Source organism: Malus sylvestris, chromosome 8, assembly GCF_916048215.2.
Source record: "Malus sylvestris chromosome 8, drMalSylv7.2, whole genome shotgun sequence".
Lineage (NCBI taxonomy): Eukaryota > Viridiplantae > Streptophyta > Magnoliopsida > Rosales > Rosaceae > Malus > Malus sylvestris.
Genome location: NC_062267.1, coordinates 28,362,248 through 28,433,078, shown reverse-complemented (window position 1 = coordinate 28,433,078; position 70,831 = coordinate 28,362,248). Strand labels below are relative to the sequence as shown.

Here is a 70,831-nt window from a genome sequence, read left to right as displayed (position 1 = left end):
TAGAGGCACCGCAATCTCTTGGAGGTTAACTAAACAGACCTTAGTTGCCAATTCGTCTAACAATGCTGAAATTCTCACCTCATATGAAGCAACTCGGGAATGCTTTTGGTTGAGAACAGTAGTGGGCCATATTCGAAGCTCCTACGATCTTTATCTCGCCATTGATGTCCTGACGAGGATATTTGAAGACAATGCAACTTGCATCAAACAGCTCAAGAAAGGTTACATCAAAGGAGACAACACCAAGCACATTGCGCTAAAGTTTTTCTTTTCACATCAACAACAAGAGCATCAGAAGATTGAAGTCATGCAAATCCGTTCACAACACAATATGTCCAACCTCTTCACCAAATCACTGCTGAAGACTACGTTTCAGAAGTCTGTTCATGAAATTGGTATGCGTAAACTTTCTGAGTTGTAACTTTGTTATTTCTCTTTGGAATTATGTCAAACTTAGGTGGAGTATCCTGTAGATACTTGCTTGATCTTAATGTACTTTTTTCCCTACAATTAGGAGCATTTTTCCCATTGGGTTTTTGCTACCTAACTAGGTTTTAATGAGGCACCCACCTTGGGCTGGTCATATCCCTGATGACGTCCCATAGACGTTTCTTTTAACTTTGCATTTCTCAAGCATTTTTCCTTAGACTATGGATTTTGTCCATACTCGGGTTTTTGCCATAGCCTTAGGGTTTTTTAGTGAGACTTACTACTTATGCAAGTTCCTACCTTATTGAGAATAAGTGTTGTTCCTTAGAATTAGTCTTAATGAGTCGACTTCCTGAACTTCTGCATGATGCTAAATCTAACTTGAGTATTTACTCACTCAAGGGGGAGTGTTGTAAACATTCCTAGTTTAAGTGTGATTGTAAAGTAAATCCTAGATTAGATTTGATTATAGTTATCCTTTCCTATTGTATCTTGTATTCCTTGGGGATGAAGGAATATCTTCTCTCCTTATATTACTATATAAAGGCACAATGTATGAGGGATAACAACACACATATTCCCCTACAATTCTACAAACACATCTCTCTCTCTTCTCCTTGTCGCCGGTCTTCTCTCTCCTTGTTAGATAAAATAGACCACAACAAAAAAGAAATTGTTATGCCCAGGGGCGGATGGAAATAGGGACCAAGGTGGTCTTGGACCACCCGAGTCTGGAAAATATACATGTGAAGGTCTTCCGAGGACCCTCCAAATGTTTGGCAGGGGTATATTTTGTGCCTAATAAAAGTTTGCGTAATGCATGCTAAGCATATCTCCACGAAGTCCGCGTCGTTTTTTCGTGCATGAAGCCAACCTCGTTTTCCATGCACATGGCTGACGTGGATTTGTGCGACGCATCCCGCCTTGTTTTCAGTACGTGGAGTTTGCCTCATTTTACGTGCCAAAAGCCCACCCTGTTATTTTGTGAATGGAGCCCATCTTGTTTTTGCGTGCCATTGTTCACCTCGTTCTTCGTGAGCTTAGTCCGTCTTGTTTTGCATGCGTCAAATCCGCACAATACCCATGTTTTTTGACAAAAATGCAAATTTTTTATTTTTGCAAAATATTTTTCCTAAGCATTAAGTAAAACTTGTTAAGGAATTTGGAAGCAGTTTTACAGTTTATTGAGCAACAAATGTATATTTAGTAGAATATTAATATTTGAGCAGAAAACTAAAAAAATATGTGAAAAACATAGTAGTGAGGCTGAGACCATTGTCAAATGGGGCTATGTACTCAAGAATCTCAATGGAAAGTCCACCTTAATTGTCAAAACTTCACAATAAGGCAATGGTGAAAAGAAATAGATTGAACGGTGATTTATGTACGAATTTGCAAAACCGACTGAAAACCGTGAGTGTTAATCCATATTTTTTTGTAAAAAATGTAAATCTTTTATTTTCTTGAAATATTTTCCGTGAGCATTAACAAAATCTTTATAATGTATTTGGAATTGGATTTATGATTTATTGAGCAACAAGTGTATATTTAGTAGAATATTTAAGCCGAAAAGTAAAAAAATAAGTGAACAATTAATATAGAGATGTTCAAATGTATATTTAGTGTATATTTTTTTTTTATATAAATTAGAGATGTTAAAAGCACCTATAGGTGTGGCGTAAACAAAAAATAACAAAATTTTATTTTGTTAAATAGTCTTTCACCATCTTTTGGTCGACATAGAGGGTTCTATTAATATGTTGTTTAGATTTAGATAAAAAAAACATTAACAAAAAAAAGTTCAAATATCTTTAAATTTAGGTTTTAAATCATTAATTACAAGTTTTTGTATACAAATTATAATAGATTTTGCACGAAAAAAATATATTTTGAAGAATATGAATGTGATAGTTTTGTTCTTTGTTGTAATGGTGAGAGAAATAAAAGATTTTTTTTTTTTAAATGTACAAAAATGATTTAAATTCTTTGGTGTGCCAGAGTTATGCGTGACTTTGTGGCAGCCGGAAGTTTCGCGTGACGTTCTGGCACCCCATAATTTAAATCATTTTTGTTAATTTTTCTTTTATTTCTCTTACCACTATCACAAACTATCACATTCATGTTCTTCAAAATATATTTTTTCGTGCGTGAAGTCCGACTTGTTTTCTGGACACCTAGGAGTTCGCCTCACTCTGTGTGGATGAACCCCGCCTTGTTTTGTGTGCTTAAGTTCGACTCGTTCTACATGTGAGGTGTCAGCTACGTTTTGTGTGCCAGAAACCTGCCATTTTTACAAAGTTCGGGTCATTTTGTCGTGCATGAAGTTAGCCTCGTTTTCCATACGCAAGGCTGGTCTTTATTTGTGCGACGCATCCTGACACGCCCCGACCCTGATATTCCCCGAATACCAGGATAGACACGTGCTGGCCAACACCCGAGGGTGACGAAATCCATTAATTGATACAAAAGCTAAGAATAAGAAATAAATAAGGGTTAGAAATTTAAAATACAATGAATTAATAATTTAGGAACGTGTTCAGAGCATACAACTAACTAGAGCTCTAAAAGAATTAATATAAAATTGAATAAATAAAAGGATGTGGGTCCTACACCGAGAGGACTCGAATATGCCAATGCAAAAGCGTTGACGTCGGGATCGTATGCCTTGATTCTAAATCCTAAAAGGGGGCGCAAAACAAGGGTGAGTGGACCAAGTTTATATACATACATAATACAAAAACAGTTATGAACATATTAACCCCCAGGTTTATATATAATGAAAACTATTAGCTTAATAAGTGATAGGTTTTCTGAAATTCTAGCATGCCATAAAACATCTCAATAGGTATAACGCAGAAAAACATCATATAAATCATTGCGTGTATCGTCTCGTAAATCATCTCGTAAGCGCGGTGTGCTACTAGAAGATCACTGAATAAATATAACCCCCGGCCCAATGCCTGCTCCGTGTCCCTCAGCCCGTAGTTAGGGATTATTTCTCCCGGCCTAACTGCCAACACCAAATCCTCGCCCCAGGCGGCATAGTGTCTACTAGGTACGCACAAATAGTTACGCCTCTCATAAATAACCACTTCATAGTATAAAGTCATCCATCGTCTATACTATAAAAAGAGGTTTCTAAAACATGTTCTAGCATCCTATCGTCATCCATCATATAGTCTACCAGTTCATGATTTTTATAGAAAATACAATATATTAAAATATAGCTCAATATAGGCCAACAATTAATTCCTCACCAAAAACACGAGACGAAAAGCATATTCAATAAACATGCTTAACATAAAATCAAATCATAAACTCGTAAGGCATTCTATTCATTTATGCAATTGAACAATAAAATCATGTAATTTTAGAAGGGGTCCACTCACAGTACTTCGCCGCCGAAGAGCCACGCAACTAGCGAAGACAGAAACGCCACTATAATTGCCCCTAAGCACATAACGAGTCCAATAAATAAAACTAAGAAAGGTCCCGGATAAATTTTGTAATCGTCAAATTGCCCCTAAGCAATTGAATTTGGAAAAACGAACGTCGGAAACGAATTCCAGAAGTCAAATTACCCTAAGAAAGGTCCCGGATAAATTTCGTAATCGTCAATAGAATATTCCCTGAATATTCCTAAATAGAATATTCCCTAACGGAATATTCTCCATAAAGGGTTTTGGGCCGACTAGGGTTTAGGGTTAGGACTTGGGTTTGGTTTAGGTTAATGGGTTAGGGAATTAAGTTGATAAAAGGCCTAAGGTAAATAATTGGGTTTAGGGTTTTTAAACTAAAAGGATTTATTGGGTTAGGGCCCTAGGTTTTAGGGCTTAAAGCCCTGGTTCAAAATGCCCAGAGGCTTTTAGCCTTAGGGTTTCTGGGTTCAATAAGGGAACGGGCCGAAGGCCCTAATTTAAACATGGCCCAAAGGCCTTTAACTTAAAACAATTAATAAAATAAATAATAAAACTGAAATGGGTTTTGGGTTGGGCTCGGCAGGAAAGGCCCAAAGCGCTTGGGTTTGGTGGGTCACCGGACCCAAGGATGAAGAAGGTCGGAATTCGGCCGGAAATCTGCACCAACTTTAAACGGCCATAACTTTGTCAAAACGCAATGAAATCGAGTGATTTCAAAACGAAAGTTGTAGTTCTCAAAGAGAGGAAGAGAATGGTGCCGCACAAGACATCTAACTTGCAGTGGTTTGACCGGAAAATTCCTCGAAAGCCTCGGAGGTCACTGGAAATTGGGTAAGATTCAAATGGATATAACTTCTTCAATACTCAACAAAATTGGGTGAAACAAAAAGGAAAGTTGTAGCACTCAGCGAGACAAAGAGATTGATACCTTGAACGCTAGCCAACTCGTCGTGGTTTGGTTGGAAATTACCTCGAAAGTGGCGGTGCTCGTCAGAAAATTTGGAAAAGCTTTCCCGAGCTATTTTCTATGATTCAAACGTATACACAACTTAAAAAAAGCTTCAATATAACCCTAAAACACATCCCAAGGGTTTTTAGAAGCTTACCAATGTTGAAAAATCAAGAGACTTATCGGGGAAGACGATGAACAGTACCGGCCAAATGGAGGAGAGGGGTTTGGGTGTCCTTTCTTCATTTTTTGAGAACACAATGGTGATGGTGATGATGTTTTGTTGTTGTTGTGGTGTTGATGATGAAGGAGATGAGGGTGCTAGTGTGTGTGTGTGTGTGTGAAACTCGGGCAGAAGGAGAGTGCAGAGAGATAGAGCACGGTGAAAGGGAAGAAAGAGAGGACTGAGAGGGAAGAGATAAGAGAGACTCTGGGGACAAAAAATCAGGGGTGGGCCTCTTGAGCTCACCAATTAAGACCCAAAAACTGTTTTAAAAGCAAGATAAACTCAAACTTAGTGAAAATACAATTTAAATTAGGGGTGGGTGTAACACATCCTGCCTTGTTTTCAATGCATGGAGCTTGCCTCATATTGCGTGCCAAAAAGCCCACCCTGTTTTTCTATGAACAAAGCTCATCTTGTTTTTCGTGTCATGGTTCACCTCGTTTTTTGTGAGCTGACTTTGCCTTGTTTTGCTTGCTTCGAGCCAACTTAGTACCCATGTTTTTTTGACAAAAATGCAAATTTTTTATTTTCGCAAAATATTTTTCCTAAGCATTAAGTTAAACTTTTTAAGGAATTTGGAGGCAGTTTTACAGTTTATTGAGCAAAAATGTATCTTTAGTAGAATATTAATATTTGAGCAGAAAACTAAAAAAGTAAGAGAAAAACATAGCAGTGAAGCCGAGAACATTGTCAAATGAGATTCTACACTCAAGAATCTCTACGGAAAGTCTCATCTTAATTGTCAAAATTACACAATGAGGTGAAGGTGAAAATAAAAATTTTGTATTTTTTACAAAAAAATACATGTTAATCCACGTTTTTTTTTATAAAAAATGCAAATTTTTTGTTTTCTCAAAATATTTTCCGAGAGCATTAAAGAAATCTTTATAATGTATTTGGAAGCAGATTTACGATTTAGCGAGCAACAAGTGTATATTTAGTAGAATATTTAAGCCTAAAATTGAAAAAATAAGTGAACAATATATAGATGTTAAAATGTATATTAAGTGTATATTTTTTATTTATATATATATATATATTAGAGATGTTAAAGTCACATATAGGGGTGGCATAAACAAAAAATAGTAAAATTTTGTTTTGTTAAATAGTCTTTCACCATCTTTTGGTTGACAAAGATGGTTATATTAATATGTAGTTTAGATTTAGATAAAAGAAACATTAACAAAAAAAAAGTTCAAATATCTTTAAATTTAGGTTTTAAATAGTTGATTACAAGTGTTTAAATACAAATTATAATAGAATTTGCACGAAAAAAATGAATGTGATAGTTTGTTGTTTCGTGTGCCAAAAAGTCAGGCATGGCTTTCTGGCACCCCATAATTTAAATCATTTTTGTTATTTTTTTTCTTTTATTTCTGTTACCATTATCACAAACTATCACATTCATGTTCTTCAAAATATATTTTTCTGTGCGTGGAGCCTGACTTGTTTTCTGAGCACCGAGGAGTTCACCTCATACTACGTGTTCAGAGTTCGCCTCGTCTTGTGTGCTTGGGTTTGCCTCATTCTACATGTAAGGTGTTTGCATCGTTTTGCGTGCTAGAAGCCCTCCCTTTTTTTGCGTCCACGGAGTCTACGTCGTTTTGTCGTGCATTGAGCCAGCCTCATTTTCTGTGTGCAGGGCTTGTCTCGATTTATGCGTTTAACTGTTCATTTTTTGCTATTTCATAACAAATATGATATATAGAAAAATTTAATTCCATCTCCCATCTATCTATTGGTTATTCACTAGAACAATTATGATCTGGAAGTTGATTCGGGTCAAGTGTTCGGATCTATTATGACATAGCCATGAAGCTCGTCCCTGATAATTATGTCATTGTGCCTGGGCTGTGAGGGCTCTTAGCCACATGGATAGTTCAATGTGCTCATCAGCGCCTGACCCTGAGATGTGGATCATCCAAGGCACATTAGCATGGCGTACCTCTCTTGTTCGAACCGGGGTTTGAAACCAAACTTCTACTCAGGAGGATAGATTGGGTGATTCAGGTGAGTTCCAATGTAGATCCAACTTTCTATTTACTCGTGAGATCCAAACAGTCCGAGAGGGACCACTACAACTCCTTTCTTCTCGAGAATCCATACATCCCTTATCAGTATATGAACAACTATCTCTCGAGCACAAGTTTAGGTTCGACTAATAAGCAAAATAAGGTGTATAAATAAAAGAACCGGTGACTCAAAAATAATTAATTAAGATAATTTACATTTTCATGGAATATACATGCATCCTGCCTTGTTTTCCATGTGCGAATCTCACCTCATTTTGCGTGCCAGAAGCCCGTTCCATTTTTCTATAAGCAGAGCCCGCCTTGTATTGTGTGCTATGATTCGGCTCGTTTTGCGTGAGTTGAGTCTGCCTCGTTTTGCTTGCGTCGAGCCTGCCTAGCACCTATGTTTTTTTTTTTGACAAAAATGCAAAATCTTTATTTTCGCAAAATATTTTTCCTGAGTATTAAGTTTAACTTTTTAAAGAATTTGAAAGCAGTTTTACATTTTATTGAGCAACAAATGATATTAGTAGAATATTTAAGCTGAAAACTAAAAAATAAGTGAAAAACATATCGATACTTGTTCGGTTACAAGCTGTTGAAAGCTTGGATCAAATGGCTACCTTTGACCATATGAAGGTGCAAGAAACACACATGCATACATTTGGTAATCTTTGAGTCCATTATTAATCATCTAACTATACATAATAAGTGACAAAATATATGATTCACCTACTGCTTATGGATGCCAACGCATCTTATACTTTGAGGTGGCAGTGCCATGGGCCATTTTAACACTTCTGAAACTAAAATGAAATAACTCACATTATTTTTATAACTGAACAAATTAACTCACATTATTTCTGAAACAGCAGCAAAATATACATCTATCTCATAAATGGTACACTATGTTTTTTTCTATAAAATAAATAAATATGTTTTGAATTAATTATTCTTTTTGCCCGTAAAAAAACTGATGCTGCTGCCTTGAAGATCAAAGGAAATTAAGCAACCTTTGAGCTTTAATTTTTAGGGGAAACAAAAAGAAAATGAATGAGTCCATTTATCTCCAAAGTTCTGCACAAATGCAAAAATAATGTATATGCCACACCATAAAATTGTGTACAATTTTTTATTTTTTATTTAAAAAAAAAACTAGCTTGTGGCTTTGCTACGGAAAGACTCACAAAAACATTTTATCTCTCCCTGACCACCATCGTGTGATTCACTAAGGTCAGGAATCAAACCCATGACATGTCATGTGGAATATGGGTCTGAAATTTGTCCCCAATTACTGGAAACCCCGTGATGGTTTACATAGTGTACTATTTCATTGATGTTGAGTTCGTATATATAGTTAGTTATTCATTGTTACTTGCTATTAATTATGTTACGAAATATGAGTTATACGTCAATAATCATTAATTATTATCATTATAAGTAAATTAATTACACTATGTGATCATATAATTGACACGCTCTAAAAAATTTTTATGAGATGTATCTTAATTATATTAAATCCTGTATTTGGATGCAAGACCATGTTAGCTTATGGACCGCATGCATAATAACATACTTAGCAAAACATGTCCTGACCAATAGGCTAGTAGTCTAATTGTATCAAAAGGACGTGGTTCATTTATTTTTCCAATTGCTCTCATGTAGTGTGATTGGTGGCTAACGGGCTTGGGTTAGCCTCCTCTAGGGTAGTTATGGAAAGAGATTTTTATTAGGGGTTGGGCTTTAATCAGCCCGTGATTTTAATTTTTGTAGGGCTAGAATATGAATACTTTTTGCCCTTGTGGTTAAATACCAAATTCTTTTGGTTAAATAAAAGTTTAGGATAGTTTTTTGTTAAGAAAAAGTTGGCTCAAACCCTTTTCATTAAAGCTTTCTTATTTTATTCATCATCACACTAGCAATTTCCTCAACAGCTATCATTTCTTATTCCTCCATCTTTTTCATGTTTTACTTATTGGCCAAAGAAGGTGTTTTTGTGGTGGAGCTTTGGACTCTTCCTTTTTGTGCAGATAGGTTTGTGTCAAACAACAATTCAGCTGGCATGTTGTGTTATGAAGGGACAAGTTAAAAAATGTACTGCTACACCGGTTCGTGTTTTGTCAAATCGCATTGGGCTTGAATCTCCTCAAAGGAAGTGAGATACAAAACCTTCAGCCTAATTGTCTACATGCTTTTTAGAAGAATATTGTAATTTTCTTGTAATTTTTCTAACAAAATGTAAATTGCTCACTGGTTTAATTTGATTTAAGCTGCCATGATTTGTTTGAATAAGATTAGACAGATGTAGGGTTCAGATTACTAACATCCATTTGTGTAGGACTTATAGGTCTTTAATGTTAGGCAAGTGTCAAAGCATATGTTGCTAACTTCTTGATGTAAGGCTGTGTTAGAGTGGAATTTGCAATTCCTAAACAAAACTTGTGTCTGTAATGTCTTAGATTAGTACATATTTTAATTATAATTATTTTTGTCTAAGTTAGTCTCTCGTGCTCTCGATCACAAAAACAACAAGCATTTCAAAGACTTCAACTCAAGTAAGTTCGGCATGCATATACATTCATATAGTCTAGGTTCAGTGAGCTGTTTAGTTTAAATACTTTAGTTTACGCCCATAGTTTATATATCCTAGCATATATATCATTGCTGTTTGTGACTCACCTAGTTTGTTTTAATGCATAATTACCATTTGATAATTCCGATTGGTTTTTATTTTTATCGCGTAACATGTCATCCCAATCTTGATGAATTTGGAATCAAGTTAAAGTCTTCTACTGCAGCTTATTTATAGATGCATTAGATTAGGGTTTTATGTTGCGGGATTTGTATCAGAATATATTTTGAGTTTTGCAGTTCTCGCCGCACTCTTGGTTTCAAGTCATAAATATAATTATAGCCCTCAACAAGCAACATGCATTAGATAGTAATCGTTACTTTGCTGCTGTCATTGCGTTTTCTTAAAGATAAAAAGCTGCTGTGATGTTTGCCATCATGTTTTGGAAAGGTTTTAGCTTCTTGGGGTGTTCTGTCGTATGTCATTCATACACTGGTTAGAGAGTTGGATGACTGCATCATCTTTCCCATAATTCTTTGACAATTCCATTGGTATGTGCATGTGTTGAAGTTAGTGCATGTTTGATTGTTATCATCTTAATCTACAACTGATAGTTTTGCACAGAGAGCAGTATATAAGCGTTTTGGCAGTAGGTGGATATTTATGTGCATACATCAATTGTAAAATTGCGACATTTAGATGCTCTCTCTCAGAAGTCTTCCCTTTTCTCTCTTTAAAACTCTATATGTGAAACACAATCCCAAAAATTTTCACCGCCGGGCCCTAGCTTTTAGCACCCAAGCGCCAAAGGCATCCATCCTTTTTTTCTCTTCTCTGTTTTCTCTTGAGTTTTTCTTAGTTTCTCTCTCCTTTGCCCTCTCCCTCTTTTCCTCCCCTTTCAACTCCTCTGTTCCTTCCCCCTCTCATCTTCCCTCCTCCTCTTCCTCCATCTTTTCCATTTTTCTCCCTTCCTTTTTTATTCTCGATTCTTCCTTGAGTTTAATTTTAGTTTTCCTTAAGCCGAGTCTCAACTATCTCGGGTTTCATGCACCTAATTCGGCGTTTTCGCCTGCTTTTACTGCTTTTTGTCTTTCAATTTTCCTTCCTCCCCTCCCTAGCTATGATACTTCATCCTCATCCCACCATGTGCTCGGATCGGCGGGATCCGATAAGAAATTGGATATCAAATCCACTTCCCTCACTTTCCCTTCCCCAACTAGCATGCCAGATTCTCATTGAGGCTAGCCTCACTCTCTATCCATGTGTTACTTTGTTTGTATATATTTGTAGGGGTTCGTGGAGATTTGGATTTGGTGTCTACTTTCTCGGTTCGGAGTGGTGTGGTATTTGCTATTGGAGAGTAAGGTTTTTATTGTTTGTTTTTTGCAGCCTTCGAGCCTTAAGCTAGTGTGGTCACGGGTTGTCGTGCTCATTTTGCTTGGATCTTTTAATTTTTCTGTAGTTGTTTACCCAATTCTTTTTGGGCCTTGTAATAGTTTTTAACGTAATGAAAGTTTTCTTCGTGATAAAAAAAAAAAGAATTATTATTAGTACTTCTAAAATCTCATTTGACACTCCAAACTTTATATAATTAAAAAGAAAATTACATTTATAAGGAGTGTAGAATAAGATTTTTAAAGTGCTAATAACAGCTTCCTAAAAAAAAAAAATCAATTGTAAAGTGTACTGACGAAATTGAGGAGAATTTATTCTTCGGATTTTCGATGTCTCTCTCCCTACAGAAACATGAACTTCTACTTATGCACATTAAATAAAACTGTTGAATACGTGTTCAAGCCTTGTTCCATGCTACAAGGAGAGTTTGTTTCTTTCTTTCTTTTTAATGTTATTGGTACAAGTAAATAATCATATTGTACAATCCTCATTTCTCACCGCCAGGTGGGGGTGCAATTTAGGCGCGTTTGATGGTCAATCCAACCTTCACAGTTAGGGCTTGAGTTGGGTTTGGATTCATGTGCATTCTTTTGGGCTCGAAGTTCAACTGTTTCGAGTTTTCTCAAATTTATCGAGTTTAATCTTGTAACATTTTATATTGTAAGAGTTCTCAGATTTGTTATCAGGGGTGGGAACAAAATCCGAAAATCTCAATCTGTCCCAAACCAAAACCGAAAAAAAATTCTAACAAAAAATCCCAAAATGTCCAGTACCCAAAAAATGAACCAAAGCCAAAATTTTCGGTATGGGATTCGGTTACTCTTTGTGGTGGTTCGGTAATCCCGAAGATTTACCGGAAATCCCAATGTATATAATTTCTTTATGATATCTGTAGCAAACAAATTAAGGAAGATTGGAAGACAGATTTACAATGGAATCTGGTTGAGCAATTATGAATGCGAATATGAATTTAAACTTTACCAACATGCATTAATTTAGCATCTCGTCCAATTGCAGAAATGAGGTTGTGGGCTTAGGAATGAGATTAATAGGTTTTAGGGTTAAGTCTTACTACTTTTTTATTTCTGTGTCAGCATGTTATTTCTGGGAAGGATCCCAGCCGGATCCAAATTATGGGAATTCTAGAGATCCTCACATCTTAGTCATTCATCATGTATCGTACGGTCAGAAATCATTTGATTTTTTTTATTTAAAATTAAATAGAAATAGTATCTGAAAAAAACTGACCGCACGATATACGACAACATTACAAATACAACATTATGGGAAAACAAAATGGCCATATCTAGCAGAAAACAGAGGGCAAGATTGATTTTGGCTGTATTCTTTGAAAAATGGACAGGGCTGTGGACTAATCAGTTGGTCTTCTTTTATAGTTTTTAAGAATTACAATGGCTAAATACGACATCGTTCTTTTGTCCATAAATTTTTGAAATAAAAATGGAATTAACTTGTATTGCTGCTAGGAATCCCGATAATTCGGTTTGGTTTCGTGACACACCCCCCGACCGAGATCAAGGCATGCTGGCCGTCACGTGAGGGTGATGTAGCCATTTGAACAGTGCGAAAGCAATAAGGATAAGAAATATATGAATAATTAAAAACCGAAACTACTAGAGTGCACTAGTAAATAGGAAGTGTTAGGAGTAAAATACAAAAGTAAATACTCCTAATCAGAGCATAGAAAGTCTAGTTGCAATCCAGTAGGACAAATACTAATTATACAGTACCATAAGATGTCTTACAATTATTTTGATATGTCAGAACCGCCGAAATCCTCACACCCAGCAACAGCAAGCTTACCCAAAACCTGGAGGGGGTAAAACAGAAAACGTGAGTGGGCAAAAACAAATGTTCTACAAAACCATTTCATTTATCAACATTTCTAACCCCTCGTTGTAAAACATGTATAATTTTTCCCAGGATTAAAATATAAGCATATACATAAATATATCAATTCAAATCATGCTTCACATAATTATATTCATATGTATGACATGCCAAGATATAACAGAGTAAGTAATTCATGTGAGAATAACTTCATAGAAATATAACATATTAGCCGGAACCCCTGTGGTAGTCTATACGACAGAATTCATAGCTCAAAAGTCAATCTAGCCGGAGTCACTACAATGACCTATACGGCACTATACTGCACAAGAGTCAGAACCAAATGAAAAGATTTGCACGACAATACTGGGTGTAATATAATTATGATCAATACTACTATCACATAACAGTTGGGCGATAAATCGCTAGTCACTTATGAGTCGGAATCATAGTAAAGGTCTGTACGACAAGATTGTGCACCTAAATTGGATCCAATATGAGCATATGGTGCGGGAGGTGACATGATAAATAGGTATGTGCCATATCTTTGGCTAAATCACAATCACCCTAGGTGCAGTTTTATGAGCTCAACATTATTCAATCACATATCACATCATCAATAATTCACATGACCAAACATAACTCACCTGAGCTTACCTGAGTGTCCACATCACCACAATTATATATAATGCATCATATAACAATTCATATACGAAATATAAATTCATATGCATGGCATTCATGGCATACTTCATTTAAACTTATTTTTCTGGGAAAATATCAAGTATATAAATATATACTGAAAACCAAAAGCCCACTCACTGGTACGTTGAAGGGTCGTAGCCCCCGAGTCGCCCTTGAACACGCTCGTCCTCAAGATAAGTCTCACCTATATGCGAATTAACTATAAAAACGTTATTTAAAGCACATGGACAAAACTAGCTAATAACTTCTCATACAATGCTCAAATGGGGTGTTTGAATATACCAATGTGATCTACACAACTCCATGAACATCCCTATATTTTTAGAAAATTTTTTCAACCACCCATGTTCAGCCACGCGCCGCCCATTCGCAGGCACGTGCCTGGCACACCAACGGCAACAGTGACGCCGTTAGGAATATTTTGTTAAATAGTAACGGAATCCGTTAAAGTTAACTAACGCCGTTGGAATATTCCGTCATCCCTAACCTCGAACCTCCAGTGACCGTCGTTGGCGCCGGAAACTGGGTAAAACTTAAAACCTTGATATCTCGATCGATTTTCATCCAAATTTCATGAAATTAGTGCCAAATTAAAGCTCTCAACTTGTAGAACATTCCCATAAATGATTTAAGATCTAAATCTCATGGAATCTCGTCAAAGAATTTCGAGAAAAACCAGCCAAGCTTGAAACTGACGATCCCGACGTCCAAATCGCTTGGTTTTTCTTCTCCGAGCTTCGTAGGGATGTTTTAAAGCTTCCTACAAGATTCAAATCACCTGAAACCTTCACATTTACATGTGCATGAACAGTGCACCAAATCAGAGGTTAGAGTTCCCGGGGTTTTTCATGATTTCAAGTCCTAAAAATGACATATATGAACTCAGGGACAAATAAGGAGTTCAATTCTTACCTTCGTAACGTCGATTTGTACGTGAAATGCTTGGTCCCAAGCTCGTCCGTACGGTTTGTACGGAAATAGAAGAAAATCGTAAGGGAGGAGAGAGAGAGAAAGCATGGGAAAGAGAGAGAAAATGTGTATGTGTGTGGCACACGTGGTCCTCATCCAAAACCAAAGAAAATACATCTAACTCCCAAGGCATGACACACATACTAAAATCTCAACGTCCAAGGATAAAACTATCATTTCACATCGTCAAAATTAAATATTCGAGACGGGCTAGGACAATCTACCTACCTTATAAAATTTCGTCCTTGAAATTATACACAACAATTACATCCACTAATAGATAAAACAAGCGTGGATACATCTCTCTTATTCGATCCTCTGTCTCCCAAGCTGTTTCTTCCATTGAATGATTTCTCCATAATACTTTCACCAAACGCACCATCTTATTCCTTTGTTCCTTATCCTTCCAATCCAAAAGAGTTACTGGTTCCTCATCGTAAGTCAAATCCGGATTAATTTCCAAAGGTTGAGGAGGAATCACATGTGAAGGATCTGAGACATAATGACGAAGCTTCGAAACATGAAACACATTGTGTACCTTGGACAACTCTGGAGGCAACTCAAGCCTGTAAGTAACCTCATCAATTTGCTCGGTGATCATATAAGGTCCAATGTACTTGGGACTCAACTTACCTTTCTTTCCAAATCGCACAACACATTTCCATGGTGATAGCTTTAGAAATACCTAATCACCTACATTATACTTCTGATCAGTGACATGCTTGTCTGCTAATCTCTTTTGTTGATCCTAAGCCGTTTTCAGGTTAGACTTAATTACCTGAACATTTTGAGTAGTCTCGTCCACAATCTCAGGGCCCACTAAAACTCTTTCGCCAACCTCTGACCAACATAGAGGCATACGACAAGATTTCCTGTAAAGTGCCTCAAATGGTGTCATACCAATACTCGAATGATAACTGTTGTTATAGGCGAACTCCATCAAATCCAAACAATCATGCCAACCATCGCCAAACTACAGCACTGAAGATCTCAGCATATCTTCTAGTGTCTGAATGGTCTTCTCAGATTGCCCATCTGTCTGAGGGTGGTATGTCGTACTATAAAGTAATCTCGTACTCAGGGCTTCCTAAAATGCTACCCAGAACTTAGAAGTAAATCCAAGATCCTGATCTGAGATAATATTAACTGGAACACCATGGTACTTCACAATCTTCGATATAAATAACTTAACTAATCGGCTTAACGAATATTTTTCCCTCACTGGAATAAAGTGTGTTGACTTAGTAAGCTGATCAACTACTACCCAAATGTCGTCATATCCATTCTGTGTATGAGGAAGCTTGCACACAAAATCCATAGTAATATTTTCTCATTTCCACTGTGGAACGGGAAGTGGCTGCATCAACCCAAACGGCTTCTTCCTTTCAGCTTTAACCTGTTGGCAAATGGCACACCTACTCACATATTCGGCAATTTCTCTTTTCATACCCGACCAATAATAAAATGGTCTAATGATATAATACATCTTAGTGCCTCTTGGATGCATCGCATATGCCGAAATATGTGCTTCATCCAAAATTTCTTTCTTTAACTCTGCATTATTCGGCACATACATTCTGCTTTCCTACATAAGCATACCATCAGTTTCTCAAATCCTGAAATCTTTCTTTTTGCCTTGATTCCTTGCTTGAGTTATTTCATGAGTCTCTTCATCATTCATCTGGGCCTCGAGCACACGATCAATTAAAATTGGCCTAACTTGAAAATTAGCAAGTAAGGCTTCTTCTCGATCTTCTACTTCTAATTCTACTCCAGTGGACCTCAAATCCGCTAGAAGAGGAACATGACAATCATAGATGGCATTAAGTCTGGCTAGAGTCTTCCTACTAAGTGCATCCGCCACTGCATTTGCACGACCAGGGTGATACTCAATCGTGCAATCATAATCACTAAGTAACTCAATCCACCTCCGCTGTCGAAGATGAAGATCTCTCTAAGTAAACAGGTACTGAAGACTCTTATAATCTGTGAAGATCTTACATTTCTCACCATAAAGATAATGTCTCCAAATCTTCAAAGCAAAGATGATAACTGCTAACTCCAAATTATGAGTAGGGTAATTCTTCTCATGAGGTTTCAACTGTCTCGAAGCATAAGCAATCACCCTACCATGTTGCATCATTACATAACCCAAACCATTCAAAGAAGCATCACTATAAACCTCAAAATTACTGCTATCATCTGGGAGTGCTAAAACAGGTGCATGAGTGAGATAATACTTCAACTACTGAAAACTTTGCTCACAATTATTATCCCACTCAAACTTAACATCCCTTTAAGTCAACCTCGTCAATGGCAAAGCAATCACTGAAAAATCCTTAACGAACCGTCTATAATATCCTGCTAAGCCAAGAAAACTCCGTACCTCGGTGACGGTTTGAGGTTGCTTTTAATTCTCTACAGCTGCCACTTTCTAAGAATCCACTTGAATGCCTTGCTTAGAAATGACATGTCCAAAATATGCCACTTGATTCAACCAAAATTCACATTTGCTAAACTTAGCATATAGCTAGTGTTCCCTCAAACTGTTCAACACCAATGTAAGATGTCTAGCATGCTCAACCTTAGACTTAAAGTATACCAGAATATCGTCAATGAAGACAATAACAAACCTGTCCAAATATGGTTGGAATACTCGATTCATCAAATCTATAAAGCTACTGGTGCATTAGTTAACCCGAATGGCATCACAGGAAACTCATAATGACCGTATCGAGTCCTGAATGCGAATTTAGGGACATCTTCATTTTTAATCTTCAACTGGTAGTAACCCGAGCTTAAGTCAATCTTAGAAAATACACAGGCACCTCGGAGTTGATCAAATAAATCATCTATACGAAGTAACGGGTCTTAATTGTTACCCGATTCAGTTGCCTGTAATCAATGCACAGCCTCAAAGTTTCGTCTTTCTTCCTCACAAATAAGACTGGAGCTCCCCAAGGTGAAGCATTAAGCTGAATAAAACCTTTATCCACTAATTCTTGCAACTGAACTTTTAATTCCCTTAATTCAGTAGGAGCCATTCTATAAGGAGTCAAAGATATAGGATTCATACTTGGAAGCAGATTAATGACAAACTCCACATCTCTATCTGGCGGCAATTCGGGAAAATCCTCAGGGAATACATCCAGAAAATACCTAACCACACGTATATCTTCCACACTACTAGGAGCATCATCGTTCAGTACCACATGAGCCAAATATCTCTGACAACCTTTCGACAACAATCTTTTGGCTTTCATGGCAAAAATAATATCATGCCTCACCCCACTAGGCTATCCTACAAATAACTTCAGGTAATCCAGGACGATGAAATGTGACTCTCTTTCCATAACAATCTATCTTGGCACGATTATGATGCAACCAATCAGTGCCCAAAATCACATCAAAATCTATAATATCCAATGGCATAAGATTAGCTGGCATAACAACATCCTCTACCATCATTGGACATCCTGGATATACCTGATCCACAAAACATCTATCCCCTCTAGGCATAGAAAACTCTAAATCATATCCTAGAGGTGTAGGATGAGGTTGTGTCACTTGAGCAAATGTATAATAAATAACAGAATGCATAACACCACAATCAATCAGTATTCTAGCAAAATGACCAAGAATATTTAACATACCCATGATTAAATCAGGATTGTTCTGAGCATCTTGTAGTGTCATGTTATGGATACGTCCCTGATTCTGTTGTCGTTCACCACGACCTCTGTTAGCATCAACACCACGTCCCTGTCTTGGCTAACCAAAATGCCTCGAAGATCCTGCACTACTAGCAGCAATCTCTACCTGCTGGGGCTGTCCCCCTTGGTACCACTGAGATCCACTGGCTGAATGTGGCTGATATGACATAGAACCTCCCTGATACTGAAGGTACCCACTCTGATACTGAGGATCTTGAAAGTACTGATATTGTCTTGAAGTATAAGGAGCGGCGTCGCCCTAATAATGATAGGCACCTCCTCATTGAGCAACCCTATGACCCATCTATCCACAAGTATAGCAACCACCGTTGCATCTCCTACACTCCCCAAAATGCCTATTATTACACCTACGAAATAAAGGAGTACCAGATCCACCTGAACCACCAAAATCTCTCTGCCTCTAAAATCTAGGGCCTCCAATAAATCTACCACCTCTCTTCTGCATATTAGAACTCAAACCTCCGCTAGAAGAGCTGGAAATGCCACCGCTTCTTTTAAAATTCTGGGTCTTACGAGGTCCCTGAGATGCTTACCCTTGTCCTTTATCATCTCGCATCTGGTTCCCATTCTTTTCTTACTCATCCTCACGTTCACTGAGCATGTTCTCTGAGTCCTCAATCCGCAGTAAAACCTCATAAAACTCTTGGTAAGTGACACATGGAGTCGATGTTGCTATAGAACGCCATTTCTTCTTAGTACCAAACCTGAAACGGCAAAGCATCTCGACCGGATTAGCAGCAACCTTCGGATCATATTGTGACAAATCAGTGAACCTCCTATAATACTCATTAGTTGACATCTTTCCTTGCTTCAAATGGGTAAACTCTTGTTTCTTACGATCAATGTACTCAGGAGGAATGAACATTTTTCGAAACAACTCTTTAAATACTCCCCAATCCGCAATCTCGGCCAGGGTCAACTAGTAAGACTCTTGTCTCCACCAGGATGCAAGCTTCTCCCCTAAAAACCAGGTAGTCGTCCCGACCCACCTATTAGGAGGAAGATTCCAATGACTCTACATCACAAGAACGGTTTTCTCGATATGAATAAGCCATTTTTCCGCTCCCTCATGTCCTTCATTTCCTATGAAGTGATTCAGCTTCAGATTATACACAGTTTCAAGAGGTGTCCTCTGAGGAGGACGGAACGCAGACTGAATGGCAGTAACTATAGCTTCTCCTAATTGAGCAATATCGAGGAAACTAGGCTCAACTGAGTGATGGGGCTCTCTGCGAAGCGGCATAGTTTTGACAGAAGACATCACAAGGATTAGAATATTCATGAACTATACAGGACTGCTAAACCTAGGCTCTGATACCAAACTGACACACCCCGACCGAGATCAAGGCATGCTGGCCGTCACGTGAAGGTGACGTAGACATGTGCACAGTGCAGAAGCAATAAGGATAAGAAATATATGAATAATTAAAAACCAAAACTACTAGAGTGCACTAGTAAACAGGAAGTGTTAGGACTAAGATACAAAAGTAAATACTCCTAATCAGAGCATAGAAAGTCTAGGTGCAGTCCAGTAGGACAAATACTAATTATACAGTACCATAAGATGTCTTACAATTATTTTGATATGTCAGAACCGCCGAAATCCTCACACCCAGCAACAGCAAGCTTACCTAAAACCAGGAGGGGCATAAAACAGAAAACGTGAGTGGGCAAAAAAAAATGTTTTACAAAACCATTTCATTTATCAACATTTCTAATCCCTCGCTATAAAACATGTATAATTTTTCCCAGAATTAGAATATAAGCATATACATAAATATATCAATTCAAATCATGCTTCACATAATCATATTCATATGTATGTCATGCCAAGATATAACAGAGTAAGTAATTCATGTGAGAACACCTTCATAGAAATATAACATATTAGCCGGAACCCCTGTGGTAGTCTGTACGGCTGAATTCATAGCTCAAAAGTCAATCTAGCCGGAGTCACTACAATGACCTATACGGCACTATACTGCACAAGAGTCGGAACCAAATGAAAAGATTTGCACGACAATACTGGGTGTAATATAATTATGCTTAATACTACTCTCACATAATAACTGGACGACAAATCGTTAGTCACCTATGAGTCGGAACCATAGTAAAGGTCTGTACGACAAGACTGTGCACCTAAATTGGATCCAATATGAGCATATGGTGCGGGAGGTGACATGATAAACAGGTATGTGCCATATCTTTGGCTAAATCACAATCACCCTAGGTGCAGTTTTATGAGCTCAACGTTATTCAATCACATATCACATCATCGATAATTCACATAACCAAACATAACTCACCTGAGTTTACCTGAGCGTTCACATCACCACAATTATATATAATGCATCATATAACAATTCATATACAAAATATAAATTCATATGCATGGCATTCAAGGCATACTTCATTTAAACTTATTTTTCTGGGAAAATATCAAGTATATAAATATATACTGAAAACCAAAAACCCGTTGACTGGTCGTCGAAGGGTCGTAGCCCCCGAGTTGCCTTTGAACGCGCTCGTCCTCGGGATAAGTCTCACCTATATGGAATTAACTATAAAAACGTTATTTAAAGCACATAGACAAAACTAGCTAATAACTTCTCATACAATGCTCAAATGGGGTGTTTGAATATACCAATGTGATCTACACAAAACATCCCTATATTTTTAGAAAAATTTTCCGACCACCCACACGTCGCCCATGTGTGGGCACGTGCCTGGCACACCAACAACAACAGTGACACTGTTAGGAATATTCTGTTAAATAGTAATGAAATCCATTAAAGTCAACTTACGCCATTGGAATATTCCATCATCCCTAACCTCGAACCTCCGGTCATCGTCGCCGGTGCCGGAAACTGGGTAAAACTTAAAACCTTGATGTCTCGGTCGATTTTCATCCAAATTTCATGAAATTAGTGCCAAATTAAAGCTCTCAACTTGTAGAACATCCCCATACCTGATTTAAGATCTAAATCTCACAGAATCTCATCGGAGAATTTCGAGAAAAACCGGCCAAGCTTGAAACAGAAGATCCCGACGTCCACTACTCCAAAATTATTTATAACTGATGGTTCAAAAACCGACAAAAAACGTATGCTACTGTCGGAATTTAAGCAAAATCAGACAGAAAATGTATGCAGTGGCAGATATAATAAGCGACAGAATTGCCCGCGTCAGGAAATGAATTTTCCAACAGAAAATACTCTAAAATCGACAAAACTTGTGTCGGATATAACCGACAAAGAATAAATTAATAATGAATAAATAATAACATTTTCTGTCAGATAAAACCGACAGAAAATATACAAAACTAACAGAACTTATGTCGGTTATAACTGAAAGGGAATATATTAATAATAAATAAGACCATTTTCTGTCGGCTAAAACTGACAGAAAATATAAAATCCGACAGATCTTGTGCAGGTTATAAAACCGACAGGGAATATATTAATAATAAAGACCATCTCTGTCGGATAAAACCGACAACAAATAGATTAATAATAAAAAAAATATAAAAAGGACATGACAGCATTCACTGCACTTTCTGCAATTTTCATATTCCGCACCATCCTCCTTCTTCCTCTCCCTGTTTTCTCCATCCACATCCGACGAGCTTCAACCTCTCTTAAACTTCAACCAATCCCTTGAAACCTCAAACCCAAGTCTTTTCATTACTTGGGCTCCACCCAATTGGGTCTGCAACTTCACAGGGATCGTCTACGACTCCGATGGGTTCGTCTCCGAAATCATCCTCTCCCAGCACAACATTTCCGAGTTTCTTCCATTGCATGCAATCTGCTCGCTTCCATCATTTAAAAGGCTTTCTTTGGGCTCCAATGGATTGTACGGAAGCCTCACGGATGACCTGAAAAACTGCTCGAGCTTGGAGCAGTTGGATTTGGGTAAAAATTTGTTTTCTGGAACTTCCAGACTTGTCTTCTTTGACAAAATTAACCCTCCTGAGTCTCAATGGTAGTGGATTTTTCGGGAAATTTCCATGGAAATCGTTGTAATTTTGCTATGATTTTGTGACTAGTTGATGAAAAAATATAAAAAAAAATGAAACAAATCAGAGTAGCCAAGAAATGGCCAAATGAACTGAGGAAACAACATCGAAGAAAAGGTTTCATAAAATGGAGGTTAATCACATACACATTTCTCAATATTTTAAATGAAGAAAAAAAAACTCGCACCTCATATTTTTCAGTTTGTTCCTTCCATGTATATGCATCCCAGAGATCAACGCCCATATCTCCCCAGTACATATCCACTTTAAGTTGGCATGCATTTTCACAGCTTCAGCTTGCTTCTAGAATTGTTCATCCATGGTGATTGAAGCGAGAAGGAGAAGGGGAAAAGAGAATGAGAAGGAAATGAGGAGAGGAGAAAAGGGGGAAGGAAGGGGGAAGGGAGAAGGCACTGGCGCAATGAAGAGATGTAGGTGTTTTATTTTAGAAAATTTTCATTACTGTCGGTTTTAACCGACATAAATTTTTTTAACTAAAAACCGATAGAAACATTTTTAAATAAAAACCGACAGAAATTTTTATGACTGTCGGTTAAAACCGACAGAAACATTTTTTAAAATAAAAACAGACAAATTTTTTTATTATGGCGGCAAAAATCCCTCCAAAATTCCCTCCCAAAATTTTAAATTCCCCCCAAAATTTTGTTACGATTTAAAAAAATAAAATAATAATTGTTTGGTTTAATAAATAAATAAATAATATGTATTTAAATAGAATACGTTTTTAAAAATTAAATAAATAATTGTTTGGTTTAATAGTTAATAACCAATGTAAAATATGCAATAAAGAAACAAAATGATAATTGTACAATGAAAATGTCATCACACAAACTAAATCTTGTGTAATCAATACTTGAAAAACATAAATAAAAATTTAGCACAAATTACTTTTCCCACTTAAAAATTTAGGCAAATTTAACGGAGATATGCATTCTACAAAACTTTTTTCAACGATCCAACCGTCAAACTTATTTGTTCACACTCCGAGATTGCATACAGAAAAAATCGTAAAAAACAAACATTCAAAAATTGCGTAACGGAACAAAAAATTTCAACGGTTATAAATGAAAAATCAAAATTTAATGGTTATTTTAGCTCCGATTTTGATGATTTTTTACAGCTACACTCCTTGACCCTATAAGAATGCATTGAATGAATTTGATCTTCAATTTAAAATATTTAGTGGATATCACAAAATCTTATTTTATACTTGATGGGGAAGTATAACATTAACTCTAAGTGTTTGTTTAATCTACCATTTTGACTCGATATGCATTCTACGAAACGTTTTTCAACGATCCAACCGTCAAATTTATTTGTACACACTACGATATTGCATATGTAAAAAATCGTAAAAAACAAACATTCAGAGATTGCGTAACGGAACAAAAGTTTTCGACGGTTATAAAAGAAAATTCACAATTTAACGGTTAGTTTAGCTCCGATTTTAATGTTTTTTTTACAGCTACACTCTTCGACCCTATAAGAATGTAATGAATAAATTTGATCTTCAATTTAAAATATTTACACTAGTGGATACCACAAAATCTTATTTTATACTTAATGGAAGTATAACATTAACTAGAGTGTTTGTTTAATCTACTGTTTTAATGCGATACGCATTCTACGAAGCGTTTTTCAACGATCAAACCATCAAACACTCCGAGATCACATACGTAAAAAATCACAAAAAACAAACATTAAGAGATTAGGTAACATAACAAAAGTTTTTTACGGTTATAAACGAAAAATCACAATTTAACGGTTTCTTTAGCTCCGATTTTAATGATTTTTTATAGCTACACTGCTTGACCCTATAAGAATGCAATGAATAAATATGATCTTCAATTTAAAATTTACACTAGTGGATACCACAAAATCTTATTTTATACTTAATGGAAGTATAACATTAAGTCTTAAGTGTTTATTTAATCTACCGTTTTGACGCGATACACATTCTACGAAACTTTTTTCAATGATCTAATCGTCAAATTTGTTTGTACATACTCCAAGATCACATACGTAAAAAATCACAAAAAACAAACATTCAGAGATTAGGTAACAAAACAAAAGTTTTCGACGGTTATAAACGAAAAATCAAAATTTAACGGTTATTTTAGCTCCGATTTTGATGATTTTTTACAGCTACACTCCTAGACCCTATAAGAATGCATTGAATGAATTCGATCTTGAATTTAAAATATTTACACTAGTGGATATCACAAAATCTTATTTTATACTTGATGCAATATGCATTCTATGAAACTTTTTTCAACGATCCAACCGTCAAACTTATTTTTACATACTTCGAGATTGTATACGTAAAAAATCGTAAAAACAAACATTCAAAGATTAAGTAACGAAACAAAAAATTTTGATGGTTATAAAAAAAATCACAATTTAACTATTATTTTAGCTCCGATTTTGATTATTTTTTACAGCTACACTCCTCAACCCTATAAGAATGCATTGAACGAATTCGATCTTCAATTTAAAATATTTACACTAGTGGATAATTTTTTTATACTTAATGGAAGTATAACATTAACTCTTAAGTATTTGTTAAATCTATCAATTTGATAGGATATGCATTCTAGGAAACTAGTTTCAATGATCTAACCGTCAAATATGTTTGTATATACTCCGAGATAGCATGTGTAAAAAATCGCAAAAAAATAAAATAAAATATTCAGAGATTAGGTAACGGGACCGTGAGTGAAAAAAACAAAAAATTTAAACCATTTGTTTATTTATTTATTTATTTTTAATCAATGTAACATTTTAAAATAATAAAATAGTCAATTTCTGTCGGTTATAACCGCCACCATTAACTTAGAAACCGCCAGAATATATTAAAAATATTTAAAAAAAAAGAATTCAAAAATACTGAGGGTTATAATAATTTTATGGCGGTTAAATCCGTCAGGAAAAATCCGCCAAGAATATATGTCGGATGTATCCGACAGAAAGTAACTTTAATCCAACAGTAAATAAATTATGTGTCGAATATCTTTTATCCGTCAGAATGGCTTATTAACCGCTAGGATCGTCCGACACCTAAAGCTAATATTGTAGTAGTGGTCCAAATTGCTTGGTTTTTCTTCTTCGAGTTTCGTATGGATGTTTTAAAGCTTCCTACAAGCTTCAAATCACCTGAAACCTTCACATTTACGTGTGCATGAACAGTGCACCAAATCGGAGGTTAGAGTTCCCGGGGTTTTTCACGGTTTCAAGTCCTAAAAATGACATATATGAACTCAGGGACAAACAAGGAGTTCAATTCTTACCTTCTTAACATCGATCTGTGCGTGAAATGCTTGGTCCCAAGCTCGTCCGTACGGTTTGTACGGAAATAGAAGAAAATCGTGAGGGAGGAGAGAGAGAAAGTGTGTATGTGTGTGGCACACGTGGTCCTCATCCAAACCAAAGAAAATACATCAAACTCCCAAGGCATGACACACACACACTAAAATCTCATTGTCCAAGGATAAAATCGTCATTTCACATCGTCGAAATTAAATATTCGGGACGGGCTATGACATTTCGGGTTATAAAATCTCGTCCCAAAAATTATTGGTTTGGGATTCAGGTTAGGTGTTTCCGTTTAGGATATCCTGACCCAAACCACCCCCACCCCTATTTGTAACCAAAACAACGTCAAGACTAATTAAAATTCAATTTTATACATTATCATCCATGCAAAACATAAACAATATAGCTTAGAGACTTTTTCTAATGTTTCAACCATACGAAGTTGAAATTAAATTACTAAACAACACCAAACCTTCAATTAAAAGAAAGGAAAACTAATGAAAAGGGCTTGAAAACTTTGAGTTTTAATGATAAGGACAAAATAAAGGGTAAAGTGAATAGTACCAGGATTGACTTTTTAGTGTAAAAATGTGGATTTTCGTTAAACTGAACAGTACCAGGTGCTTTTCGTTAAAGTTCCCTTAAAAGAAACGTAAAAACAAATTATTATCTAATTGTAAACCAACAACAAACTTCAAATATAATCATCGCAAAACATAGCCTTGATTTTTATCTATGCCCTCTCTACTCCACATAAAATCTCACTTTATCCCCTACATCCTGTTTGGGATAAAATCTGAACTTTGGGCCAGAGAGAAAGTCGGCCCAAACCCAAGGCCCAGAGGAAAACTTAGGAGGCAGGAAAGAGGCTTTCGGCTGGGCACAAGTTACAAAGGCCACCTGCTTACCTGCTCAAAGACCACAGGGGGTAGGCTATTCAGTCACTACACAGCCCAATAAAGTACTTTATTGGTGGCATTCATGTAAAAAAGCTAGTGAGTCATCACCAAACCGCATTCGGGCACCGCTATTGCTACAGGAACCCAAGCTGAAGTCGTCTATAAAAGGAGGAAGAGAAGACAGAATTAGGGACACTCAAACAAACAAACAAAAGCCAAAACTCTGCTCAAGCCAGATTTGCCTTCAACGAAGCTGTAGTCAGCACAAGCCTTCATCCCATTCGGGATAAACCTTCCCAAACCCCTGTAATAGCTCTGCTACCTTGTTCATGGTGGTATCGATTCATTTTGTATCCTCTTCTCCCCCGTCAACCCCTCTAAAAGCTTTCAGACCTCTGACAGAGCCACAAAGATAGATTTTGTAAGAAGTTCAGCCTTGGCCGATAAGGTTCAAACTTACCCGACTATCTTTGCTCTGTCTTTGTCTTTTCTTTCTTTTAAAAGCACAATAACATGTTATATATTCCCAGTTATATACAAGTTATTTCTAGCAAAGTCATAATGAAAATGAGTCTTCAGCACTTGAATCCGATCTGAATCGCGTCAGAGTTCAAATCAGATCTAAGTCTTAAGCCCGGCGGGCATGTAATTTAAAGATCAGTTTAAAAGTCCTTGGCCTCAAGGCATAAAAAAGAACTCTATGTGGACTCAACCCATCCACGACAATCCTTGATAAGCGAGAAGTCCGAAGTTACTTGGGGCGCAAGTAATCAATCTATTTCTCCGTTTTGTTGCTATTATATCTTGATTCGTAGAAAAGGCTTAAGCATGGAGTGAATTCTGATAGAAAGCCTCAAGGCCTACACCTAAGGCCCCACGAAGGCATCTATTTAGCTTCATTTCATGTTGCGGTCTAGTTGGTCCGAGTATAAGGATTAACTCTGATGGGAAGCCTCAAGGCCTATACCTAAGGCCCTACAAAGGCACTCATTTGGGTTCGTCCTACCTCTTGGATTCAGATAATCAAAGGTATAATAGTGATAAGACTCTGGCAACCATAAAAGACCAAATATGATACATCCAAGCGCTGGTTTAGTTTGACAGGAAGCCTCAAGGCCTATACCTAAGGCCCCACAAAGGCACCTGTTATATCTAACTTGGTTTCTCGGGCGTATACATATTCAATCAAAGCTTAACACCCATTCAACATCTGCCATACTGAAGATGGCAGTGGCACGCCTGAGCACGACAAAGTTAATCTTGATTGTGAGCCTTAAGGCCTACACCTAAGGCCCCACAAAGGCACCCTTTCAAATTAACTCTGTCCTTCTCTTTCAGAACTGCCCGACGAGCCTTGCCCGAAGTGTGTCTTGCCCGACCAAGATCTGCCCGACAAAGGCTTGCCCGAGCAAGCCCGAGAAGAAAGCAGAAGTACGACAGATACCCTCAACCGACGCCATTCTCCCAGGGGAGCTGTGTGCTCGTCCGCCAGGAGATTCCTGCGACGAACACATCCTATAACGTCTCACTTTGCAGCCTCTACTCTTCTTAAGACATGTTTTGGATGTAAACGGACTTTGTCAATGAAGAAACATGTCAAGCACTCCCACTCAACCACTACGAAAATTACTAGACAGAGACAGTTGAGGTGAAAAGAGTCCCCACCAAGATAAGCTTTCATGATTACACTGAGACTTCAATGACCTAGCAAATTATCAACCAGACTTGATTTGATTGAATCTGAAGGCAAGGGAGAGGGAGAGAGAGAGAGAGAGAGAGAGAGAGAGAGAGAGAGATATGGAAGGAGAGAGATCGGGAAGAGTTGTATGTGTAACAGGTGGTTCAGGGTTCGTAGGGTCTTGGCTGGTTATGAGGCTTCTTGATCAAGGCTACTCTGTGAATACCACTGTTAGATCACACCCTGCAGGTAAAGTAAAAAATTAGGAAGGTTTTTTTATTTTTTATTTTATATTGGATCCGGCCTTTGAAATATTGAAATAAAGCTTTGTTTTTGTTGCTGTTTATCTGGTTTTTAATTTGTTGATTTTTTTTATTTATTAAATCTAGACAACTATAATTCATATCAACATATCTTGAAATTTTTTTTCCTTGGTATTATAAGCTCTATAATTAGAAAGAAAAATACATTTGTGAGAAGTGTTGAATATGATTTTTAGAGTGTAATAACAGTTCCCTTTACTATATTACCAATAACTTTAATTTTGGTTGTTTTTCTTAATTTTGTTGACATGGTTAATTTGGATTTTTTACCTTCTTTTGGTTGACAAATAGAGTTTGTTAATATGAGTTTAGATTAAACAATTAATTATGGATTTAGTTTTCCATTGAGCTCCATGTTTGTGTCTCGTTCCATATTGAAACCGCTCTTAGTATATGCCAGAGAACCAGAGAGATCTAAGCTACCTCACAAGTCTACCAGGAGCAACCGAAAGGCTCAAAATTTTCACAGCGGATCTCAGCAACCCGGACAGCTTCAATGCAGCCGTTGACGGATGCATTGGAGTGTTCCATGTTGCCACTCCAGTCGATTTCCAAGACAAGGAACCAGAACAAGCAGTGACCAAAAGATCAATTGATGGAGCTCTCGGCATTCTAAAGGCGTGCTTAAATGCGAAAACAGTGAAACGAGTTGTGTACACTTCTAGTGCATCCGCTGTCGTGTTTGGCAGCGGCAATGATGTGGAGGAAGTGGATGAAAGTTTTTGGAGTGACATAGATTACATTAAAGCTAAAATTTCATATGGAGGGTCATACATGGTTTCAAAGACATTAACTGAGAAGGCAGTTATTGAATTTTCAGAGAAATATGGGTTGGATGTTGTGACAGTAATGCCTTCTTTTGTTGTTGGCCCCTTTATTTGCCCTAAGCTTCCCGGATCCGTTCACAGCACACTGGCTATGGTCTTTGGTAACCTTGATGGGCTTAGCTTTCTTATCAATACGCCTATGGTGCATGTCGATGATGTTGCGAGAGCGCACATTTTCCTTTTCGAACATCATGGTGCAAAGGGGAGGTACAATTGCTCATCACATGTCATAACCCTTGTACAAATGGCTGAGTTTCTTTCTGCCAAATACCCGGAATTTCAAATACCGTCACTGAGGTACGTCAACTAGTATTCTCATATTACGAACGTGATCATTCTCTCGTTGCGTTCCAATCTCGAGATTGAAATCAAAATATCTTTATTTCTCGGTTCTATTGATCTTTCTGTGCAGCTATTTAAGGGAGGTTAAAGGTGAGAAAATGCCTGGTCTGTCATCGAAGAAGCTCTTGGATTCTGGTTTCAGATTCAAGTATGGGGTTGATGAGATTCTCGGCGATGCAATTCAATGCTGCAAAGAAAAGCATTATTTATAGTTCCGTTTTCGGATCATAATTAAGGCTCATGTTGTGTATTGGCATATGGCTCTCTTGATTCTGAATAAACATTATACAAAACCAGCATATGCCCACATACTTTGTATGTATGAATACTTTTTATTTTTGTTTTAAAATAAGAAGGAAAGAGAGAGAGAAAGTGGGTGGGAATGAGAGGTTTATGTTTATTACTTTTTTAATATTATATATATCTTAATATCATCTGTAAATGCTTCAATAAAAAACAATAAAATATGAATCTGTGAAATTATATTATTGCTCATCAAATTTTTTTTTTTTTGTGTGATAGAAGATTAAATAGTTTTTTCACTCTCTTTTAATTAACAAAGAGGATTTAGATAATAGATAGTTTAAATATTGAAAATGCATGCACATAATTAATAAAATAAAAAGAATACGAAACTAGCATTTACCGCCAAAGAGGGAGATGTCTTGGTCTTGAAAAGCTGGATATTGTCCAAACGACTGTTACAGTAGATTAAATCTTGAAAATTAGGATGTACCTCCATCCACTCTTAATCATTCCTCTTATGTTTCGTGTATGAACTTGTCCAAAAGGCAGTTACAGGAGATTATATGCATTTTCCTTCTCAATGAAGTAAAAAGTGAAAATGAAATTGTTATGCCCATTAAATGAAACTGTTGAATACGGTGTTCAAGCCTTGTTCCATGCTAAGGAGAGATTTTTTAAGGCTTATTTATAGCTACGCTTCTTAGAACTCGATTGAATTTCATTTTGTTTTTTGTAACTTGAAAGTCATTATTTTACTCTTTGCAACTCAAAATCCACTCTACTTTAACATGTTTTCATTTCATCTGTCAAATAGCGTTAAAGTTGCTAACGTGGATGGGTAAAATTGTAATATCATAGACTTATTATTTTTAGCTACGCCCTTCAAACCACCCCCTGCAACTTGAATTTAATCCCACTTTGCCCCATGAAACTCGAAAGTCGTCATTTTACTCCATTAAACTCAAATTCGCAACACGTTGCTTTAATTTCGTTCATAAGCTATTAAATATGCTGACGTGAATTAAAAATGAAAAAAAGGACTGGGTATTATGGTAAAATGGTGAACCAAAACCCAAAAAGAGAAGAACGACCTCCTAGCATCATTTATCCTACCACTAACAACCCCACCTCGCCGGTGAGTTCTCGCTTCTCTCTTCCTCACTATCCAACCATGGAATTTGAGTAAATTCTATTATGTGGGTTTGATTGGGTACACCAAGCTAATCAATTTCTTTTTTATTTTTCTCTCACTACAGCTCAAGCACAACAACCCAAGAAATCATGTCCTTATTTTCTTCTTTTAAACTTAATATTTTATGATTATTGAATGTTAACACATAATAGAGATTTATAATCAAATTCATTGGCACATGTGGTATCGTCTTATTGAGTGGTGGGTCTCACATACGTTTCACGGGGCGACTTTTGAGTTTTAGGGAGAATAAAGAGTGCCCACATGTCAAAGTTGAACGAATAGAATTTCAGGGAGCAAAATGACTATTTTTGAGTTTCAAGAGGCAAAGTGAGATCAACATCGAGTTCTACGGGGCGTAGCTAAAAGTAAGCCTATGATATTACAATTTTACGCACCCAAGTCAACAACCTTAATGGCTATTTGATAGAAGAAACAGAAACATGGTAAAGTGGAGTGAATTTTGAGTTTTGGGAAGTGGTGACTTTTGAGTTACAAGGACAAAGTGGGATCTAAATCGAGTTCCAAGTAGGGGTGGTTCAGTATAGGATCCCAAACCAAAAATGGGATCCTGAATCCCAAATCCAAAATTTTCAGGACGGGAATTTGAAGATCAATCTCGAATCGAAATTTCAGCATTCCTAATTTTCAGGGTTCCCAAAATGTTTTTGGTATTTCGAGATGAATTGGGAATGGATTTTCGATTTTGGACTTTTGGGTTGAAATTTGAGATTTTTTTGGATGTGGGCTAAAATTTGGGCTTTTGGTCTAAAATTTTGTTCCCTAATTTCATATCAATTGAAATTTAGGTTTTTTACCTCATATTAATTTGAAATTTCATACCAATTCATTCATATTAAGTCAAATTGGTGTTCCAAAGTTCCAAACTACTTAATTTCATACTTCTCTTTCTAATATAATCAACTATCAAATTACTTAAATTTAACATTCAACATGCATGCGACCAAAATAAATATATATATTTTTTCTGTTTGGTTCGGAATTCTCGAACCATTGAATATGTAATCCCGATTCCTGTACCGAAAGGTTTGGGATCGGTTTGGATACCGAAAATTTCGGTATGGGATCAGGATTTTTTTGGTTTGATTTGGGATTTTCGGGAAAATTTTCCAGCCCTAGTTCCAAGAGGCGTAACTTGTTGAAAAAGTCTTTTTATTTATTTATACAATTGGTAAAAGTACATAATAATTGTACAATCCTTATTCCTCACCCCCACCAACTCCAAGTAGGGGTGTAACTTAGGCAGGTTGGGCGCGTTCGATGGTCAACCTAGCCTTCACAATTAGGGCTTGAGTTGGGTTTGGATTCATGTGCGTTCATTCGGTCGCGGATTTCAGTTGAGTTCGGGTTTTCTCAAGTTCATCGAGTTTCATCTTATAACACCTTAACACCTTAACCAAAACAACGTCAATACTAGTTAAAATTCAATTTTACACATCATCGTTCATAGAAAACATAAATCAAATAGCTTGGAGATTATTTCTAATTTTTCAACCATGCAAAGTTGAAACTAAAGTACAAAACACCACCAAAGCTTCAATTAAAAGAAACGTACAAGCAATATTATCATTCATTATCCAATTGAAAACCAACAACAAACTTCAAATATAGTTGATACATCTGGCAGGGTTCGACTAATGGAACCTTCTCTGTTAAAACTAGCTCTCGAATCAAAGTGTGAATGTCCCTTAGAAGTGTCGCGTGCTCCCCTTGCTTATAGAATTAAATTAAAGGAAAGATCCTATTCTATTAGTTCTATTAATGAAAAGGTGATCGGGATGAGGTAGATGCCTCCCATCAGGGGGGCGGATCGCTTATCCTTGACTTTTTTTAGTGCGTACCGCTATAATAAATAAAGCTTTATGGATGAAGTATTTCAAAACTTAGACTTATTTTTAGCTGTCCTCTATACTATACATAAAATCTCACTTTAACCCCTACATTTTATAACGTTTCACTTACTATTCTTCTTAAGATATGTTTTGGACGTAAACAGAATTTGCCATTGAAGAAACGTCCATGAAAGTCAAGCATACCCACTCAACCACTAAGAAAGTTAGTAGACAGAGACAGTAGAGGTGAAAAAAGAGTTCCTTCCAAGATAAGATTTCACAATTACACCGAGACTTCAATGAGCTAGCAAATTATCAACAAGACTTGAATTTGATTGAATTTGAAGGGGAGAGAGAGAGAGAGAGAGAGAGAGAGAGAGAGAGAGAGAGAGAGAGAGAGAAGAGTAGTATGTGTAACAGGTGGTTCTGGGTACGTAGGTTCTTGGTTGGTTATGAGGCTTCTTGATCAAGGCTACTCTGTGTACCACTGTCAAATCACTCCCAGCAGGTAAAGTACAAAGATTTGCAAGTTTTTATTTATTTTTGGCTTTTAACCCAAATGGTCGTTGAGATTTGCATAACACATCATTTTGGTCCCTAAGATTGAAAATCAATAGAAATGGTCCCTGAGATTGTCCACCATCCATTATTTTGATCATTCCGTTAAAAACTCCGTTAAGTGTCCTGGAGCTCTTGGCCGAAAGTTTGGACAATTTTCAAAGTTTCGTATAACTCAATCGTTTCTTAACCAAATTCGACCCATAATATATCAAAATGAAGATAGGAAAGTTTGAAACAAGATTATACCTATTTGGAAGCCTAATGGTTTTAGCCACAACGATTTAGCCATTTAGAAATGTACCATTCTCTTTGTCTCAATGAGAAGTATGATTTTTGTTTTTGAATCACTCGATTTCATTGAGTATTGAAGAAGTTATGAACGTTTAAAGTTTACCCAGTTTCCAACGAGTTTTCCAGTTTTCCGCGGACCAGTCACCTTTCAGGCTATTTTCCGGCCATCTCCGACAACCATTGGGCTTCCAAATAGGTATAATCTTGTTCTACAATTTCCTATCTTCATTTTGATATATTATGGGTCGAATTTGGTTAAGAAACGATTGAATTACAAAGCCAAATGCTTCGGGACACTTAACGGAATTTTTAATGGAAAGACCAAAATAATTGATGGTGGACAATCTCAGGGACCATTTCTATTGATTTTCAATCTTAAAAACCAAAGTGATGTGTTATTCAAATCTCAGGGACCATTTTGGCTAAAAAGCCTTTATTTTTTTATATCGATTTTTTGAACTAATGAGATAAGGCTTTGTTGTTGCTGTATATCGGGTTTTTGATTTGTTGATTTTTTTTCGTTAAATTAACCTACACAAGTATAATCCATATCGACATATCTTGAATTCCCCCCCCTGGTATTAAGCTCTTTGTGCAGAAAACTCTAAACAAAAAATTTATTTTGGAAGAGAGTGTTTAAATTTTTTGTTTTTCTTTTCTTTTCTTTTTTAAATTATTCCTTTGCCTATTTCCATTTCCATCTCTGCTAAGATTAGTAGCAGATTAATAAAAAAGATATCATTAGGGTCAAGCCCCAAAACAAACTTGTCCAAGGTATATTAATACTAGCAATTTCCTTAATAACAATATCATTAGGAAGAAGCATACTTTGATCTTTCTAATTTCAACTACTTTTGTGCTTCGAAATTTCCTGAAAGTTATCAAGTTAAAAATAAAATTTACAAAGACACAAAATATAAATGGTCGTTAAGTTTTTTGGTGACAACCTTCAAACGCTGTTTCATCGTTGCAGAGGCATTTCATCTTTTTAGGTAATTATTTTGTCTCTAAAAGTTTATCTATTTGGGAGAAAAATGTGGAAGGGAAAAATGGGGTAACTAATATAGGTTCTTGTCTGTTAGACTTTGAACAAAAACAGTAAAATTATTTTGGAATTACTATATTGCCCAAAACTTTTATTTTGGTTATTTTGGTTTAATTTTGTTGGCGTGGTTAATTTGAATTTTTCACCTTCTTTTGGTTGATAAATAGAGTTTGTTTAATATGTAGTTTTGATTGAGCTGCATGTTTGTGTCTCGTTCCATGTTGAAACCGCTCTTAGTATATGCCAGAGAACAAGAGAGATCTAAGCTACCTTACAAGTCTACCAGGAGCAACCGAAAGGCTCAATATTTTCAACGCGGATCTCTGCAACCCCGACAGTTTCAATGCAGTCGTTGAAGGGTGCATCGGAGTGTTCCATGTTGCCACTCCGGTCGATTTCCAAGACAAGGAACCTGAAGAAGTAGTGACCAAAAGATCAATTGATGGAGCCCTCGGCATTCCAAAGGCGTGCTTAAACGCAAAAACAATGAAACGAGTTGTGTACACTTCTAGTGCAGCCGCTGTCATGTTTGGCAGCAACAAGGATGTTGAGGAAGTGGTTGAAAGTTTTTGGAGCGATATAGATTACATTAGGCCTATAAAGCGATATGGACCATACATGATTTCGAAGACATTAACTGAGAAGCCAGTTCTTGAATTTTCAGAGAAATATGGGTTGGATGTTGTGACAGTAATACCTTCTTTTGTTGTTGGCCCCTTCATTTGTCCTAAGCTTCCCGGCTCCATTTGTTAGGAATGTCGGTACTACAAGATAGAGAATGCACAAGGTAAAGTAGAAAATGGACACCACGAATTTATGTAGTTTGGCAATTTATGCATACGTCCACGAAATAAGGATCAATCTTCACTATATGAAAAAGGTGAGTACAACAAGAGTAGTCTTACCAAGCCAAAGACAAGGCTTGATGGATACAAGAAAGTATGACACACACTTTCTATCACTCTAAACTTCACTCACAATGTGTAGTGGAACACTCTCACTCTCACTTTTGGAGTGGAACTCTAGCTTTGGACTTGATCTTTTGCTACTCACACTTGGTTCTTAATTGGTTACTTCACTACAACATCACACCCATATTTATAGGTGAGGGTTTGGCATTCTACTAGTTTCTAGTGTATTGTTCAAACCTCTAGCATAGATAATTCTAGACTAGCCACAAAATTGTAGCTTCTAGATCTTTCCATTTGCAACCAAGGAAGCTAGTACTTTCTAGGTTCTTCCATCAACTTAATAACATGCTAGAATTGTCTAGCATGCTCTAGCCACCTCACTTGCTTACTAGAATAATCTAGAACATTCATCATGGGCTGGACCATATACCAACAATCTCCCCCTCCAGTCCATGAGGGAGGAATTCCGATCATGACTCCAAGTTACTTGGAGTCCATCCTAGTAGCCTTAATGCAGAATTCCAACTTTGATTTTATGACTATCTTTGTCAACATGTCTGAAGAATTATTATCGGTATGAATCTTCTTCAACTGTAGCAACTTGTTCTCGATATCATCTCTAATCCAATGATAACGAATATCAATGTGCTTAGTGCGTGAATGATATGTAGCGTTCTTGCTCAAATCCAGAGCACTCTGACTATCACAGTAAACACCATAATCACTTTGCTTTAAACCCAACTCTTGGAGAAACCGCTTCAGCCACAACAGCTCATTGCATGCTTCTGTAGCGGCTATGTTTTCAGCCTCGGTTGTGGACAAAGCAACACATTTTTGCAATTTGGATTGCCAAGACACGGCTCCCCCTGCAAAAGTAAACAAGTACCCAGATGTAGATTTTCTACCATCCAGGTCACCTCCCATGTCAGCATTTGTAAATCCTTGCAAGATTGGTTTGGAACTGCCAAAGCACAAGCACATCTTAGAAGTCCCCTTCAAATATCTGATAATCCACTTAACAACTTCCCAATTGTCTTTCCCTGGATTAGAGAGAAACCTGCTCACCACACCTACTGCATGAGCAATATCTGGCCGTGTGCACACCATTACATACATGATACTTCCTACTGCTGAAGAGTAGGGAACAACTGCCATTTTCTCCTTTTCTTCATATGTTTTTGGACACGACTCTTTGCTCAACTTGATATGATTGGTTAAAGGTGAGTTTACTGATTTGGCTGCTTTCATGTTGAACCTTTCAAGCACCCGTTCAACATACTTTTCTTGTGACAGCCACAACTTCTTGGATTTTCTGTCACGAATTATCTCCATGCCCAAAATATGCTTAGCTGGTCCTAAATCCTTCATGTCAAAGGACTTAGATAACTCTTTTTTGAGCCTTTTAATCATAGAAGCATCTTAATCGACAATCAACATGTCATCAACATAAAGCAATAAAATGATGAATTTACCTCCAGAAAATTGTTTAATATAGACACAACAGTCAGCATGAGTTCTCTTGTACCCATTACTCACCATGAATGAGTTGAACTTCTTGTTCCACTGTCTTGAAGCCTGCTTAAGACCATATAACCTTTTCTTGAGCTTGCACACCAAATTTTCTTTACCTTTGACTTCAAAGCCTTTGGGTTGCTCCATGTATATCTCATCTTCTAAATTGCCATGGAGAAATTTAGTTTTAACGTCTAACTGCTCGAGCTCAAGATCCATGCTTACTGTCATACCAAGGATAACTCGAATGGAAGTCATCTTCATCACCGGTGAGAAAATCTCATCAAAGTCAACTCCTTTCTTTTGACCAAAACCTTTGACAACCAAACGAGCCTTATACCTTGTCATGTTGTTGTCCCTTTCCAATTTGAACACCCACTTGTTTTTCGATGCTTTTCTGCCATTTGAAAGCTCTACCAGCTCATAAGCATCATTCTTTAATAAGGAATCCATCTCTGACTCCATTGCCTTCATCCATTTATCACTGTCGTTATGAGCTCTGGCCTCCTCATAAGTTTCGGGTTCTCCATAATTAGTCAACATGATATACTCTGATGAAGAATACTTGGTAGACGGTCTTCGACTTCTGCTAGATCTTCTAACTTGATCTTCATTCTCTTGCGGGGCTGGAGGCTCCCCTTAATTGGGTTCTCCTTGAATCTGCTTTTCTTGACTAGGCTTCCCTGATTATCAATCTCATGGTCTGGTACATCTTGATCAGGCTCCCCCTGATCGACATTATCTGGTTCTACAGGCACTTTATTGGCAGCTGCTTCAGGGATATCACCGCGACTTTCTTCATCTGAAGCTCATGGATCAACTCCTTTGATTGCATCATCTGGTTATGCCTCTTTACTCGAATCCCCAATTGTTTGGTCTTCATAAAAGATCACATCTCTGCTTCTGATGAACTTCTTCTGGTATGGGTCCCATAATCTGTAACCAAAATCTTCACCACCATAACCAAGAAATATGCACAATGTAGCTTTGTAGTCTAACTTCCATCTCTGCTATTTGGGCACATGCATAAAAGCTTTGCAACCAAACACCTTCAGATGAAAGTAAGAAACATCATTAACAGTCTATACTCTCTCTGGAACATCAAGACCTAATGGTACTGATGGAGATCCATACTCTCTCTGGATCAAATAGCAGGCTGTCCTTACAGCTTCACCCCAGAATGGCTTAGATAACTTTGCAATCCTCAGCATACACTTGACTTTCTCCATGATGGTTTGGTTCATTCTTTCAGCAACACCGTTATGTTGTGGATTTCCAGGAACTGTCTTCTCATGACGTATGCCATGTTTCACACAATACTTTCTAAACTGGTGAGATGTGTACTCGCCGCCGTTATCGCTACGAAGGCACTTGAGAGGTTTCCCAATTTCCCTCTCCACCATGGCATGGAACTCCTGGAATGTCTGAAACACCTGGTCTTTGGATTTCAACAAATACACCCAGACCCTTCGTGAAGCATCATCAATATAAGTAACAAAATATTTATTTCTTCCAAGTGACTCGACTTCCATGGGACCATACACATCTGAATAAACAAGATCTAACAAATTTCCTTTCTTTGTAGATGGAACAGAAAAACTAATTCTTCTTTGTTTTCTAAATAAACAGTGCTCACAAGAGTTTAACGACGTACCTTTGGCAAAGGGAATGTGAGACTTCTTTGGCAAAACTTGTAGGCCTTTCTCGCTCATGTGGCCTAGCCTCTTATGCCACAAATCTAGAGATGAGTCCTCCACATCATTCAACTCACCTTTCAAAACCTTGGCATTTGACCGGTACAACGTACAACAAAGTCATGCTCTTACTACCACCATTAAGCCTTTAGTAAGCTTCAATTTTCCTTCGCCAATATGGTGATAATATCCTTGTCGATCAAGGGTACCGATAGATATCAGATTGAGACGTATATCAGGAATATGTCTCACATAATTCAACATCAAGTGGCAACCGAGATTAATTCTTAGGCAAATATCACCAATTCCAAGAATTTTGGAATAGTTTTTATTCCCCATCTTCACTATGCCAAAGTCACATTCTTTGTATGTACTGAAGAACTCCCGTTTGGACATAGCATGGAAGGAAGCTCCATTGTTAAAGATCCATTCAATGTCTCTATCAGAGTTGCCCATATGCAAACATTCACCAACTATTTCTGGTACATCACCACGTATGACAGCGGTGGTATTGCCAATATCATCTTTCTTCTGATTGTTTCCTTCCATTTACTCTCTCTTCCAAACTCAACAATTTTATTCATATGGCCTTCTTTGCCACAATGGTGGCATACACCCCTGAACCTTGACTTAGATCGGCTAAGACTCCTGCCATGATCTCTAGGCCCTCTACTCTTGCTTCTTCTGCGGTTCTCTGTGACAAATACTTGGTTGCTATCTGTGCCAGAAATCTTTCTCCTTGTTTCTTCATTGAGCATGCTATTTTTAATATTATCAAGAGTAAGAACATCATTAGAAGTAGAGTTACTTATACTCACCACAAAGGTCTCTCAACTGTCTGGCAAGGATCCAAGTAACAAGAGTGCTTGTAGCTCGTCCTCGATCGTCATTTTCATAGTAGCCAACTGGTTGATGATATACTAGAAATTGTTCAAGTGCTCGGTTACACTTAAACCATCTTTGTACTTCACATTGATGAGCTCTTTGATCAAAAAGGCTTTCTTGGTTGGGTCTTCTTCTCGAACAAAGACTCAAGCTTCGTCCAAAACTTGCGAGCATTGGTTTCATTAGACACATGGTGAAAAACACTATCATCCACCCATTGTCTAATTGTGCCAATTGCCTTGCGATTCATCTTCTTCCACTCGGCATCAGACATGCTCTCGGGCTTAGCGGTATCTCCTTCAATTGGCTCATGCAGATCCTTGTAATAGATAATGTCCTTCATCCTTGGCTTCCATGTTACCTAATTGGAATTGGTGAGTTTGATCATAGTGCCACTTCCTTCCATCTCGTAGTACGAGCCAACCGGGCTCTGTTACCACTTGTTAGGAATGTCGGTACTACAAGATAGAGAATGCACAAGGTAAAGTAGAAAATGGACACCAAGAATTTATGTGGTTTGGCAATTTATGCCTACGTCCACGAAACAAGGATCAATCTTCACTATATGAAAAATGTGAGTACAACAAGAGTAGTCTTACCAAGCCAAAGACAAGGCTTGATGGATACAAGAAAGTATGACACACACTTTCTATCACTCTAAACTTCACTCACAATGTGTAGTGGAACACTCTCACTCTCACTCTTGGAGTAGAACTCTAGCTTTGGACTTGATCCTTTGCTACTCACACTTGGTTCTTAATTGGTTACTTCACTACAACATCACACCCATATTTATAGGTGAGGGTTTGGCATTCTACTAGTTTCTAGTGTATTGTTCAAACCTCTAGCATAGATAATTCTAGACTAGCCACAAAATTGTAGCTTCTAGATCTTTCCATTTGCAACCAAGGAAGCTAGTACTCTCTAGGTTCTTCCATCAACTTAATAACATGCTAGAATTGTCTAGCATGCTCTAGCCACCTCACTTGCTTACTAGAATAATCTAGAACATTCATCATGGGCTGGACCATATACCAACACCATTCACGGTACACTGACTTTGGTCTTTGGTAACCTTGATGAGCTTAGCTTTCTTGATCAGCCATTAATCAAGAAATGATGAAATTTAGAGAGAGAAAGAGTGTTGGTATTCAAAGTTCACTAACTCAATACCAAAAAATATGTGGGTGATAAGTTTTCTAACTTTATCACACCTCTCACTATCACTCTCAATAAAATTGGACAAATGAAAAGAAAGAAGTAGCAAACTTGTTGATAACAAAATACTTTTAAATATTAGAAGAGTTTATAACTCTTAAAGGTTACAAGCTGAAAATGAGAATTGGGAATTACTAAGAGCCTTACGGGAAGGCTTTCTTATACTTGCAGAAACAAAAGGAGCCACACAAGTGGTTTTTTTTAATAAACAAAAATACACACACACATGCAATCAATAATGGTGTTTACCATCTTTTAATAAACAAACATCACAACCTTTCGGCTAGCAGCTCACACTTTCTGAAAAATGTTCCAACAATTTCTGAAAAGTGTTCCATCACTTTCTGAAAGGTGTTCCACCACTTTCGGCCACTGTATTTGATTTGAACTTCCAACAAAGAGAAAGATCGAAGGGAGAGAAATGAGTGGTTTTTGTAAATTGTAATACTTTTGCTTAACTAAGAAGTTTTTACATCACAACTACTATTTATAATAAAGCCATAGATCATTACAGCTTCACCAACAATCGTAACTAACTGCACTTACATTGAGTTGACAAAAGGCACAATATCTACCATTGATTATACTCTAACATGGTGCATGTCGATGATGTTGCCAGAGCGCACATTTTCCTTTTCAAACATCATGATGCAAAAGGGAGGTACAACTGCTCATCACATGTCATAACCCTTGTACAAACGGCTGAGTTTCTTTCTGCCAAATACCCGGAGTTTCAAATACCCTCAGTAAGGTACGTCAAATGTTATTCTTCATACTATGAACGTGATTCTCTCGTTGTGTTCCAATCTTGAGATTGAAATCAAAGTATATTTCATCTCGGTTCATTTGATCATTCTATGCAGCTATTTAAGGGAGGCTAAAGGTGAGAAAACACCTGGTCTGTCGTCAAAGAAGCTCTTGGATTCAGGTTTCAGATTCAAGTATGGGGTTGATGAGATGCTCATCGGTGCAATTCAATGCTGCAAAGAAAAGCATTATTTATAGTTCCGTTTACAGATTATAATTAAGGCTCATATATGATTATATGGACATTTCGTTCCATACCAGAAAAACATCACATTTGTTTGATGGGAAAGGAACTTGTACAAACGATATACATTGTATGTGTGTTGTAAGAAGAAAATGCATGCCCTTATTTACCGGCATATGTTCTGGCATATGACTCTCCAGATTCTGATTCAAGTTTACAAGTTACCGTATCTTTTTTAATTTCATGTTCACATGTCACGTGTATCGGCATATGGCTCTCTCGATTTTGAATGAATATTATACAGAAATATTGAAAATGCATGCCCATAATTAGTAAAATAAGAAGAACGAAATTAGGATTTACTGCACGAAGAGGGAGATATCGTGGTCTTGAAAAGCTGGAACTGTCCAAACGGCTATTACAGTAAATATATCACGAAAATGAGACTGAGAGAGATTAACTGCGTAAATTATACATAGTTGAGTAAATGTAGGAAATGGCATACCTGGATGTTGACAGAAATGAGCTGATAGGCCACCCTTTCTCGAGGAGACAGGCTAACACTCTTGACACCGTTGGCATGTACATTTCACTGGAGTCCCCCGTCATTAGATTTATCTTTTAAGACTTGGATGGTGTTTTCTTTTTGTTTCTACAGAAAATCTATAGGAATTCTGGCGTTTCCAACACGCATGCATGAAAATGAACAAAGAAATAAGCTAATCATACCAGAAATTTGTTCCGATAACTTGATCTTTAACATCAGAAGTACAAACCTTCACTACTCATTAAACTGATTGGAAAAGGTGCGTACACAAGTAAGGAATATCAAAGCTCCGCTGATTGCGCAAAGTTAATACAAAAAAACAGCATCACCTGCAAACTTTTCAGCGCTGAGGACACCTATTTTTGAGATTCCTTCCGAAGCCAGTCAGATTCAGACGGAACAAGGACTTTGCCATGTTCATACGTCAGTAATAAGATTTCGTAGTTGATCGATAAGAAATTTGATACACGTGTTCTTGTTCACAAGCTCCTATAAATAAAAACAAGGTCAGTAGAAAGTTTTACTTGATCGTTTTGGTGATCCATCTGCAGAATCAGCATTATGTTTAACAAATGGTGATACCAATGACATTCAAGCTGAGATAAAGTCCGTATATACATGCACATAAGCTCGTAGATAATGAACGAGTCAAAACTAAGGGATTGATTGTTATGACATTTCAGATTATGTATTGACACTTTTTGCTGCACTTCACCAAGCTTGAGATTCCAAGTACGAAGCGAGGCCACACAGTTCTTATACCGAAATCCAGCCTCTTCAAGAGATCCTCCAGTACCAGGACCAGCAGCACCAACTAAGTCTCCATGGTGATGGGTAAGCGTTTTCAGAAGAAGATGAATCATCATCATTGACACCGAGTGGGAGGAAGGACCATTTGCAGCGTTAGCAGCAGCTGACGCTGTGGCTGGGGTGCAGAGCTCGTTGTTCATGGACGAGAGAATTTAGAAAGCTGCCTCGATGGTTTCTTCTAGATGCTTCTGTCCTTCCGTTGCTAGCTCCTGCGTCGTCTTAGGGCTTAATGTTAATTCATTAACGTCCTTTTCTTTCCTTTTTTTGGACTGTGGTAGGTGACAAATGATTCAGAATAATATTTTACTTCAACACAATTTTAGCAGGCCATGAAAATAGGAAGCAACAAGATATAGAAGAAAACAAAGCTCACTCAACAGAGCAGCACAACAAAGGCTCTTAAGAGGCAGCAACCGAAAAAAAAAAAAACCTGCATTAACCAGGAACAACCCATCTAAGCAGCAACCCACCAACCCCGAAAACAAACTGAATCAAATTACAAGGGAAGGGATAAACCATTCCTCCCCATCGTTGTTCCACCTTTCAATTCTCCCCACCAGCAGATCTCTTCTTTACGTCACAGCTTTCAATATTTTCCAGCTCTTATACGTATAGGTTGATAGATGATTTGTATTTCTCTTTAAATTTTGTATTTAAACAAAGAGAAAGTGAAAACTATGGGACTCTCCCGTCTGTGTTTCGATTACAGTCAAGGGCGAGGCTGTCGGGATTGAATTTTCGAGCAATCCACATTTTCGAGCTTGATTGAATCACAACGGAGGAGAGAATGTTCAAGGATTTGCTACATTGTCTTAGGAAAGCTTGGTAAATGCAGGTTCTGCAGAAAAAGCAACAACTTTACTATTAAAGAGCTATAAAATGTAGGGTTTAAACTGGAAAATTATACCCAAAAAAGAAACTGAATAACTTGCACTAAAAAATTATACAATCCTCCGAAATAAACAGGAAATGGAACAACGTCGAGGGAAAGGGTTTATACAATGTGATTTGCACTATTCATCATCATCGTCATCAGAATCTGGTTCTAGAGATCTAACAAGATTGCGGTACTTTTCAGGCGAATCATACGCAGTTGGGGTGGTGAGAATGGCCTTCTCCAACCAGAACTTATCATATTCCTTCTTCTCAGTCAACGTGTGGAAGAACCTTCCCCACTTGTACATTGCACGCTGCAAACGGATACTCTTGGACCCTGAAAACACAAACTTGATGTAGTCCTTTGCCAGCCGAGTAATCTCCTCACCACTGATGATGTACACATACTGCAAGAAAACCATTCGAGTTTGAAATGTAAATACATATTGGGTAAAACAGTAATATTCCACATCCAGATTCTTTATCAGATGATCTACAACTACTAGCAATTATCATAGCTCTTATTGAAAATATTAGGATAAATAGGCTTGACCTTTTTGCACAGAAGCCCTCCAGTAAGAAAAATAAAATAGCCCGAAAAGAATTATTTTTTAACTCGGAAGACACTGACGCACTAAATCCAACCCTATCCCACAAATGATCCACCTCCTCACGCACTAGCTCCTAAAAAATCATCATATTCCTTTCCATCCACAATACCGAAAAACATCCCATCGTCCCTGCACCATATCCTTCTTTCTCCCTCCGAAGAACTTATACTTCTCACTCAATACGGCCTTGCATGAAATTGGAATATCCAAGCTTATTAGACTCCCTAAACGATCCCTGCCACAAGTACAGAGCAATGACCAATAAAGGAGCAAACGATTACACATCCACCTTTGGAATCAAAGACGCCAAGACGACCATCTCCTCCGAACCATATCACAAGTATTCATCCTCGAACTAACAATAATCAAATCTAAGACTCGTATCTTAAAAGGTACTATAGACTTCCAAATGCATGAGAGGGAACCAGTAAAACATTATTTCTAAACAAGCCAACTTTATGAAAACAATCCAACAAGTCTGTTAAACAGTCAGAGGATTAGAAGGACGGACTTAAACACAACCTTGCACTGAAAGCAGTATCAAAATGAGATGATTTGTATGAGCGACAAAAAAAGGTTACAGAAGCTGTTTCCCCCGCCCAACACTCTTCCTAAAGACTCATTGTTTTCCTATTTCCCAGCCTAAATCAACAAAAAGAGGTGAAACTGTAAAGGCCTTGAGAAATATCTTTCCAAGGGCATCAACTTGAACCTCTTTAGTAAAGCATGTTATTCAAAACATCACATTGAAGAAATTAAAACAGAAATCATAACTGTTTTACTCGAATACTCAATGACATTATTGCTTCTTGAAAATCCTAAATCACCCTTTGCTAAGAAAACAGTTAGAAGAACATAATTTATTGATGAGGATAAAATGGTAAAACACAAGAAATACACAATGCCTGATCAAGAAACAGCAAGAGTGTGGGATTATTACCAGAAAAATAAACCCAACAGTTGCTAGAATCACTTGCAGTGTTTCATCCATGATTCCAGCAAAGCCTTCATCTTCTGTTCCACCAGAGCCACCTAAACCATCACCACCACCACCACCGCCCCTTCCTTTGCCACCTCCGCCCCCACCTTTCTCTTCATAGAATTCGTTCTTTTCAATCTGCTGACGTAGCACATCCTCTATTGACCCTTCCTTTTTGAAATTACCCATTGCTTTCTCAAGAGCCTTCCAGGGGGAACCCTGTTTGCATTAAGAAGTGCAGTGAGAATATGGTGTCACTGGAATGCATTTGCACGCTTACAAAGAAACTTGCAGAAGTTAATGAGCATCCATCCTTCTCAACTTTTCCCTTTTTATAATTTGGGCACACATCTTCATACATATGCCATAAAATACATAATAATTCCTCCCATCAATACCCAACACCAATTACTCTACAAAATTGACTTTGATTAAGCAAAAAACAGAAAAAAATCATGATAATTTTAATAAAAATGCATACAAAGCATCATTTCAAATCCAAAGAAGAAACATTACAATGACGACAAGGAAAACATGATAGGAAAATGTAGGATTTTTTTCTTTCCATAAAGCCCTAAAAAGAGTAAGTAGCAGACAAAAAGTTTGTGCTTCTGACCCTGTTTAGTCTATATGCTTGTGTACTCGAAGACTCAAAGATTGATGCATAAGATAGGTAATGCACCAAATACTTGCAAATTTTAAGTAAATAATAAATGTCAACACTGCTCTCTTAACTTAGAAAATGTATCATATGTTGTTGAACTTCAAAATAACACATTTATAATTTAACCCCATTAAGTGACATTATTGAGTTTAGCGGGTAAATTGTGTATTATAATTTTACTTTTATTTTTGGTGATCATCTAAGCATCACTTGGTCATATTTACGAGCAAACTGATCTTCACTATTCATGCTAAACAAAGAGCAATTATTGTGCATGTGACCTAAAATATGTTTGATCTTGTGGATAAGAATTGCTTATTTATTTTTCTTATTATGCATATGATTTCTTCGAAATTTCTCCTCCCACTCTAAGAATAATGATTTAATTGGTCTATATGCTATGCTGACATAACAACTGGCACTCAAAGGACTATTTCTGTTAAAAAAGTACATCATAAGTTACAATTTGGACCGACTAAATATATGAATGTTAAATTAGGGGAGTGTTGGTGAAATCAACTAATTAAGTGAATGAAAGCAGGTCATGTGATTGATGGTACTTTTAAATACATCAGATGCTCTACTTAAGAAGAATCGGGAGGGATGATTAAGAAAAAGACAAGACTTATGAGAAGATAAAGCTATCATTCAACTTAAGATCTACATGACTAATCATGCACTTAACTACTTGCATTCAATGAGGCGCATGAAAGGTACAAAATTGGCCCCTAGCAGAACAATCCTGATATTTCTACGGGAAAGCACCGGAATCTCAAAAATTTAGGGGAGGAAGATCAGATGGTTCCTAGGGGACATTTGAACCAATATCAATAAGGAAAGGCAGAAACTTTGAAGACAGTTAGTAACTCGAATGAAATTTCCATTACATTTAAAGGAACACAGTTCAAGCATAATAAATAACTCAAGTATTTTGTAGGAACATGCAGAAAGGTCTCTTACCTCATCACCGTTTTCATTCTTTCCCTTGCCACCCAATAAACAGACAGGTGCAGATCGGTGGTACTTAGATACGACCCCGCATTGCTGGTTGTTCAGTACAGCCACGCATTGTTGCCGGATTCGTGCATTATGTTTTGGTTTCAATAAAGTTCCAAGGAGACATTTAGCACGATTTGGAAGCAAACACGGATTAGAATAGAGGCGGAGAGATTGAGATGGGTTCCTGAAATAGATGCTAGGTTGGCAGGATGTTATCTGAACGGTGTTCATCCTCGGAAAATAATCTTCGTGTGCCTTCTAACTCTCACATGAAGCTTCAAACTTCTAAACTAGCATTCTTCAAGTGTCATTGAACAATTAGCCCGTATGAATTTGTCGAAAAACACGAAAACTAATTACAAACCAGATAGTATAACATGCCCAATTACATATTAACCATAAACAATGCAACAAAACCAAGTAAACGTCAAATCCTATTCTATTAACACAACCAAATAATAGGAGAAATAAATCCCAAATTATGACGAAAATCGCAAAGGGTCCTAAAAATTCTGGAAAGAAAGGGGTTAGTTTTATGGGTTCTGAAAATCCAAGAAAAAAAAAATTGGAAACGCATGATCAAAAAGCAAACAAATTTATTAAAAAAAATTGAAAGAAATTCAAATCACCTTCAAAAAAGACAGAATAATCAGAGAGCAAAGTTATGATATTAATCTCCACGAACACAGAAAGCTGAGAGGAGGATTTCATACCTTGCTGCGTCGAGTTGTAAACTGTAATTGTAAATTGTGATGGAGGAGGAGGAGCACAAAGGAGGTGAGGTCGCTGCCTCCTTCCTTCCCGACCCTTCTTCTTCTTCTGAAGCTTTTCGGGTCGCAGCTTGGATAATACGCGGGTTTAAGGGTTTTAGCATCTACGCCGCTCGTTTCAACTTACTCAAATCAGCGGTCGGTTGCGATGTCCGGCCCATTTAAAACAGTAAACATATTTGTCTACTATCTCTACTAATTTTTGTTTTTATTTTTACGGTAAATTACAGTTTGAATTCTCAAGTTTTATTAAAATTACAATATCATACGTTATCAGTTAACGTTACGGTATAATACAAAATTGTGATTTAATTATAATGACATACATCTATTAAAAAATCAATTACATAAGTCGTTTGATGACGTGATAAGATAAAAACAAAGTTAAAAAATAATTATTCAAAGTAATTACATTGTTGATGGACAGAATTGTAAAGTTGGTTTTATAGACAAAATAATGGAAATCTTAACAAACGAAACATTTTTTATACTGTTCATTTTTAATGTTAAAAATATTTTTACTATAAAAAGTCATTTATGATACTATTCACTTACAACACATTTTTATTATTTTGGTTAAAACTCAAATCAACCATTTTGATTAGTTTTTCTCAAAATAAATGAGTTATATACAATTTCCAAATTTAAAAGCCTCTAAAAGAAAAAACCAGTTTGCCAAAAAAAAAAAAAAAGCAAAACCCAAGTGTAAGCTCAGTTCTTTGCTCTGTTCGTACCGTGTCTGTATCTGTACGACTGTTTAACTGAATGTTTGCTGGGTTTGCTGGGTTTAGGTGTTTGGAATTGGTGGCTTCTCATCTAGTCTCTTCCCAGCAGCAATAGCCGGTGAATTGTTTTCATTTATGGAAATATAATATATATGTATATGTATGCATGTATGTATGTATAAAACCTGCTGAAGATGAATTAGGCGCCGTTTGGTTGCAGAAGAATGATGATATTAGTAGCCGCTTTCGGTTTCTTAGTGTTTGGTTGATTTCTTCAGTAGTTTTCGTTTTTGATAGATTGAGCTAAATAAGAGGACAAAAGAAACAATGTAGAGAGTAGCATCACATTTAGAAAGGAGATTTAATTGAGATTAGGAGTCACTGTGGAATGGGCCCCCGTTTAGTAATGGGCAACCCGGTATCAAGCTTGACGACGTTTCTTGCACGAGTACAAGATTCAGTGAAGATGGATCGAGGCTTATAGTGATAAAATATGATTCAGTGATTAGCATATATGATTGTACCAGCTATGGAGAGATCAGGACAAGAATGTCACCGTATGGAGGACAGACACTGGTGATCCCGTTTATCAATATATCAACACCAAAAGAACATGACAGAAGCTACATGGTGCGGTGCTCATTGTTTTACACTGTCTAATAATTCATGTTATGGAATTAGGCATGTATCCCAACTCAGATATGAGTGTGGATTTGTTCCTTCAGAAGGATTTTTTGTTTGTTGCCGAGAAATTTCCGAGCTCGTCATAGAACATCTGCAAGTAGGAGATGGAAGAAAGGTGATATTTACGACATGTTCTGTTTTACCAAATCTGTAACAATACGAAGGGATATGCAGTTGTTGCAAAAGAACATTCATTTTTGTCTCTTGTTCGTATGATTGATTACTTGTATTGACCGAATCTGCAAAGAATTTCCAATATTGGAATATGTTTTGCCACCTCCCTAGTAGAATATAACTAACAACTTCTTTAACTTATCCCCATATTCATTGTTGAAAAGATCAAACGGCCGCTGCCACATTCGCGAAGCTAACGCTTATCTAATTTCGTTGACAAAACAGGGTAAAGAGGGACAGAATAAAATGAAATATACGACTTTGAATTAAAAGAAAGGAAAACTAATGAAAATAACTTGAAAACTTTGAGTTTTAATGATAAGGACAAAATAAAAGGTAAAGTGAATAGTACCATAATTGACTTTTTAGTGTAAAAATGTGGTTTTTCGTTAAAGTGAACAGTACCAGAAACTTTTCGTTAAGGTTCCTTAAAAGAATGATATTAACCAGCTTACAGAAACAAAAGAATGAGATCAAAGTATCTTTCGCTTTGAAGACACATGAGGAAAGAAAAGAAAGTAATACAAACATGGCTTGATTGTGCCAACAAAATAACAAAAATAATTAATTAGTCGAAATATCAAAGAATCTGGGTCATTTCGTTAGTTGACTGCAGAACAAATGCGGCGGATTTCACCATTTGCGGCAGATTTTACACCGATGTTACTCATTTTCACCATCGACTTTCCGAACTCGATGTTGAAATTCAATGCTTGTAAGCCTCTCACGCCCAAAAATCGTTGGACAAAACTTTTAGTCGTGGCATCGGTCCACAACTTCTGATCCGACTCAAGTATTCCGCGACCATTCTTCAAATTTGTAAAGAAAGTTGCATCGAATCTATTTGCGCTGCCCGTGTCTAAATCAACACGCCTGGCCACGTCACCATTTTCAGGGCAAATTGATCGCAGTTGAGCAAGGAATTTAGGGTTGATGGTTTCGTCAGCGCCATTTGTGCTCGTGTTGAAGTTATACAGCCTGTATCTGAAGAACTGGCAAGCTGAAGTGCCAATGGTGTGTGCACCAACGAGCGTGACAAGATCTTGAGTGTTGAGACCCAAATCTTGGAACTTGGCCTTTTGTACATCAATGGAATCTCTAAAGCCAGGCAAATTACTAGTCTCGGTGGCCAAGGAAACTCGTCCATCTTTTCTTCCAGTAGGCACATTCCAAGTGAATCCTTTGGTCTGCAATAAGTAAAATTATGTACGTTAGAGGAGAGTATGAATATATAGTTGTTTTTACAGATATACCAACTCAAAATTGACAAGCACAAGAGCAACAATCAAATAAATAATTAATACTTACGAGAACCACGGAATCACGGGCAGCGAGGGCGAGAATATCTGCACAAGAAACAACTCCTGGGCATGCAGCTTCGAGCTTGGTCTTTGCATCGTCAATGACTTCCCAACCTCTTAAACCGAGGTTAGGCCCAGCGGTTTTCTCAGTATTAGGGCCGTCAAGAAGGATAGAAGCATCACAACCTTGGACGAAGCAGTCATGGAAGTGCATCCTTAACAAGCCAGGAGCAACGGAAGGGTTGGAGTTGAAATGAGTTTGAATTGTTTGTTTGACAATAGACTCAGCTGCCGGACATGTACGCGAATAGAATCCAACGCGCGTAAGTTGGCCCTGGCCTTGCACCATCACCAAGGTGGTAGCCAAACCAACAAGTAGCTGTAGAAAGTACATTAAGGAGCTCATCTTGTGGTAGATTTTGGTGCTTAAGGATGCGTGTGTGTGTGTGTGTATATATTGCAAGCTAGATGCAGCTTATAGCTTTGGTTTTGCGAGTAGCTAGCTAGCACGAAGATGATAACAAAGAGTTTTTGGCTCTGTGAATATTGTAATCTGCTGGTTATGTTTAGGAGTGAATGAAAGCCTCAAGTATTTATAGGAGGTGGTCAAATAATTAAACGCGTAGAAATTGGATGAATTATATTATATATGCATGTATCTTATATATGTGAGGGTAAACAAAGTCGGCCTACAACTTGCTCGCGCTTGGAAGTAATAAGTTTTGGTTTACTCTTTCCTCACTTCTAACGCCCACCCGTGGATGCATGGTGGGTGTTGTTCCCTCTTGACGCAGCCAAATATAATAAGAAGGATCCAATGAAATGTTTTCGCTAACACGCCCTAGAATTCACTAGGAAAAGAGAGAAAAAACTTATGTTTATTGAATAATAGTCGAAAAAATTACAAATCTAAGAACAAAATGACCTATTTATGTTGTTCTTAACCATAGAAACTCTAGGTATCTAAATAGGAAAGGGAATGAACAAATAATAAAATATAAAAACATCCTACGATATTAAATTCAGAATTTAATATTGTAAACGACCTAATTCGTCCAAATTCTATCTGAACTTATTGTGTAATAAGTCGTTTGGTAAATCTCATCGTTTTCTTTGAATCCATATATTATATGGGTCTAAAACAGACATGTAAAACTAAAGTTGCGTCAATCCGGACAATATGAAAGTTCAAAACATCCACTTTCGGGATATAATAACAATAAATAACTTATTAACATGTAAATTACCAATTATCTAATTACTTTTTTTGATTACTTATTACTTTATTCTTTTAATTTTATTACATATAAAACAACCTAATTTCTGTTCTACATCACTTTTTTATTGTTTTTTGTTCAAACAAGGAACCACAGTTCCGCTTCTGAAATTTCTACGCCTACTTTGTCAACCATATATAAATATATACACTATTTTCTAATTGGTGGGTTACTTTACCGCGTATCTTTGTCTAATTGCCAACCGTCGTCGTTTTCAGCCAATCATTTCTTTAATCGCTGCCATGAAATGCTAGAAACAACATTGCATAGAAAGGGTCATCAGCACTCTGCATGGAGAGAGGAAAATGATTACCAAGGATTTGGTGGACACATGCTATGGTGCCAACCAAGTCAGATTAAAATATAATACAATTGAAATGACTCATTTACCATATATGGAATTTTCTTTTGAAACAAATAAACTTTATTAAAACTGACTTAAGAACATATATAGAGAAGACATGTCAAGTGTAACCAAGAGGTCGCACAAGCGAAAAGAAAAACCCACAACTTTGCAATTACAAACTTATTAAGGATACGAGACAAATCCAACCAATTAACACTCATGATGACTAAACATGCAAGTTGTAGAACTATAGTAAAAGCATCACGTGGAAATGATCGCTCCACCCTTTGATCATACAATCATCAGTAAAGAAGCACTTTGTGAGTTACCTCCAAGGCTCCAACAAACGCTAAGCTTTCTTTTCATATGCACAAAAGCTTATCGCATCCATTACCTCTAAACAATAGATGCCATTCAAATTTCGAGTTTGCGTACTAACTACAAGGCTCTCATTGACAGAGCAAAAAAGATACATGCACAACTTAACTTTGTTAATTTAAGCAATTTCTCTTTCTCTTCACTAAAGCACTTAAGCAGTTTCTCTTTCTCTTCACCACTTGCATATTGTGATATAATTCTCTACATACGTAAAGTCCTTAATACACAAGGCAAAGAAAGAACTTAAAGTGAGTCATTTCCACTTAATGACACAATCTTTTGGTTAGAAGTCAAATTAAGTGCAATCTCCATCACTCAAATCCCGTCTACTAGCGATAACTAGTAGTAGCACACTCGCAATCACCAAATTATTGTTCAAGGAAACTCCCCACCCAATAGGATCCTCTCCGGATCCTTTTGGTGAGGATCATGGGGGATCCGTTAATCGTGTTCATTCATTGTACATCGTGCGGTCAGTTTTTGTCAAGTACTATTTGTGTTTAATTTAAAATAAAACTATTTAAAATAATATCTGACCGTACGATGTACGATAAACGGACACGATTTACGAATCTTCGAAATCCTCACCAAAAGGATCCGGATTCATTCCCCACCTACACGCAAGGCCCATGACAAATTTAGAAGCAAACAACTACTAATTTGTATCTTATTATATTTCACTAGTATATTTCTGCCTATATATAATGTGAGTAACTCTATTGTTGTAGTAACATTCTAGTATTCTAGTTTTTTTCGAAACATCAAAATTATATGATGTTAATTACTGGGCCTCATTCTTAGGTGAACATCTCTTAAGTATTTCTTCAGTTCTAATGGTTTCTCTAGTTTGTTAATTTTTTCAGGAAAATGCAGGGGCCATGGCCCACCCCCGTCCCTTGTATGCTTCGCCCCTGATTTTCTGGATTAAATTCGTCACTGAAAGTCTATAAAATTATCCGTGAAAATGTATGCGAGGATAAAGAATGTCGGCCAAAAAAAAATGGGTCAACCAGAAGAGGAAAGATCAACTCTCTATCTATAGACTTTTCTTAGCAGTTGGCAGTACGTACTAAGTTTCGGTTTTACTCTTTCCTCGCTTGTAACGCTCGTACCCGTGAATGCATGTGTAGTTTCCTTTTCTTGTTTAATTTTGGTCAAACATGGAACCCTTCCACTTCTGAATTTTCTACTCCTACTTTGTCAACCATGTGTGTGTGTATATTTATTTACTGTTGTTTGTTGGTGTATTTTACCGTTTATCTTTGGCTTTTTCTCAGACGTAGACGTTTTCAGCCAATTCTTTCTTTAATCGCGGTCAAAATATACTAGAATCTGAAAGTGTCTTATATAAAATTAATTGGTAACATGAATAGTAGTTCAATTACTTACAAATATATGTAATATCTATTCTCTTATTAATATGGGATTTATTCTCAATACGAAACTTCAGGATTGCTCTCGTGTAGAATTCTCAAACTTAGTTGACTGTGGATTTGAATTATTACCTGTATGTTTTGTGGTTCACGGAGAAAATTGGATAGTTTTTTTCCGGAAGAAAGGTCAAAAAATTCTCAAACTTCTGCAAAAGCAAGCACTAGCAACCCGCCTGCACAAAAACCTGCTGCATATCGGCCCCCACATGCTAAGGCTGCTCCTGCTGTTCAGGCTCAGGTATACATGACTTGTATTGGTTTCTATTTTTCTAAGTTGGTTCTATCCAGATCATGGGCGAGTTCATAATACGTAAAATATTGACAATCGTGTGTGTAAAGCCTTTTATTAAAGGGAAAATTAGAATGCCCTACATATTTTCTATAGTTGTTAGATTAAACATTCATCTCTTTTAAAGATTTACATATTTTCTATAGTTGTTAGATTAAACATTCATCTCTTTTAAAGATTTGATTAAGGTGCTTCAATCAATTGCCACCTCAATAATTTTTTATTTATTTAATTTCCATGTCATTAATTTAAATGCATTTATATAGAGGCATAAGGTAGCTTAGCAACTAATTGCCTATAATATAGGAATTTAATTTCCTCAATCCCCTTCTGCGCATTAAATGATATTTTTTTAATAAAAAAAATAATTAACTAATTCCTCATTTCCTTATTATCAGTATTTAAAAAAAATACTCTTTCTATTAAAATTGTATCAATAAAAAGTCTTCAATACATATTTTTTTTTTTATGTATAGATATATAAAAAATATACTTAAAACTTATGGTACATTTGAGAACAAAAGTATCGACTTTTGGTACGTTTAGATTTCAAATGTACCGAGAAACCAAATGTACCAAAAATTCAAATGTACCATAAAACCAAATGTACCAAAAATTCAAATGTACCATAAAACCAAATGTACCCATTGCTATGTAACCTTTTTGGTACATTTAGATTTCAAATATACAAAGAAACCAAATGTACCAAAATTTCAAATGTACCATAAAACCAAATATGCTCATTGTCAGGTAATCATGTTGGTACGTTTAGATTCCTATTGTACCAAAAGACCAAATGAACAAAAAATCTCAAATGTACCACAAAACCAAATGTCTCTATCAGATAACCCTTTTGGTACATTTACATTCCAAATGTACCAAGAAATACAAAAAATCAAATCCACAATAAAACTAAATGTGTCCATATTATAGGTAACTAGATGTAGCTATATAATCAAACAAATCTTTACTATGTGTTGGGTCTTCTAAATAATAAAATTTAACAATTTTTTTATAAATATTCTACTATATTCACACAAAAAAAGTAAATATTATAACAAACAATAAAAAAATGCATAGAGATGGATAATAAATGCATAAATATAGGGATAATAGGAAAAGAAAAAAAAACGAAATGCCCAGGAGATGGATAATAAATGCATAAATATAGGGATAATAGGGATAACAGGAACTGAAATTAATAACCAAAATTTTAGGAAAATGTTTGATCAAATTTTCAAAAGGAGTATATGTTTAGTCTAAAAAATTAAAAAACGAGGCGCCTATATCAAAATGCCCCTTTATTAAATTTTGTCGTAATGAACTTACGTAATTTTCTTGTTTCCTCTTTCCTTAATGAAGGATTTTCATATTATTATGAAATGCTTGTTCATGCAAATTTAATGAAGGACATTGAGCAAGAATGCATTGCGAAATAAGAAGAAAATGGAGAAGAAAAAGGCTGGTGAGGCAACCAGCGGCGCTTGATAGAAAGGCAAGATATCTGACCGAGCGATTCCTATTACGCGTCCAGCAGGATCAGTTTACAGGAAGTGGAGTTCTAGGCTTGAGGGGTGGATTTTATAGTTACCATTCTTCCTTACTCGGATAATCGGATCTGAATTTGTTCCTTCAGGGGGGTTTTTTGTTTGTTGCCGAGAAATTTCCGAGCTCGTCATAGAACATCCGCAAGTATGAGCATATGAAGTAGTATGCAGTTGTAACAAAAGAACATTCATTTTTGTCTGTTGTTCATATGAGTGATTAGTTGTATTGACTGAATCTGCAAAGAATTTCCAATATTGGAATATGTTTTGCCACTTCCTGAGTAGAATATAACTTGCAATTTCTTTCACTTATTCCCATATTCATTGTTCAATAGATCAAAGAACCTCTGCCACATTCGCGAAGGTAACGCTTCCCTAATCTCATTGACTGAATAGGGTAAAGTGGGGCCACAAAAGAAGGGTATATGAGGTAAAAGGGAATTGGATCCTCTCTTGAGCACAAGGAGCGGATCCTCCTAACCAACACACATGGATCGTTGGATAAAAATTCAATGGCTACAAATAGGGGGTTCCTTTACAGTTATCATAATTATAGTCGTTGGATGAAAATTCAACGGCCTACATGTGTTGGTCAGGAGGATCCGCTCCTTGTGCTCAGGAGAAGATCCAGTTCCGAGGTAAAGTGAGACAGATTAAGTGAAGAGTACAAGAGGCATAATTAGAAATAAGTACCCTTAATTATCGATCTCTTCTTTATATTTTTCAATTTAGAGAAATCACCTTTTGGTTTGAGAATGACCCATTTCCAAGCACACATGGGTCTTACTAACATAGTTGAAAAGACAGAATTGCTTATGTCACTGTAGTACAATTAATGGCTCTTTTTAACTTATTTAACGAAATAAATTAAGGAGGGACGTTGGAAAATAGTATAAGTGTTAAAGTGACACAATATAGTGTAGGAATAAAGTGGGACAAGGAGGAAAAGTACATTGTAAAGGGGATCAATATAAAGTGTTAGGGTTACAGTAAGATTTGGTGAAAAGTACTAGGTGTCACAACTGAAAATAGGTCTACTTTGAATTATATGACTTTCAATTAAAAGAACAATATTAAACAGCTTACAGAAACCAAAGAATGAGATCAAAGTATCTTTCTCATTGAAGACACATGAGAAACGAAAACAAAGTAATACAACATGGCTTGATTGTGCCAACAAAATAATAAATCAAATTAATTAATTAGAACAATCTGGCGAATTTCGTTAGTTGACTGCAGAACAAATGGGGCGGATTTCACCATTTGTGGCAGATTTTACACCGATGTTACTCATTTTCACCATCGACTTTCCGAACTCGACGTTAAAATTCAATGCTTGCAAGCCTCTCACGCCCAAAAATCGTTGGACAAAACTTTTAGTGGTGGCGTCGGTCCATAACTTCTGATCCGACTCAAGTATTCCGCGACCATTCTTCAAATTTGTGAAGAAATTTGCATCAAATCTACTTGCGCTGCCCGTGTCTAAATCAACACGCCTGGCCGTGTCACCATTTTCAGGGCAAATTGATTGTAATTGGGCAAGGAATAAATTGGTTGTTTCATCAGCGCCATTTCCGGTGGTGGTGAAGTTGTACATGTTAGAATATGAGCATGAGTATGAATTCGTGGATTAAGTTATTTGTTTCAAGTTTGGATAGGAAGTCTTATTGAGAATGGATTTGTAATCCATGTTATGCTGAAACACTATGTTGGTTGTGTATAAGGATTCTAATAGGGGAATCCTTATGGGATTTGGCAAGGATTATATTGTGTATATATAGTGGCCTCTGCTCTCACAGTTTATACGCTCAATCATTGAACTAAGACCTATTATTAGTTAGAGCAAACTGATTACTGGAGAGAGGAGAAGGTGCACTGTTTGTTTGTTGCATAATATGGAATGGCTGCTTCTTCAAGTTCGACTGCAGGTAAGCTTCTTCTCTGTGCTACAGGCTTATGAATAGGATTTGTATTTTGATCACTGTGATTCATAATTACATGTTTTGGTATATGTTTATTCTAACATGTGGTATCAGAGCCTGGATTACATGTTTATGAATTCAGTCTTGAAATCGATTGGTTCGTAAGTTATTGAAAATAAAATAAAATAAAATAAAAACCCTTATTTTGCAAACATGAGAAATCGAACTCGGATTCTGAGGTTTGCAACTATACAGATAACAACAAAACGGGTTTTTAAAATATTACCATTTAAATTTTCCAAAAGACCTTTTCCGTTGGAATTCCTGCAAAACTAAAGGTTGGGGTTCTCTCCCCAGTTTGGGGTTTTTGGATTACACAAAGCATTCATCTAGTTTTGTTCTGGGTTTTTCTCCCGTGAATCTCTAAACTAGTATTTTCAAGTTGGATGATTATCTCCGTTGCGCTATTTCAAATTGAAACTCATTTGCAGGAGGTATGTTTGATGATTTATGTTGATTTATCAGTATTGGCATACCTATTTTGATGCACAGTTTGAATCGAGGTTTTCTGTTTGAGTTTTGAAATACCGATATCGAAATTAAAGAAAAATCCAAACTAATTAAAACTGCCAGTTAGGAATTCTTAAGCAATGGATGACAAATTACATATAAGGCTATAATTTTTCAATATCTTGCAAAGTCATGATCTTCTGATTCTGATGATCGTTTTATTTTGATATTACATCATTATACATGAGACATCTATTGGTTGTCTATTGTTGCATATTTCTCCACTGAATCTACAGGAGGTATGTTCGAAAATTTTAGATTACCTTACTAAATATATGTATGCACAAATTAAAATCTGGGTTTTTCCTTTAAGCGCTAAAAGCTTATGTTTTCAAATTCTAAATCACTTCCACTGTTCCATTGGTGAATTTGAAATCAGTGATTAAAAGGTATGATTGCTTTTAATTTTTTCAATGCCTGTGTATGTTTTAGCGCATATGAATCTGTTTGGCTTCTGCATAATATGTGAATCTGGTTTGAATCTGGTATGATAACAATTTATATTATGCTGCATGTGGGAATCTATAAATGTAGGACATCAGTTTGAATTAATATGCTGTAGTAAGAAACAGATAAAGATATCAGCTTTGAATACAAATTTTGCATTATGATTAAACCTTGATAACTTTTGAAACTGTTTGTCATATAAATTTTGTATGAGACACCATTAATTTTCCGGTGCCTGAGGATACATGATTTCTGCAGCGTGTTGACTAAGTTCTTGTTATATCATTTATTCTATTTATGCTTATCAACAAATCATTGTTAAGACTATATATATGAGTTTGTGATCATGGTCATGATGTGCAAAAGGATGCAGAAATGGAATCAGGAACTAATAAGTTCACACTTGTGATTTCATAACGACTGCAGGATCTGCAATATCATTAAGGACTATGAACTTAGCCAATATTTCCATTCTCACTAGGGGAAGCAACTACAAGAAGTGGAGACGAGAGATTGGACTGTTGTTGACACTTAATGATTTTGATGTTGCATTGGATACTCCCAAACCAATTTTGACTGATCAATGTACACGGGCTGAGAAAGCAGATGCAGAGAGATGGGTCAGAGCCAACAAAGTGGCACTTTCTATCCTTGAAAGTGCCATGACCGATACTGTTCGAGGTGGAATAAAGAAGCATGAATTGGCAGTTGACTATTTGAATGCAATTGAGAAAAAGTTCAAGGAGTCTCAAAAGGTAGAAATTAGTCAATACATGGCAATGCTCACCACATACAAGATTGAAGGTACTGGTTCTATAAGAGATCACATCATGAAAATGATCGATGCTGCTAAAAAGTTGAATACATTGGATGTCAATATTGGTGAAAAGCAACTGGTATTCATGATCCTCCAGGCTCTCCCTAGCAAGTACTCTCAGCTGAAGGTGTCTTATAACACAAAAGACAAGAGTTGGGATATAGATGAGCTTATCACACAATGTGTTCAAGAGGAGACTCGGCAACATCAAGAAAGAGGCAAGGATGTTGAGATTGTGAATTTTGTGCAAGGAGGAAAGGGGAAGAAATTCAACAATGCTGGAAATAATTCAAGTAAGAATTTCAAGTGCTCAAAACCTTATGATAAGATTGGTACTTTTGCTAACAATCTTAAACCAAAAATTAAAAATGTTGCCAAGCTTAAGTGTTTTTTCTGCAAAACTCGAGGTCATCTAAGAAAGGATTGTGAACTGTTTAAGGATTACCTGATAGCTAATGGCAAAGAGATAGTTAATGTCTGTGAAGAGTCTTTTGATCAGTGGGAGTAGTTTGTTATTTTGTTTTACAAAGAGCAATTGCTGCATTAAGGACAATTGCAAAATAAAGTTTAAGAAGTGCTGCTACTGTGAAGTTCGAAGAGCTGGTGTGGCAGTAATGTTCTTCTCTAAAGTTAAATTTAAAGTTTTAGCTAGTATAGTTGTTAGCTAGTTTATTATCTTCAGAGTATTAATCTTAGTGATTAATTGATCTGATAGGTAGGACTTGATTTAGTTTGATGCTTTGAGAATCTTTGTGATTGTACCCGAGCAATTGTTTTGAAACTTGATTCAGTTTGATGCTTTGAGAATCTTTGTGATTGTACTCGAGCAATTGTTTTGAATTTAAGTTATGATATTCATCGTATTGGAATAAATTTGCATTTGATAGTTTTCTATCTGTGTTGACCTTAATTGGTTTTGAAAAATATTGGGAGTAGACAATTTTAAGGTCTGCTTGTATCAGTTTGGTCATAATGTTATAAGTGCAAATTGAACATATGTCATTTGAAGTTAGCATTTACATAATGGTTGTAATTGACAGCTTTTGGTCCTGTGTTTTGAAATGCACGGGTAGATTGTTTATGATGAAACTCAAAAGACTTAGTGATCACCCTATTATAAACTTGATAGAATTGATTTACTTTTCATACTTGCTCAAGTGGGAGAATGTTAGAATATGAGCATGAGTATGAATTCGTGGATTAAGTTATTTGTTTCAAGTTTGGATAGGAAGTCATATTGAGAATGGATTTGTAATCCATGTTATGCTGAAATACTATGTTGGTTGTCTATAAGGATTCTAATAGGGGAATCCTTATGGGATTTGGCAAGGATTATATTGTGTATATATAGTGGCCTCTGCTCTCACAGTTTATACGCTCAATCATTGAACTAAGACCTATTATTAGTTAAAGCAAACTGATTACTGGAGAGAGGAGAAGGTGCACTGTTTGTTTGTTGCAGAATCTGGAATGGCTGCTTCTTCAAGTTCGACTGCAGGTAAGTTTCTTCTCTGTGCTACAGGCTTATGAATAGGATTTGTATTTTGATCACTGTGATTCATAATTACATGTTTTGGTATATGTTTTTTCTAACAGTACAGTCTGTACCTGAAGAACAGGCAAGCTGAGGTGCCAATGGTGTGTGCACCAACTAGCGTGACAAGATCTTGAGTGTTGAGACCCAAATCTTGGAACTTGCGCTTTTGTACATCAATGGAATCTCTAAAGCCAGGCAAATTACTAGTCTCGGTGGCCAGCGAAACTCGTCCATCTTTTCTTCCAGTAGGCACATTCCAAGTGAATCCTTTGGTCTGCAATAAGCAAAATTATGTACATTAGAGGAGAGTAGGCACATTACCGATATATCAACTCAAAATTAACAAGCACAAGAGAAACAATCAAATAAATAATGAATACTTACGAGAACCACGGAATCACGGGCAGCGAGGGCGAGAATATCTGCACAAGAAACAACTCCGGGGCATGCAGCTTCGAGCTTGGTCTTTGCATCATCAATGACTTCCCAACCTCTTAAACCGAGGTTAGGCCCAGCGGTTTTCTCAGTATTAGGGCCGTCAAGAAGGACAGAAGCATCACAATCTTGGACAAAGCAGTCATGGAAGTGCATCCTTAACAAGCCAGGTGCAACGGAAGGGTTGGAGTTGAAATGAGTTTGAACTGTTTGTTTGACAATAGACTCAGCTGCTGGACATGTACGCGAATAGAATCCAAGGCGCGCAAGTTGGCCCTGGCCTTGCACCATCACCAAGGTGGTAGCCAAACCAACTAGTAGCTGTAGAAAGTACATTAATAACATTCTGGAGGAGCTCATCTTGTGGTAGATTTTGGTGCTTAAAGGATGCGTATATTTATATGCAAGCTAGACGCAGCTTATAGCTTTGGTTTTGCAAGTAGCTAGCTAGCACGAAGATGATATCTGCTGTGAAACAAAGTTCTTTTAGCTCTGTGAGTATTGTAATCGGCTGGTTGTGTTTAAGAGTGAAAGAAGCCTCAAGTATTTAGAGGAGGTGGTCAAATAATTAAACGCGTAGAAGTTGAATGAATTATATTATTATATGCATGTATAGTATATATGTAAGGGCAAACAAAGTCGGGTTACAACTTGCTCGCACTCGGCAGTAATAAGTTTTGGTTTACTCTTTCCTCACTTGTAACGCCCATACCCATGAATGCATGGTGGGTGCTGTTCCTTTTTGACGCAGAGAAATATAATAAGCAAATCAAACGAAATGTTTTCACTAGAACGTCCTAAAGTGCATTAGAAAAATAGAGAGGAAGTTCATGTTTATTGGATAATAGACTAAAATATTACAAATCTGAGATCAAGATGATCTATTTATAATGTTCTTAATCCTAGAAAACCTAGGTATCTAAATAGGAAAGGAAATAATCAAATAACAAAATATAAAAACACCCTACAATATTAAATTCCGAATTAAATATAATATACCACCTAATTCGCTCAAATTCTATCTAAACTCATTGTGTAATAACAAGTCTTGTAGATCTCATCATTTTCTTGGAATCCATATATTATACAAATCCAAAACAGACATGGCAAACTAAAAGCTGTGTCAATCTTAGCAGTACGAAAAGTACCAAACATCCGCTTCCGGAATATGACGGCAACAAATAACTTTTTAACACGTGAATTGCTAATTCTTCAATCACTTTTCTTAATTATTTATTGCTTTCTTCTTTTAATTTTATTGCATATATAATAACCTAATTTCTGTCCTACCTCACTTTTCTTGTTTTTGTTCAAACATGGAACCCTTCCACGGTTCCACTTCTGAATTTTCTATACCTACATTGTCAACCACATATAAATATATACCCTATTGTTTTATTGGTGGTGTTCTTTACCGCGTATCTTTGGCTAATTGCCAACCGTAGCCGTTTTCAACCAATCATTTATTTAATCACCGCCATGAAATGCTGGAAACGTATTGCATAGTGAGGGTCATCAGCACTCTGCATGGAGATAGGAAGTGATTACCAGGTAGGGGTGGGTTCAAAAAATCGAAAACCGAAAAAAAACAAACCAAAATAAAAAAAACCGAACCGAACGAAAAAACCGAACCAAATTAAAAAAATTGAACCAAACCGAAATCCTTTGGTTCGGTTTTTGAAAACCGAACCAAACCGAATAATTATATTAAATTAATATTTATTTATTTTATTTATTATTTAATCTGTTTGGGTATTATCTTCAAAACCTAATTTCTATTCTAAGCCCAATATTCCCAAACTTTTAAGCTCATTTATTATTAGAAAAGTCTTTTAACAACTAAACCCTAACATATCTTCTCTCACTTTGCTCTTTCTTTCACCCCGGCCGCTCCACTTCTCTCCGTCCTCCATCTTCCATCTTCTTTTTTCTTTCTTTTTCCTTTCTCCGTCCTCCATATTCATTATTCACTCCCTCCTTGTAACATCCCACATCGCCCAGGGGAGTGATCCTTAAATGTATATTCCCATCCCTACCTAGCACGAGGCATTTTGGGAGCTCACTGGCTTCGGGTTAGGAACTCCGAAGTTAAGCGAGAAGGAGGCCAGAGCACTCCCAGCATGGATGACCCACTGGGAAGTTGCTCGTGAGTTCCCAAAAACAAAACCGTGAGGGAATGGTAAGCCCAAAGCGGACAATATCGTGCTACGGTGGTGGAGCGGGCCTAGGAAGTGGTCCGCCCCGGGCTGGGATGTGACAAATGGTATCAGAGCCAATCCCTGGTCGAAAGTGTGCTGACGAGGATGTCAGGTCCCTAAGGGGGGTGGATTGTAACATCCCACATCGCCTAGGGGAGTGATCCTTAAATGTATATTCCCATCCTTACCTAGCACGAGGCCTTTTGGGAGCTCACTGGCTTCGGGTTCCGTATGAACTCCGAAGTTAAGCGAGAAGGAGGCCAGAGCACTCCCAAGATGGATGACCCACTGGGAAGTTGCTCATGAGTTCCCAAAAACAAAACCGTGAGGGAATGGTAAGCCCAAAGTGGACAATATCGTGCTACGATGGTGGAATGGGCCCGGGATGTGACACTCCTCCCTCTTCTTTTTTCTTTTTTTTTCTCCCCATCAGGATCTTTACTCTCTCTCCCTCATCCATGACAAATCATGTCTTTCTCTCTTCCCCTCCCCCCCCCCCCTCAATCCATCAGGATCTTTACTCTCTCTCCCTCATCCATGACAAATCATGTCTTTCTCTCTCCCCCTCCCCCCCCCCCTCAATCCTTTGTTGCATCTTCTGATGTCTCTCTTTTCTTCCGGGCCAGCCAAGAATCCATACTCACCGGCGGTCACAACAACTCTTCTGAGTCCCACTTTCAGAGGGGTAAGAGATATTTTGTTTGAAATTTGAACCCAAGATATGTGTGATGATGTGAATGAATTTTGTAAATTTCTCTGAGATTTGTATCTTTGTAAGTTTCTAAATGAATTTTGCGATAGGTTTGTGAATTGGTGTGAGTTTTTTCTGAATAAATTTTGTGATGGGTTTGTCGAAATAAGATAGTGGTTGGACAAAAAGGAATTCTCCACAGCTTTGGTTATGTATTTGCAGGTAGTTTTGCATGCAATATTGAGCACGCCAGCCCTCCACCTCCATCATCCAAGGCCTCTAATTAGGTGAAATTTGGTTTTTATTTATTAAATTTATTGTGCCTGGTCTTTTTTATTCTTTGTACTAGTTAAGAATTCTTCGTATGGAGTTTTTTAGTTAATTTTTTTTTCATTTTCGTCTTAGCTTTCAATATTTTTTTGTTGGTTTGTTGTGAACTTGCAGCTTTGGCTGTGAAGGTAAAAATAATTGATTTGTATCTTTGTATTTTTTTTTTCTATAATTTTTTTTCGCAGCAAAAACAAAGGAAAGAGGACAATCAGGTTGTTGCTAGTGTTGTTCCAAATGAATTAAATTGAGTATGTAAGAAGAATCACCCACAGATCAATTTCAGAATTAAAAAAAAAGTGAAAAACCAGAACCGAACCGGAAAAACCCAAACTGAAATAAAACCGAACTAAACAGTAATTTCAGTTCGATTTCCGCCTTCGGCAAAAAATCGAACCAATAAGAACTGAACCCACCCCTATTACCAGGGATTAGGTGAACACATTCTATGGTGCCAACCAAGTTAGATTAAAATATAGTACAGTTTTTTTTTTATTTTTTTTTTTTAAAGGAGGGGAGACAACTGGTAGCAAGTCACGGTTATCCACCCCTTCCGGGGGCCGCGAAGACTCACATAAGCATTTCAACCTCCCCCTGGCCACAAGTCTAGCTTCCACACCAGCAGCGGGTTAAAATGACTCATTTACCATATGGAGTTTTCTTTTGAAACAAATTAAACTTTTTTAAACGAAAAACCACAACTGTATGGTTACAAACTTGTCAAGAATACAAATACAAATCCAACCAATTAACACTCATAACGACTAAACCTTGCAAGTTATAGAACTATAGTAAAACTGTAAAGGCACCATGTGGAAATGACCGCTCCACCCTTTGATGATCATACAATCATTAGCAAAGAAGCACTCTGTGAGTTATCTCCAACAAACGTTGAGCTTCCTTTTCCGTATACACAAAAGCTCACCACCTTCATTAACTCTAAACAACAGTTGGCATTCAAAAATTCGAGTTTGAGTAGTAAGTCATAGTTGCTACAAGGCTCTCTTTGATATTGCGAAAGAGCTACATGCACAACTTAGACTTCGTTAATTTAAGCAATATCTTTTTCTCTTCACCAAAGCACTTAAGCAATTTCTCCTTCTGCAAACATGAACATGCATCAAACACAAAACTAATCTGTAAAAGCGAGGAAATCCATTTGCAAACATGCTTTTTGGTTTCGAACCTGGAAAGTTTGGTATTTTGACCAGCACACCGAGGAATCGAAATAAAGACCCGATGAATGATGATTTCTATGGTTTAACCGCTGCGGAGCTAGCCGGAATCCACCAGGCACCAAAAACTGAAAGCTCGAAAGAAACAACGATCAGCAAAGGGAAACACAGAGACTCTAGTTCAAGTAAAATAAAACATTCAAACAACTCAAATCAAACATTCAAACAAAGTATACTGTTGAGATAAGACTCACTAGGAAACCCTAGCTTTTTTGGGTAACATTTTCTTCGAATTAAATTGAAAATTTGAAGAAGGTGAGAATCGTGACGGAGAGAGAGAGAGAGAGAGAGAGAGAGAGAGAGAGAGAGAGAGAGAGAGAGACGAAAGGAAAAGAAATACGGAAAAGAAGTGGAAGCAGGAGCTCCAACGATGATTAAAATTCGGTCCCGAATTGAAAAAAAAATATATGTGAGAGAGAGAGAGCGAGAGACGAACCTGATTCGCTTGCGGAGGCTAGGGTTCCGGGCTTAAAAGAGAGCTCGAGAAATCTGTGGAAGCAAATGAAAGAGCTCTGCTTTTCCACCTTTCTTCCTTTCCCAGATGACTAACACGCGTAAATTCAGCATCATTCCCTTACCAACACGCGTCCAGCATGGACAAAACAGGGATTTTCGCACCCCAAAAACCGAAAAGAAGAGCAGCAGGAGGAAAAAGCCAGGGGCAAAACCGTCCACCCACTGGTCATCCACAGTACCCAGCCCTTACGAGTTTTAGTGTATATATATATATATATATATATATATATATATATATATATATATATATATATATATATAATGTGAGTAATTAACCCTCTTTTGTTAGTAACTTTCTAGTATTCTAGTTTTTTTTTTTAAATAAATAAAATTATATAAATGTTAATTACTGGGCCTCATTCTTTGGTGAATATCTCTTAGTATTTCTTCAGTTCTAATGGTTTCTCTAATTTGTTATTAGGGTTTTTCAGGAAAATGCAAGGGCCATGGCGACCCCCGTCCCTTGTATATATGCTCCGTCCCTGATTTTCTGGATAAAATTCCTCACTGAAAGTAATTTAAAACTATCATGAAAATGTATATGAGGGTAAAGAAAGTCGGCCACAAAAAATGAGGCCAACCAGAAGACTAGAAGAGGAAAGATCAACTCCCTAAGACTCTATATATCTATATACTTATCTTAGCAGTTGGCAGTACGTATATAGACTAAGTTTTGGTTTACTTTTTCCTCACTTGTAACGCCCGTACCCGTGAATACATGCATGGTGCTGTTTCCTTTTCTTGTTATAACTTATAAGTTTTGGTTAAACATGGAGCCCTTCCACTTCTGAATTTTCTACTCCTACTACTTGCCAACCATGTGTGTGTATGAATGTTATTTACTGTTGTGTATTGGTGGACTTTACCGCGTATCATTGGCTTTTTCCGAAACGTAGACGTTTTCAACCAATTCTTTCTTTAATCGCCGTCAAATGATACTAAAATCTTAAGTGTCAATGAAATCAGGGCCGTTTTCGACATTTTCAGGGCCCTATGAGAATTTAATAAGAAAATCCTCCTCATTTTAAAAGAATAATTTTGTAGACAATAAATTCATACATAACTAAACAATCAATATTCAAATTAATTGAAATTAACATCTCATACTTACTAATTAATAAGAGGTGTGATAACGGCAAAGAATTTCCAATATTGGAATATGTTTTGCTACCACCTGAGTAGAATGTAACTTACAGTTTCTTTTAACTTATCACCATATTCATTGTTCAAAAGATCAAATAGCCTCTGCCACATTGGCGAAGCTGAAGCTTCTCTAATCTCGTTGATAAGATAGAGTAAAGTGGGCCACAAGAGAAGAGTATATGGGGCAAAGTGAGACTAAATAACGTGAAGAGTACAGGAGCCATAGTTAAAAAGAAGTACTCTTAACGTAATACAAGATTGTCCCGCAATTCGTTACTCCTCCTTTCTTTGTTCATCCCTCATGAGGAATCCTATCAATAATCACCATTTCTTCAAATTGGTAATGAAAACTGAAAACTTTTTCGAGGTCTTGTTTTCTTAAGTATTTTCCTATAAAAAAAGTTGTTAATCTCCTTATAGGTTAGACTCTCTAGCATATACACATTATCCAGTCATACAAAAACAGTAGTATGCAAGAAAAATTAAAAAAAGTACTCTAAATATAAAACTTTCAGGTAAAAGAAAGATATATTTAACATTTAACAGCTTACAGAAACCAAAGAATGAGCTCAAAGTATCTTTCTCTTTGAAGACACACGAGAAACGAAAAGAAAGTAATACAACATGGCTTGATTGGCCAACAAAACAATAAAACTAATTAATTAATTAGTAGAAATATCCAACAATCTTGGTCATTAACTTCGTTAGTTGACTGCAGAACAAATGCGGCGGATTTCACCATTTGTGGCAGATTTTACACCGATGTTACTCATTTTCACCATCGACTTTCCGAACTCGATGTTGAAATTCAATGCTTGTAAGCCTCTCACGCCCAAAAATCGTTGGACAAAACTCTTAGTCGTGACGTCGGTCCATAACTTCTGATCCGACTCAAGTATTCCGCGACCATTCTTCAAATTTGTGAAGAAAGTTGCATCGAATCGACTTGCGCTGCCCGTGTCTAAATCAACACGCCTGGCCGTGTCACCATTTTCAGGGCAAATTGATCGTAATTGGGCAATGAATAAAGGGTTGATTGTTTCATCAGCGCCATTTCCGGTGGTGGTGAAGTTGTACAGTCTGTACCTGAAGAACAGGCAAGCTGAGGTGCCAATGGTGTGTGCACCAACAAGCGTGACAAGATCTTGAGTGTTGAGACCCAAATCTTGGAACTTGCGCTTTTGTACATCAATCGAATCTCTAAAACCAGGCAAATTACTAGTCTCGGTGGCCAGCGAAACTCGTCCATCTTTTCTTCCGGTAGGCACATTCCAAGTGAATCCTTTGGTCTGCAATAAGCAAATTATGTACATTAGAGGAGAGTATGAATATATGGTTGTTTTTACCGATATATCACTCAAAATTAACAAGCACAAGAGCAACAATCAAATAAATAATTAATACTTACGAGAACCACGGAATCACGGGCAGCGAGGGCGAGAATATCTGCACAAGAAACAACTCCTGGGCATGCAGCTTCGAGCTTGGTCTTTGCATCGTCAATGACTTCCCAACCTCTTAAACCGAGGTTAGGCCCAGCGGTTTTCTCAGTATTAGGGCCGTCAAGAAGGACAGAAGCATCACAACCTTGGACAAAGCAGTCATGGAAGTGCATCCTTAACAAGCCAGGAGCAACGGAAGGGTTGGAGTTGAAATGAGTTTGAACTGTTTGTTTGACAATAGACTCTGCTGCTGGACATGTACGCGAGTAGAATCCAACTCGTGTAAGTTGGCCCTGGCCTTGCACCATCACCAAGGTGGTAGCCAAACGAACAAGTACCTGTAGAAAGTACATCAAGAACATTTTGGAGGGGCTCATCTTGTGGTAAATTTTGGTAAATGATGTGTGTGGGTATATATATATATATACTGCAAGCTAGACGCAGCTTATAGCTTTGGTTTTGCGAGTAGCTGGCTCGCACGAAGATGATATCTGCTGTGAAACAAAGTGCTTTTGGCTCGGCGAGTATTGTAATCTGCTGGTTGTGTTTAGGAGATGAAGCCTCAAGTATTTATAGGAGGTGGTCAAATAATTAAACGCGTAGAAATTGAATGAATTATTTTTTATATGCATGTATCGTATTTCGTATATATGTGAGGGTAAACAAAGTCGGGCTAGAACTTGCTCGGACTTGGCGGTAATAAGTTTTGGTTTACTCTTTCCTCACTTGTAACGCCCATACCCGTCAATGCGTGGTGGGTGCTGTTTCATTTTGACGCAGTGGGATATAATAAGGAAAAATCGAACGAAATTTCTTCTCCAGCAAGCCCTATAGTCCACTAGAGAAATAGAGAGAAAACTCATGTTTATTGAATAATAGTAAAAAAGATTACAAATCTAACACCAAAATGACCTATTTATAATGTTCTTAATCTTAGAAACCCTAGGTATCTAAATAGGAAAGGAAATAAACAAATAACAAAATATAAAGAAATCCTAAATATTAAATTCTGAATTAAATATAGTAAACGACTTATATTAATTACGAGCCCAAAACAGACA

The 70,831-nt window shown here is 36.9% G+C and overlaps 7 protein-coding genes and 1 pseudogene across 12 annotated transcripts; 3 read left to right on the top strand and 5 right to left on the bottom strand.

Annotated features, from left to right (window-relative positions):
• The first annotated feature begins 28,100 nt into the window (after positions 1-28,100).
• On the top strand, positions 28,101-42,267 carry LOC126632995 (vestitone reductase-like). Of its 2 annotated transcripts, none has more exons than XM_050303541.1 (3): positions 28,101-28,438; positions 28,913-29,636; positions 41,953-42,267. In XM_050303541.1, the coding sequence occupies exons 1-3, from the start codon at positions 28,309-28,311 to the stop codon at positions 42,092-42,094; spliced, it is 996 nt and encodes a 331-aa protein (XP_050159498.1). In that variant the 5' UTR covers positions 28,101-28,308; the 3' UTR covers positions 42,095-42,267. The 2 variants fall into 2 exon arrangements, with proteins under 2 accessions (XP_050159498.1, XP_050159497.1); XM_050303540.1 differs by lacking the exon at positions 41,953-42,267 and adding an exon at positions 29,752-30,169 and having other exon boundaries at positions 28,113-28,438.
• Positions 34,534-41,007, top strand: LOC126633007 (vestitone reductase-like). Its single transcript, XM_050303558.1, has 2 exons — positions 34,534-35,611; positions 40,912-41,007. The coding sequence occupies exons 1-2, from the start codon at positions 35,110-35,112 to the stop codon at positions 40,989-40,991; spliced, it is 582 nt and encodes a 193-aa protein (XP_050159515.1). The 5' UTR covers positions 34,534-35,109; the 3' UTR covers positions 40,992-41,007.
• A 640-nt stretch (positions 42,268-42,907) lies between the features above and the next one.
• On the bottom strand, positions 42,908-43,718 carry LOC126631507 (mediator of RNA polymerase II transcription subunit 30-like; annotated as a pseudogene).
• A 586-nt stretch (positions 43,719-44,304) lies between these two features.
• LOC126633003 (uncharacterized) lies at positions 44,305-48,457 on the bottom strand. 3 transcript variants are annotated; one of them, XM_050303551.1, is made up of 4 exons: positions 48,280-48,457; positions 47,528-47,864; positions 45,865-46,122; positions 44,305-44,720 (listed from the first exon to the last, which is right to left on the bottom strand). In XM_050303551.1, exons 2-4 carry the CDS (start codon positions 47,795-47,797, stop codon positions 44,451-44,453), a joined length of 798 nt encoding a protein of 265 aa, XP_050159508.1. In that variant the 5' UTR covers positions 47,798-47,864; positions 48,280-48,457; the 3' UTR covers positions 44,305-44,450. The 3 variants fall into 3 exon arrangements, with proteins under 3 accessions (XP_050159508.1, XP_050159509.1, XP_050159510.1); XM_050303552.1 differs by having other exon boundaries at positions 47,528-47,856; positions 48,280-48,454; XM_050303553.1 differs by having other exon boundaries at positions 47,528-47,851; positions 48,280-48,454.
• Positions 48,458-50,260: 1,803 nt separating this feature from the next.
• Positions 50,261-51,766, bottom strand: LOC126632998 (peroxidase N1-like). The gene is made up of 2 exons (XM_050303545.1): positions 51,228-51,766; positions 50,261-51,106 (listed from the first exon to the last, which is right to left on the bottom strand). Exons 1-2 carry the CDS (start codon positions 51,624-51,626, stop codon positions 50,522-50,524), a joined length of 984 nt encoding a protein of 327 aa, XP_050159502.1. The 5' UTR covers positions 51,627-51,766; the 3' UTR covers positions 50,261-50,521.
• A 5,949-nt stretch (positions 51,767-57,715) lies between these two features.
• Positions 57,716-62,578, bottom strand: LOC126632999 (peroxidase N1-like). 2 transcript variants are annotated; one of them, XM_050303547.1, is made up of 3 exons: positions 62,168-62,578; positions 61,846-62,057; positions 57,716-58,079 (listed from the first exon to the last, which is right to left on the bottom strand). In XM_050303547.1, the coding sequence occupies exons 1-3, from the start codon at positions 62,576-62,578 to the stop codon at positions 57,716-57,718; spliced, it is 987 nt and encodes a 328-aa protein (XP_050159504.1). The 2 variants fall into 2 exon arrangements, with proteins under 2 accessions (XP_050159504.1, XP_050159503.1); XM_050303546.1 differs by having other exon boundaries at positions 57,716-58,086; positions 61,847-62,057.
• LOC126633000 (uncharacterized) lies at positions 58,745-61,732 on the top strand. 2 transcript variants are annotated; one of them, XM_050303549.1, is made up of 3 exons: positions 58,748-58,906; positions 59,856-60,539; positions 61,654-61,732. In XM_050303549.1, exons 2-3 carry the CDS (start codon positions 59,879-59,881, stop codon positions 61,665-61,667), a joined length of 675 nt encoding a protein of 224 aa, XP_050159506.1. In that variant the 5' UTR covers positions 58,748-58,906; positions 59,856-59,878; the 3' UTR covers positions 61,668-61,732. The 2 variants fall into 2 exon arrangements, with proteins under 2 accessions (XP_050159505.1, XP_050159506.1); XM_050303548.1 differs by lacking the exon at positions 61,654-61,732 and having other exon boundaries at positions 58,745-58,906; positions 59,856-61,606.
• Positions 62,579-68,837: 6,259 nt separating the features above from the next.
• LOC126632996 (peroxidase N1-like) lies at positions 68,838-70,301 on the bottom strand. Its single transcript, XM_050303542.1, has 2 exons — positions 69,737-70,301; positions 68,838-69,617 (listed from the first exon to the last, which is right to left on the bottom strand). Exons 1-2 carry the CDS (start codon positions 70,145-70,147, stop codon positions 69,033-69,035), a joined length of 996 nt encoding a protein of 331 aa, XP_050159499.1. The 5' UTR covers positions 70,148-70,301; the 3' UTR covers positions 68,838-69,032.
• Positions 70,302-70,831: the final 530 nt, after the last annotated feature.

What these genes read in the sequence shown, in the direction of transcription:
- LOC126632995 (XM_050303541.1), top strand. Translation starts at nt 28,309, where the DNA reads ATGGAAGGAGAGAGATCGGGAAGAGTTGTATGTGTAACAGGTGGTTCA. An exon ending in TGTTAGATCACACCCTGCAG is followed by an intron (nt 28,439 to 28,912) that starts GTAAAGTAAAAA and finishes AGTATATGCCAG; the next exon opens with AGAACCAGAGAGATCTAAGC. An exon ending in TTTCAAATACCGTCACTGAG is followed by an intron (nt 29,637 to 41,952) that starts GTACGTCAACTA and finishes CATTCTATGCAG; the next exon opens with CTATTTAAGGGAGGCTAAAG.
- LOC126633007 (XM_050303558.1), top strand. Translation starts at nt 35,110, where the DNA reads ATGCCAGAGAACAAGAGAGATCTAAGCTACCTTACAAGTCTACCAGGA. An exon ending in TTGTCCTAAGCTTCCCGGCT is followed by an intron (nt 35,612 to 40,911) that starts CCATTTGTTAGG and finishes CATATACCAACA; the next exon opens with CCATTCACGGTACACTGACT.
- LOC126633003 (XM_050303551.1), bottom strand. Translation starts at nt 47,797, where the DNA reads ATGAACACCGTTCAGATAACATCCTGCCAACCTAGCATCTATTTCAGG. An exon ending in AGAATGAAAACGGTGATGAG is followed by an intron (nt 46,123 to 47,527) that starts GTAAGAGACCTT and finishes TAATGCAAACAG; the next exon opens with GGTTCCCCCTGGAAGGCTCT. An exon ending in CTGTTGGGTTTATTTTTCTG is followed by an intron (nt 44,721 to 45,864) that starts GTAATAATCCCA and finishes GTTTTCTTGCAG; the next exon opens with TATGTGTACATCATCAGTGG.
- LOC126632998 (XM_050303545.1), bottom strand. Translation starts at nt 51,626, where the DNA reads ATGAGCTCCTTAATGTACTTTCTACAGCTACTTGTTGGTTTGGCTACC. An exon ending in CCCGTGATTCCGTGGTTCTC is followed by an intron (nt 51,107 to 51,227) that starts GTAAGTATTAAT and finishes TACTTATTGCAG; the next exon opens with ACCAAAGGATTCACTTGGAA.
- LOC126633000 (XM_050303548.1), top strand. Translation starts at nt 59,879, where the DNA reads ATGAACTTAGCCAATATTTCCATTCTCACTAGGGGAAGCAACTACAAG.
- LOC126632999 (XM_050303546.1), bottom strand. Translation starts at nt 62,578, where the DNA reads ATGAGCTCCTCCAGAATGTTATTAATGTACTTTCTACAGCTACTAGTT. An exon ending in CCCGTGATTCCGTGGTTCTC is followed by an intron (nt 62,058 to 62,167) that starts GTAAGTATTCAT and finishes TGCTTATTGCAG; the next exon opens with ACCAAAGGATTCACTTGGAA. An exon ending in CCTGTTCTTCAGGTACAGAC is followed by an intron (nt 58,087 to 61,846) that starts TGTACTGTTAGA and finishes CATATTCTAACA; the next exon opens with TGTACAACTTCACCACCACC.
- LOC126632996 (XM_050303542.1), bottom strand. Translation starts at nt 70,147, where the DNA reads ATGAGCCCCTCCAAAATGTTCTTGATGTACTTTCTACAGGTACTTGTT. An exon ending in CCCGTGATTCCGTGGTTCTC is followed by an intron (nt 69,618 to 69,736) that starts GTAAGTATTAAT and finishes TGCTTATTGCAG; the next exon opens with ACCAAAGGATTCACTTGGAA.